Source organism: Lactuca serriola, chromosome 3, assembly GCF_051521515.1.
Source record: "Lactuca serriola cultivar US96UC23 chromosome 3, Lser_US96UC23_V15, whole genome shotgun sequence".
Taxonomy (NCBI): Eukaryota; Viridiplantae; Streptophyta; class Magnoliopsida; order Asterales; family Asteraceae; genus Lactuca; species Lactuca serriola.
In genome coordinates, this window is record NC_136410.1 from 151,952,745 (window position 1) to 152,024,833 (window position 72,089).

The 72,089-nt window shown below is 38.2% G+C and overlaps 1 protein-coding gene across 1 annotated transcript; it reads left to right on the plus strand.

The window, feature by feature from the left end:
- Positions 1 to 35,585: 35,585 nt before the first annotated feature.
- On the plus strand, positions 35,586 to 36,865 carry LOC145094701 (uncharacterized). The gene has a single exon (XM_079032785.1). The coding sequence runs from the start codon at positions 35,716 to 35,718 to the stop codon at positions 36,616 to 36,618; it is 903 nt and encodes a 300-aa protein (XP_078888911.1). The 5' UTR covers positions 35,586 to 35,715; the 3' UTR covers positions 36,619 to 36,865.
- Positions 36,866 to 72,089: the final 35,224 nt, after the last annotated feature.

Genomic DNA, 72,089 nt, shown 5'->3' on the forward strand with positions numbered 1-72,089 from the left:
TTGTTTTGTTTACAAGTCTGTATATGTATATATTTGTTAAATGACTTGTAATGTTATTGTTTATGCTTTATGGTCTGTATCGGAACATGACATCCCGAGTTTTGATTATATAATGAAAATGCATCTTTTGATGAAATGCTTTGATAAATATTATTTTATCATGTTTTGTTTTGGGAACAAATTCCGCAACTCTTTCAAATCAAAAGGATTTACTCTGAAATTATTTAAAAGCATAAATGAAAATCGGTCTTTTCTGGCCGAGATTTTGGGGATGTCACAGAATCGGATGAGGCTTTGGACACATACATCAGCATGCTTCTAGGGAAACTTAACTAATAAAAATGTGAGAACTAGAATTTCCCCACACATATCCACAAATAAAAATTAACGAACACAAACACAAAAAAAATTGTTTTTGGAGGTTTTGATTTAAAGAGAAAAACAAACAAAAATAGTTTTGGAGTTTTTGATATATATATATATATATATATATATATATATATATATATATATATAAATTAAAGCAGACAAAGAAAAAAAAACTTTGGAACCGAACCCGAAATAGACCGAACGCTCGGTTCATTTCGGTTAAAAAAAACTTTGAAAAAGAGAAAAAAAACTTGAAAAATGAGAAATAAGAGTACAAAAAGTTTACAACCAAAGAAACTACCTTTAAGTGATAAGCGAAGATAAGAAAATAGGACCGAACCCGAGCGCTCGGTTCATTTCGGCACTCACGTGAACCGAACCCGAACGTTCGGTTCATTTCACTTCCAACTTTTAGTTTTGAGAAGTAGTTTTTGGTACTAACTCCGATTCCATCACACCTAGCCCTTGTAGAATTTTATTGAAACTTGCTTCAGGAAGAGCTTTGGTGAAGATGTCAGCCAGTTGATCAGTAGTTCGTACAAAATGAATCTCTACGTTTCCGTCTTCTACGTGATCTTTAATGAAGTGATACCTCAATGCAATATGTTTGGTTTTGGAATGTTGCACTGGGTTATGACAGATCCTAATTGCACTTTCTGAGTCACAATATAGTGGTATCTTTTTGATATTGAGTTCATAATCCCTGAGTTGACTTTGGATCCAAATCACTTGAGATGTGCAAGAAGCGGATGCAATATATTCTGCTTCGGCTGTAGACAGTGAAACACATGTTTGTTTCTTAGATTGCCAACTCACCAACATTCCATCGAGGAATTGACATCCTCCTATAGTGCTTTTCCTGTCTAAACCACATCCTCCAAGGTTTGCATCTGAGTAGGCTTGAACAAAGAACCCTGAGTTTGAGGGATACCAGAGACCGAGAGAGGTGGTTCACTTCAGATATCGGAGTATGTTTTTCACTGCTAGCATGTGTGGTTCACGAGGATTCGCCTGAAACCTAGCACAATAACACACAGAAAACATTATATCGGGCCTGCTAGCTGTGAGGTACATCAGGGAACCAATCATTTGGCGATATAGCATAATATCGACTGCCGGTTTTTCCAAGGATGGTGTGAGTTTGGTGCCGAACGCCATTGGAAGTTTGACCTTTGAATCTCCCATCATGCCAAATTTAGCAAGAAGAGTCTTGGTGTATGCTTCCTGGTTGATAAAGATACCTTCGGGTCCCTGTCTAATGTTTAAACCAAGAAAAAAGTTAATTGGACCCATTGAGCTCATTTCAAATTTAGTCTCCATCAGCTTTCTGAATTCAGCTGTTAAGCTAGGATTCGTTGAGCCAAAGATGATATCATCGATATAGATTTGAACTATCATAAGGTGGTTACCTTCTTTCTTTCGAAAGAAGGTTGGGTCAACCGAACCTTGTTTGAATTTAGACATCTTTAAGAACTTAGTTAACGTTTCATACCATGCCCTAGGCGCTTGTTTCAGACCATAAACTGCCTTGTCTAGAATGTAACAGTGATTTGGATGCTTTTCATTCACAAAACCTGGAGGTTGCTCCACGTAAACCGTTTCTTCAAGTTCTCCATCCAGAAAGGCGCATTTCACATCCATTTGATAGACCTCGAAGTTCTTGTGTGCAGCGTAGGCAAGAAATATTCGAACAGATTCCAGCCTTGCTACCGGAGCAAAAGTTTCTTCGTAATCAATTCCTTCTTCCTGGTAGTATCCTTTCACCACGAGATGAGCTTTATTTCGAATCACATTACCCTCCTTGTCCATTTTGTTTCTAAATACCCATTTGAGACCAACGACTGAGGCATCTTTTGCTGTTGGAATGAGACGCCAGACCTTATTTCTTTCAAATTCATTGAGTTCATCTTGCATAGCCTGAACCCAATCAGAATGATCAAGAGCAGTACTGACGGTCTTCGGCTCAATTTTGGATACAAAGGAATTATACATGCAGAACTCTACTTTGGAAAATAGGGAGGTTTGCTTTGCCTTCACTTGGGATCGAGTCAGGACCTTTTCAGATACATTACCCACTATCTGAGATACATGATGATCTTTGGTCCATTTAATGAGGGGAGGATAGTTTGGATCCAATTCGGCGTTGACCATTTCTTCCAATTCAAATTGACTATCGTCATCATAGAACATATCAGAATTCTCCCCCTCGACTGATGATGAATCATTTGGATTTTCAGGTTGGTTCGGATCTTCGAGTGCAACAAAACTCTCAGGTGTAGCCGGACTTTTGGGTGTAGCTGGGCTTTCGGGTGCTACTGGGCTTTCGGTTGTAGCTGGAATTTCGGGTGCTACTGGGCTTTCGGTTGTAGCTGGAATAGAATTCTCCCCCTGAAAGTGTGAGTTCGGTTGATTTGAAGAAATTAGATTCTCCCCCTCAACTGAAGTGCTGTGTTGAGGAGGTTCGTTTTGAACTTGTTTTCCTTCTCCCGTTTGTTTGGCTGCATCTTTGACAATGTGCTTCAGATGATCGATTTTGTTGTCTACCGCCTTGGCTTCTGATAGAATGGCTTTCTCAGGTTCATCGAACAGGTCAACGAACTGATCAAATAGATTAGGAATCGTGGCTGTGACTTGACCTGTTTGAGAAAAAATCTCTCCAATAGCTTCTTCAGTAGTCTTTAGCTTCTTGACGTAGCAGTCATCGAAAGTCACATAATACGTTTCTTCAATCTTTCTAGAACGCTTATTTAAAACCCGATATTCTTTTGAAGTAAGAGAATATCCCAGAAAAATTCCTTCATCAGCTTTAACATCAAACTTGTTACGATGTTCTATGGAGTTGAAGATGAAGCACCGTGAACCGAACACATGGAAGAATTTTACGTTCGGCTTCCTCTTATTGATGATCTCATAAGGAGTGAGAGAGAAACGCTTGTTGAGATAAGATCTATTCTGCGTAAAACATGTTGTAGCAATAGCATTAGCCCAGAAATATAAGGGAAGAGAAGCAAAACTTAGCATAGTTCGGGCCGCCTCACACAAGGATCAGTTTCGCCTTTCGACAATACCATTCTATTGAGGCGTGTAAGGGGCTGAGAAGTTATGACTGGTTCCTTTTTCTGCCAAAAAGTCTTCAAATTCTTTGTTCTTGAATTCCAATCCATTGTCGCTCCTAATGTTTCGAACGACTTTTCTCAGTTGCACTTCAACCTGCTTGATAAACATCTTTAGCTTAGGAGTGGCCTCAGATTTGTGCTTCAGAAAGAATACCCATGTAAAACGTGAGAAGTCATCAACAACAACAAGAATATACTTGTTACCGCCAATGCTCTCGATTGATGATGGACCACACAAGTCGATGTGAAGCAACTCAAGTGGTTCAACAACTTTTGTGTTTACAATTGATGGGTGACTTTGACGATTTTGTTTCCCCATTTCGCATGCAGCACACAAGTGTTCTCGATTAAACTTGAGCAATGGAAGACCCCGAACATGACCTCTAGTGACAAGCTTGTTGATGTCTTTGAAGTTGAGATGTGAGAGCCTTCGGTGCCACAACCAGCTTTCGTCAGAATGAGCTTTGGACAAAAGACATATGGCTGGATTTCCTTTGATTGGTCTGAGATTCAGAGGAAACATTTCGCCTTTTCGATCTGATTTGAGAATGACTTTGTTGGATTTCTTCTCTATAATCTTTGAACCTTCATCGTCGAATGAAACTTTGAGACCGATACCTCCAACCAGTTGAGATACACTGATGAGATTATGATGCAACCCTTCTACGTATGCCACCTTTCTTATTGTGAAGTCTCCATTGGTTATCATCCCATAACCCTTTTATCGTTCCATAGGAGTTGTTACCGAACTTGACATTGCCACCATCTTGAAGAGATCGAAACTCCCTTAGCTCTTCCTTCCTTCTTGTCATGTGACGTGAGCAGCCACTGTCAATGTACCATTCTTCGTCGAACTGCTCGTCACTAATAACTTGCAAAAATTAAGCAGATTTAGGAACCCAAAGTTTCTTGGGTTCACGTGAGCCTTTCACAGGAACAGGAATAGTAAGAGAGACATCAACAAGATATGTGTGTTTAACTAAGGTTGTTTCATCTTTTCTTTTAATAGTAAACACTTTGATTTTGTTAGAATTAGCTACAGATGTTTTAGATTCAGATTCTGGTGTTTGAGCACTAGACTGCTTTCGGTTCTCCTTGACTGAGGAAATCTTCGTTTTTCCGCTCAAGTTCGTTGATGATCTTGAATTTTGTGTGGAGACTGAACTGGGTTTAGAAGAGAGTTTAGAATAAGAAGAATTAGAAAAAGAGAATTTAGAATGAGAGTTTTTCCTGACTTGAGGTTCGAAATGACCTTTTTGTTCATGGTCATTAGAGGGACGGAAACTGGACCTTCGGTAGCTGCTCGGTGATGAGCCGAAGTTGGATTTTTGGTTGTTGTTTAAGCTTGAAGGACTGAAATTGGGTGTTTGCCTGTTATTACTTGGAGGACCGAAACTCGCTTTTCGGTTGCTGCTGCTTTCGGGGCGAACCTATCCTTTCGGTTCTGTGATTCATGTGGCCCGAAAGTCTTTCTCTCTGACTTAGAATCTTTATCATGGTAAGAGTAATGAGGATTTTGAGAGCGCCAAAACTGCTTTCACTCTGAGAGATTCTTCTTGTATCTAAGATTTCTTTGCTGCTTTTGATTTTGCACCTGTTTCGGTTGTCTGTGGATATTGGCTTTTTGTTTTAGCTTCTTGACAGCTGGTTCACTTTTCATAGATGAAGATTCGCTTGTGGAGGTGACTTCTTCTACAGGTATTTCTTTTGTGCCACTTGTACCAGGTACGTTAAAGTTGGTAGGCTTATTCAGCGATTCTGGCACATATCTTCCTTGGGTCTTCCAAGATGTTCGCTCTGACAGACCAACCGTTTCTTCTGCATTGTCTATAGGAGCTGATCAGAAAAACTCATCACAGCCATCTGCATGGTCTTCATTCACTATGGCAGTGAGTTCGGCTGTTTGATGTTCGGTTACTCCTGTAACCTTATACACCTGATTGGGAGTGGTTCTAACCTTCTAAAACACAACGACCTTTTCTTTAAGGGCTGGGGACTTAGTTTTGGATAAACGAGCGAATTCCACAGAATTTTCAGAAATCATATTTTTGTGGTTTTCGGGTTCGCTCTTGACAAACTCAGAACAGTCGACTTCAACCTCTACAGAAATTTCACTCATATCATCGTCCTCATCAAGTTCAGATGCGTTTTCAACATCAATTTTATTTTCTGAACTTAAATTGGCACTCAATGAGTCGAATTTTTGTATGGTTTCGGTCCTGAGTTTCAGCTTATCGTTTTCATCCAAAAGATTTTTAAGCATGTCCTTATGGTCTTTGGACTTTATAAAAGATTCTATTTTGTCCAGACCATACATATAAGTGGGATTGACATCATCGGAAGATACAACACTTTCACAGTTGTATGCTTCGGCATCGATTTCATCCTCCTTAAACTTAAGGAAGGGTAGAATCATGCGATGTATCTTCTGCCCTATTTCACAATTTAGATGCAGTTGAGTAATGTTAGCATAAAGTCTTTTAGCGATCAAACAAAAAACATTCCTTTGTTTTAACAATTTCAAATTGTCTCTTTGTAAATAAATGTTTTCATCCCTAGACTTAATTAGCTCCGACTCCTTCTGCTCAATCCACATCCTTCGCTCCTCACTCTTGGATGATGCCCTGCTTATTTGGTCAGTCAGATTAGAATTTGTGACTCGAGTTTGAGTTAAACAACTATCTAGATTTGAAACTCTTGAATTTAAGTTATTTAATTCCTTTTCATATGATTTTTGTGGAATTTTAGATGAAACAAAAACAGATTGTACCTTCTTGATCAGTTCATCAAGTTCACTGATCTGCACACTGAGAGGTTTTGCTGTAAAGCATAAGTCCTCTCGCTCCTTGGCCTCGTCATTTCCACCATCAGTATTATATCCCCTCATCTGAGATACGTCAGTCACCATTAGACATCTTCCACTGGTTTCATCATCTTTAGCAACATAAGCCTTTCCATGCGAAGGCTTTCTCACCTCATCGTCTTCTGAATCGGTCGACCATACCTGTACGCCACCGAACTCGTCATCATCTGCCAAACCCTGCACAATAAGAGCATTCATAGAGGGATTAGTAGCAGCTTTCTTCCTTTTAATCTCCTCCAACTTTTTAATAAGAATTGCCTCTTCATGTTTCTCCTCATCCTTCTCAGCCATCTTCTTCAGCACATAATCCTTTGCGTAGTGATTCTTTCCCCAGCAGTAGAAGCAACTGACACTAGAGTCAGCTTCACCCTTAGCTTCCTTTTTCGAATCCTCAACTTTTGGTTCATTTTTTACTCTTTCAGAACTATAGCTTCCTTGCCAATTACGATTTTTGTTGGAAGGAAACTTCTTCTTGATAAACCTTCTGGGATTTGACACCATTAAAGCATAATCTTCGGCTGTCAGATCGTGATCTCCTAGATTAAGATCCTCTTCATCTTCTTCTACACTTTTACCCTTGGATAAGAGTGCCAGAGACCCCAGACTAGAAACCACGCTCTTTTCTTGCAGCACAATCTTTTCTTGGGATTTCAGAATTCCCACCAGTTTCGCCAGCGAGTAAGATTTGAACTGTTCGTGTGCTTTGATTGTTGACACAACAGCTCTCCACTCAGATCTTAGACCATTTAGAAAAGTGACCTTCTGTTCAATAAGCTTCCTTTCAATATCATGTTTGATCATCTTGCTGAGAAGATGATTGAAGCGATCAAACGTCTGTGTAACAGATTCATCAGGGCTTTGCCTGAACTCTCCAAATTCAGACAGGAGCAAGGTCTGAATTGAGTGCTCTAGATCTTCATCTGTAGAATACAGCTCTCGCGGCCGATCCCAGATTTCTTTAGCAGTAATGCAGTAACTAACCAATCTAAACGTGTCAGATTGAAGAGCGAATCGAATTAGTCTCAATGCTTTGATGTTGCATTGAAACTTCTCCTTTTCGTCCTGAGCGACATCTTTCACATCTTTTAACAAATCATTATACTCCTTTTGAGTTTTAGTAATTCTGGATGTCCCTGAATGAGCAAATGGTCCAGACACAATGGCTTCCCATATCAGATACCCATTATCTTCAGATCTAATGACGTAGTCTTCGAAATGATGCGCCCAAACCTCGTAATATTGAGTGTAGAGAATTGGAATCTTGGTTGTAGATCCTATACTGTTTGAGATGTTGATAGGATTGGTTTGAGAATCGTCCATGCTTGATCGTTTAACCTGTAGTAAGATCAGACTTGTAATACGTAATATTAGGGCAAGATGAATAATTACTGAGATACGTCAATTATGGAGTGACGGCTCAATAAATATCAGTAAATGCGGAATAAACCCTAATCACTTCTTTCACAGAAGAGATGTGTATGAATTACACAGCCTCCTGCTCTGATACCAATTGATGAGTTTAAGAAACTCTTTGATCGTTTAGATCTTATAACAGGTAAACCACGAAAGCGATAACAGCAATATAAAAAAAAGAGTGAATCTGAATATGTCGAATGATTCGATTGATTCAATCCTCAGTAGAGCTCGATAAAGAACTTCCGCTGTAGAGGATATTAGGGTTACAAAAGATAAAGATCAAAATACTTGACGGAATTACTTCTAAAATCTTACGTTCTAGGATGCATGCAAGCACCTATAAATATAAAACCCTATAAAATAATTCACGGATGGACAGGCCCATACCGGAGACTAAATGGACTAAATAGCGAGCCCAAGACGCAACACCTTCTGGACCTAACAGTCATGGAAATGAAGAGTCATGCCACATTAAGGTTTACATGGTGTAACGCTAGATGTGACACACTATATAAAGAACATCATACTCACCAAAATCGTTACACATAGTGACAAGAGGGCTTGACCGATTTTAGAGTGTTACACATTCTCTCAAAGTTATTCCAAAGCATTTGGTGTTGTGTGAAGTATTTGAGGCATCATGTTGGGCTGAAGTTCTGTTTTGTATTGCGTCTTTTGGGCTTGTAGATTAGCCTTGTATTCTCCGGTTTGGGCCTGTCTAACCGAGAGCCTTTTATGTATTGTATATAAGTTATCGCTTGCATGCATATTAGGTTAAGATTCAAGATTTCAGTTTTAGCATTTCAGAGTTTACGATATTGCTTTTTTGTAATCTTCTAATCCTTTATAGTTGATGTTCTTAATCGAGCTCTTCTAAGGATTTTATTTAATCATTAGACACATTTGATTCAAGCTGTTTGTTCTTATTGTTTCGTTCTGCCTTGTTATTAATATTGCGTTCTTGAAGTTTCATATTCATATACTTGTTCAAGATCTAATCGATCTTTATAGATTAAATGTTGATTTAATCTCATCAATTGGTATCAGAGCAGGAGGCTGTGTAATCGATACACATCTTTTCTGTGAAAAAGATTTTCATTAGGGTTTTCCGCAATCATCGATATTTATTGAGTCGTCATCTTAATTGACGTATCTTAGTATTTATTGTTTTGCCCTAATCTGCTTTATTACAAGTCTAATCTTTGAACAGGTTATTACGATCATTATGGACGCAACGCAATCAAACCCTATTAATATTTCCAACAGCATTGGTTCGACGACAAAGATTCCAATCTTATACACCCATGACTATGAAGTATGGGCACATCATTTTGAAGATTACGTGATTGGATCGGAGGACAATGGTTTTCTCATATGGGAAGCCATTATCAATGGACCGTTTTCTCATTCCGCGACATCCAGAGTTATTAAGACGCAAAAAGAATACAACGATTTGCTCAAGGACGTGACGAATATTGCGCAGGATGAGAAAGATAAATTCCAGTGCAATATTAAGGCACTAAGATTGATCAGATTCGCCCTTCAGTCCGACACATTCAGACTAGTCAGCTCTTGCACTACGGCGAAGGAAGTATGGGATAGACTTCGCGAACTGTATTCAACAGACGAAGATCTTGAACATTCCATCCAAACCTTGCTTCTATCTGAATTTGGTGAATTCAGGCAAGGGTCCGAAGAAACTGTGACCCAGACGTTTGATCGCTTCAATCATCTTCTCAGCAAGATGATCAAACACGACATTGAAAGGAAGCTCATCGAACAAAAGGTTACTTTCTTGAACGGACTGCGATCTGAATGGAGAGCAGTTGTTTCCACAGTCAAAGCCCATGAACAGTTTAAATCATATTCTTTGGCGAAACTGGTTGGTATTCTATAGTCCCAAGAGAAGATTGTGGTTCAAGAGAAGAACGTTGTGTCTGGTCTTGGTTCGTTGGCCCTCCTATCTAAAAGTAAAGCCGTGATGGAGGATGAAGAGCTCAACTTGGAAGAATATGACCTCACAACTGAGGATTATGCCATGATGGTATCCAATCCTAAGAGGTTCATAAAGAAGAGATTCTCCAGCAACAAAAACCGAAACTGGCAGGGGAGTTATAGCTCTGAAAAGGCGAACAATGAACCGAAGGCTGAGGAGTCCAAGAAGGAACCAAAGGCAGATGGCGATTCCGGAGTAAGCTGTTTTTACTGTGGTGGCAAGAACCACTATGCTAAGGACTGTGTTCTTAAAAAGATGGCTGAAAAGGATGACGGAAAGGATGAGGAAGCCGTACTGCAGAAGAGATTGGATGAGTTGAGAAAGAAAAAGTCTACTGCTAACCCTTCTATTAATGCTCTTATTGTGCAGGGTTCGGTTAATGACGATGAGTTCGGTAGCACCGAAGTCTGGTCTACTGACTCAGAAGACGAAGAAGTGAGGAAGCCTACTCATGGAAAGGCTTATATGGCTAAGGAGGAAAGCAGTGGTGGAAAATGCTTCATGGTGTCAAGAGCATCTCAGATGAGGGGATATAATACCGATGGAGGAAGCAATGGACCGAAAGTGCAGGAAGATATGTGCTTCGCAGCCAAACCACTCAGCCAACAGTTCAATGAGCTTGATGAACTGATAAAGAAGGTACAATCTGTTTTTATTTCATCTAAAGTACCATCATCCTCATATGAGAAAGAACTAAAAAACGTTAACTCAAGAATTTCTCATTTAGATAGTAGCTTAACTCAAACTCGAGTCACAAATTCTAACCTGACTGATCAATTAAGCAGGGTGGCGTCGAAGAGTGAGGAGCGGCGTATGTGGATTGAGTTAAAAGAGTCGGAATTAATTAAAGTCAAAGACGAAAACATTTATTTATAGAGAGACAATTTGAAATTGTTAAAACAACGAAATGTTTTTTGTTTAATAGCTAAACGTTTATATTCCAATATTACTCAGCTTCACTTGGACTGTGAGATAGGCAAAAAGATCCACCGCATGATTTTACCATTCCTTGAATTCAAGGAGGATGAAATCGATGCCGAAGCTTACAATTGTGAGAGTGTGATTTCGTCTGATGATGTCAACCCATCTTATCAAATTGGACTGGACAAAATTGAGTCCTTCATTAAATCCAAAGACCACAAGGACATGCTCAAAAATCTTTTGGACGAAAATGACAGACATAAACTGAGAACCGAAACCATACAAAAGTTTGACTCTCTAAATGCCAAGGTGAGCTCAGAAAATAAAATTGATGTTGAAAATGCATCTGAGCTTAACGAGGACGAAAACATGAGTGAAATTTCTGTAGAGGATACGGTTGACTGCTCAGAATTTGTTAAAAGCGAAACTGAAAACCACAAAAATCTTGTTTCTGAAAATTCTGTGGAATTCGCTAGATTGTCCCAACAAAAGTCCCCGAAATTAGTAGAAAAGGCTGTTGTGTATCAAAAGGTCAGAACAACTCCGAATCAGGTATACAAAGTGACTGGAGTTACCGAACATCAAACAGCTGAACTCACGGCTATTGTTAACGAAGACAATGCTGATGGCTGTGATGAGTTCTTCTGGGAAGCTCCTATTGACAATGGAAACGAAACTGTTGGTCTATCTGAAAGAACCTCTTGGATGAAGAAAGGGAGATACATACCTGAACCCTTGAACAAGCCTGATAATTTCAGTGAACCAAGCACAAGTGGTACAAAAGACACTCCTCAAGAGGTTGATCGTTCAGCGAAAGAGGACACTCCTTTAACACCAACAGCTCGAAGTGAAACTTCATCAGAAACTCCTTCCACTTCCTCAGGGCAAACTGAATCTTCTTCAGATATTCCCTTTGCTCCCTCGGTTCAAAGAAAAACACCTAAAGTTCAAAAGGAATCAGCGAAGGTGACATCAAAAGCGAAAGCGAATGTTCATCATCAACCCAAACAGATGAGGGATAAAAAGATAGAAAGGAACCTAAGATACAGGAAAAACCTTTCTGAAAGGAAACAATTCTGGCACTCCCAGAATGCATACTATTCACACAAGGACAAGAATCTGAAGTATGAAAATAATCCCGTAAGAAAGCACGATGATTCCGACAACCGAAAGCCAAGGTTCGGCTCGCAAGAAAATTCCAACCGAAAGTCAAGGTTCGGTTCACAAGAAGATACCAACCGAAAGCCAAGGTTCGGTTCGCATGAAACTACCAACCGAAAGCAAAGGTTCGGTTCTGAAAAGTATTTCAACCGAAACCAAAGGTTCGGTTCCAAGAACATCTCCAACCGAACTCAGAGGTTCGGTTCTGAAGTCAGAAGAGAACAAGACTCAAAGGTTAAACCCACCCACGATCAAAAGCAAAACGGTCACCTAGAGTCATCAGCAAGGAAGACACCTCCATCCAAATCCAAATCCTCTCTTCCTAATTCTTCTTGTTCATCTCCATCTTGCTCTAACGCTAATTCCATGGGTTCTCAAAAACCACGTCCATCGGCTGAACAGAAGGGAAAGCAGAAGGTCGATGAATTCAAACCCAATCCTAACAAAATAAAAGTCTTCACCATTAAAAAGAAAGATGAAACAACTTTAATCAAAAGAACGTATCTTGTTGATATCTCTCTAACTATTCATGTTCCCATGAAAACCTCACATGGACCCAAGAAACTTTGGGTTCCTAAATCTGCTTAATTTTTGCAGGTCATAAGTGACGAGCAGTTTGACGAAGAATGGTACATCGACAGTGGCTGCTCGCGTCACATGACAGGAAGGAAGGAGGAACTCAGGGAATACAGATCTCTTGCAAATGGCGGCAACGTTAAGTTTGGTAATAACTCTTTCGGCACCATAAAGGGATATGGGATGATAACAAATGGTGATTTTACCATAAGAAAGGTGGCCTATGTGGAAGGACTTCAACACAACCTCATCAGTGTATCTCAGCTTGTTGGAGGTACTGGTCTCAAAGTTTCATTCGATGATGAAGGTTCGGAAATCATAGAGAAAAAGACAAAGAAAGTGATTCTGAAGTCAGAGCGAAAGGGTGAAATGTTTCCTCTGAACATGAAACCCATCAAAGGAAATCCAGCCATATGTCTGCTATCAAAAGCTCAATCCGACGAAAGCTGGTTGTGGCACCGAAGACTCTCTCATCTCAATTTCAAGGATATCAACCGACTTGTCACTGGAGGTCATGTTAGGGGTCTTCCATTGCTCAAGTTCGACAGAGAGCATTTGTGTGCTGCATGCGAAATGGGAAAGCAGAGTCGTCAAAGTCACCCATCCATAATTAACACAAAAGTTGTTGAACCACTCGAATTGCTTCATATCGATTTGTGTGGTCCTTCATCTATTGAAAGCATCGGTGGTAGCAAGTATATTCTTGTTATCGTTGATGACTTCTCTCGATTTACATGGGTGTTCTTTCTAAAGCTCAAATCTGAAGCGACTCAAAAGCTGAAAGCGTTCATCAAACAAATTGAGGTCCAGCTCAAGAAGGTCGTTCGCAACATAAGGAGCGACAATGGTCTCGAATTCAAGAACAAAGAGTTTGAAGAGTTTCTTGCAGAAAAGGGAATCAGTCATAATTTCTCAGCTCCCTACACACCACAGCAGAACAGAATAGTCGAAAGACGAAACCGATCGTTGTGTGAAGCTGCCCGAACTATGCTAAGTTTCGCTTCCTTACCTCTTTATTTTTGGGCTGACGCTATTTCTGCTGCTTGTTATACACAAAACAGGTCCTATCTCAACAAGCGATTCACGCTCACACCATATGAGATAATAAATAACAGAAAACCCAATGTGAAATTTTTCCACGTGTTTGGCTCAAGGTGTTTCATCTTTAACTCTAAAGAACACCGCAACAAGTTTGATGTCAAGGCTGACGAGGGAATCTTTCTGGGTTACTCACTCACTTCAAAGGCATACAGGGTCCTAAACAAACGATCAAGAAGGATTGAAGAGACATACTATGTGACCTTCGACGATAGCTTTGTCAAGAAGCTACAGGCCATAGATGACACTGCCAGGGAAATCTTTCCTCAAACTGGTCAAGTCACAGTCTCGATCGCCAATATGTACGAGAACTTTCTGGATCTCTTTGACGAACCGGAAAAAGCTTCTCTCTCCGAAGCAGGTGCAGCTGACAACAAGATAGATCATATGAATAAGATTGTCGAAGATACTGCAAGAAGAATGCATGAAGGAGAATCGCCCACTGATGACTCTCCAACCAACAATGCTTCAGTCGAGGGGGAGCCAAGTTCTCATATCGAGGGGGAGCAAAGCTCTACAACACCACCCGAAGGTACTTCTCCAACCGAAGGTGCCCCTCCAAACGAAGGTGCTTCAATGCCTGAAACTCCAGCACCACAAGACACCCCTGAAACTCATGTTTCTCGAGACTCATCAATTGAGGGGGAGCATGATGATATGACGAATGATGACGATAGCCAATCTGAGCCCGAAGAGATGATCAATGCTGAACTAGATCCAACCTTCGATCCGAATTACCCTCCTCTCACAAAATGGACCAGAGATCATCCTATCTCCCAAGTAGTTGGTGATGTATCTGAAAAGGTTCTGACCCGATCTCAACTGAAGGCAAAACAGACATCCTTATTCTCAAAAGTTGAGTTTTGTATGTTTAACTCATTCGTATCAAAAGTTGAACCGAAGACAGTGAACACTGCCCTCGATCACTCTGATTGGGTTCAAGCGATGCAAGACGAACTGAATGAGTTTGAAAGGAACAAAGTCTGGCGCCTCATTCCAACTCCTCCAGATGCTTCGGTTGTTGGTCTTAAATGGGTCTTTAGAAACAAAATGGACAAGGAAGGTAATGTCATAAGGAACAAGGCTCGTCTGGTTGTCAAGGGATACTGTCAGGAGGAAGGGATAGATTACGAAGAAACGTTCGCTCCAGTAGCTAGGCTAGAATCGGTTAGAATATTTCTGGCCTATGCTGCTCACAAAAACTTTGAGGTTTTCCAAATGGACGTCAAGTGTGCATTTCTCAATGGAGAACTTGAAGAAACTGTGTATGTGGAGCAACCTCCTGGGTTCGTGAACGAAAAGTATCCAAATCATTGCTACATTCTGGATAAAGCTGTGTACGGCCTCAAACAAGCTCCGAGAGCCTGGTATGAAACGCTTACAAAATTTTTGAAGATGTCCAAATTCAAACAAGGTTCGGTTGACCCAACCTTCTTTCGTAAAAAGGAAGGTAACCACCTTATGATAGTTCAAATTTATGTCGATGACATCATCTTTGGCTCCACGAATCCCAGCTTAACAGCTGAATTTAGAAAGTTGATGGAGACTAAGTTTGAAATGAGCTCAATGGGTCCTATTAACTTTTTCCTTGGTTTAAACATAAGACAGGGACCCGAAGGCATCTTTATCAATCAGGAAGCTTACACTAAGACTCTCCTAGCGAAGTTTGGAATGATGGGAGACTCAAAAGTCAAAGTCCCAATGGCATTCGGCACCAAGCTGACCCCTTCACTAGATAAACCGGCTATTGACATCACACTCTATCGTCAAATGATAGACTCATTGATGTATCTAACTGCTAGCAGGCCTGATATCATGTTTTCTGTGTGTTACTGTGCTCGATTTCAGGCTAACCCACGCGAACCTCACATGCTGGCAGTGAAGAACATCCTACGCTATCTCAAGCGAACCGCCTCCTTAGGTCTATGGTATCCATCCAATTCAGGCTTTTTCGTTCAAGCCTATTCTGATGCTGACCTTGGAGGATGTGGACTCGACCGCAAAAGCACAACTGGTGGCTGTCAATTTCTTGATGGGAAGTTGGTTAGCTGGCAATCCAAGAAACAAACATGTGTGTCGCTATCTACTGCTGAAGCGGAATACATTGCCACTACATCCTGCACATCACAAGTGATTTGGATCCAGAGTCAACTTCAAGACTATGGACTCAATATGAAGAAGATCCCACTATATTGTGACTCTGAAAGTGCAATTAGGATCTGTCATAACCCAGTGCAACACTCTAAAACCAAACACATAGCACTAAGGTATCACTTCATCAAAGATCATGTGGAAGATGGAAATGTCGAAGTTCACTTCGTAAGAACCACTGATCAACTGGCTGATGTCTTCACCAAAGCTCTTCCTGAAGCATCATTCAATAAAATATTGCAAGGGCTCGGTATGATGGAATCAGAATCAGTTCCTCACACTACCACTCAATCTCAACCGTAAGAAGCGAAACCAACCGAACGTTCGGGTTCGGTTCAACCATCTGACTCGCTCATTACTTCAAAGGTAGTTTTTCTGTGTTGTATATTTCTTGTGCAAAATTTATTTTTCTTTACGTAACAAGTTTTTTTTTTATTATCTCTAAACTTCTTGGTTTCTTCAAAATTTTCAAGAACCGAAACCAACCGAAGGTTCGGGTTCGGTTTTTCAAAATTTTCAAGAACCGAAACCAACCGAAGGTTCGGGTTCGGTTTTTCAAAATTTTCCTGAACCGAAACCAACCGAAGGTTCGGGTTCGGTTTTTCAAAATTTTCCTGAACCGAAACCAACCGAAGGTTCGGGTTCGGTTTTTCAACTTTTTCCAACCGAAACCAACCGAACGTTCGGGTTCGGTTTTCCATTTTTTTTGAATCAAAAGTTTTTTTTTCTTCTTGTCTTATTTTTTTATCTTTTCTATTTTTTAATTTTATTTTTTATTTTTTTATATATAAATTTCAAACACTCCAAAAATATGTTTTTATTTTTTTTTGTATGTTCGTTTACTTATGGGGATATATTTGCTGAATTACTTAAGTGTCCCTAGAAGCATGCTGCTGTATGTGTCCCAAGCCTCATAAGATTTTGAATAATTGCCTTCACGACTTGGTATACACAAACCTTGTCTTCCCAATAAGGCTAACTTATTTATTCTAATCGTGAGCTACCTCACACTCTTCTCACATGAGTTAAGAGTCTCCTGCTTGGTCCTTTCTTTCGCAGCAGAAGTACTATGTCTTCTTTCACCATCCCCATTACACTTCTCCATAACATTCGTTTCATCACTGTAACCCTTGAGACTCTCAGAAACTACCACTGAGGTTTATGGTTACACAACATCTGTGTTTATGATCTTAGTTTCGTGCCACTACGAGCTGAGTGAAACCCAAAATTCAACACCAAAGAATTGACGGTGACAAATTAATTTGATCAAGTTTTCACCAATGAATTGACGAATGTACCTTCATGAAATCTCAATTTTTTTTCGATTCCAATGAAATTGTTACACACCATAACATTTCTTCCCATGGGATCCAGTTATAATTTTTATCTGAGATTTTATACTTATCCAAGTCACTTAAAAATCAACTCCAACCTACTTGTTCAACAGACTACACCGGTCTCACAAGTACTTTGTTCACTTTCGTTCTTATATCAAGAATTGAATTGTTGAATCAAAGCGAAACCACCCTTAATTAGTCTTATTAAAAGAAGCCTTTCAACATTTATTAATAAATGTTTGATCGTAATTCAACGGGATTCCACACTAACACTTTGAGGTCTCTCTTGATCTTGAAGGAAGAGATTCATGCCCGGGATCATCAGTTTTGTGTCAGTCTTGACATCACAGATTATCCTAAAAAGAGTTGCTTTATTTCTTTATCTTTTTTACACTCTTTGCACGAAAATCCTAGATTTTCAAAAATTCCGTTACTAATTATTTTACAGGCTGGATAATTAATGGATGGTTCATAATGAAGTTGTGGTTACCAATAATCCACGTGGGCGTTTTATTCAAAAGACAGCAGATTAAAAAGGGGAAGAGACAAAATATGCTGACGCGGCGGAAGTTCAAAGGATAGAAATTCAAACGTGAATTTGAAGAGGCCGCGCTTTTTTTCTGACACTATTGGACGCGTGTGCAAGTATTGAAGCGTCATCCATCAGGCATTAATGGCGCGTGTGGAAATAGAAACAGTTCCTCTCTCTGAACCGGCGCTTATTGGGCGGCGTGATCCTAGGAATCTGACACTCTCTCTCCTACGTGATCATCGCACGTCCCAACTGTCACCAATCAGTCACTCAAAAACCCTTCCATATTTCCATAAGAGATTTGAATCGATCTTTCTCTCTCCTATCACCTACTATAAAAACCCATCCAGACCACCTTTTACCTCTTTACTGCCCCATAATTTCCAAAGCAAAAATACTTCCAAACTCTCTCCCGGTTATCTTCTTCTCCAACCTGCAACAATGGCTGAATCCTCTTCCGTCCATGCTACTTCTCAGATTCTTCCAATCCATCCTCAGCAATGCCTCGTGATTGATCTGAACCCACTGGCCTATGATCCCTACATGTTGCCGGTCATCGAGTGTCTCAAATACTCCCAGCTTGCTCCGGCACTGTCACGGATTGAAACGGTGCCAATGGTGGCCCTATCTCAGGTCTACGCAACGGCTTATTACGACAAGGCCGTTGATAGAGTCTTTTTCGAAGTGGCGGAACACAAGACGTCGATTTCTCGTTCCCGCTTCTGCTCTATGCTTGGGTTTGCTGCTGACCCATCGCGTGTTCACCCGGAGACAATTCCGGTTGGTATGCTCTACAGCATGTTCTACAACATGGGCTACACGGAAGTTCTCACCTCCGTCGCCAGATTCAAGAAGTCATGCCTACCGCCCCAATGGAATGGGTTATTTACAGTTCTCTTCAAGGGACTGTCAGAACGAAGCTCAGGATCAGACGGGGCCAGTCGTCTTTTCCTGTCGATTATGTATGCGGTGTATAACGGGATCAATCTGGACTACGGATTTGTCCTTTGGCAACAACTGATTCAGAGCCTCTCTTCCGCTTCCCGACACTCCGAGGTGTCACTAGCCCGGTTCTGGATCTTGATCACAAGATGGGCTATGGACAGGTTCGATGTCCAAACTGCTGACGGTGCACCGATGTCTTCGATTGGTACGTTCCACACCACGAAGATCATCGTATCCGCTGCATCGAAATTCTCCTTCATTGGCTCTATCCCGGAGTCGATGTATGGTAGTGTGCCATCAGATAGCAGTATGATCAAGGCGATCAAGGAGTTAGGGCCATCTGGTCCGAGGGAACTGACACCAGACATGTTGAGATCGATCCATGATGCCGAAAAACCAGTGGCCAGGGGTAAGAAGGCAGACAAGGGGAAGAAACCATCCAAAGCCCCAAAACCTACTCCCAAGAAGCGCAAACAACCGAAGGCTGCCTCGTCACCACAACCGAAAAGGAGGAAGACCCAACAAAAGCGAAAGCTAATCCTTTCCTCCTCATCAAGTGAATCCGAAGTTGAGAGTTCGGACGCTGAGGGATCACAAGGCGATGTCTCTCCTCTACGAGGAAACACACCCCCTCGGTCCCCAACCCCGGAGATGGAACTTCACCAATCCCCAGTTCCTTCCCCTCCACCCACAATACCTATTTCCATTCCCACCATAACCCCTACTATACCGCCAACCTCATTCCCTATACCTCCACCCATATTCACCACCTCAACCGAAACACCACCTGTAACCGAAACCCCTCCCGTAACCAAACCTCCACAAACCGAAACCCATACACAACCACCACCCGAAACTAACCCCCCACCTACTCAACCTGAACCAACCAAACCCATAACACCCCCAGCTTCACCACCACCTCAATCTCCAGAAGACGCCTCCGATGGCGATGATCAATACCTAGGTGGTGATCACCTGAACTTTGATTCGGTCTACTATAGTCCGTTTCAAGTTCAAAGTGATGAGGAGGATGATGCTCCTGTAACCAAGAAGCATCTCCGCGAGCTGAACGAGAAGGTTGATCAACTTCTCGCCTCCTCTTCCAATCAGCAGTCATCCTTATCTGAAGCTGCCCTTCAAAGGATAGTTGATGCCTTCTCTAGGGCTCAACATGACTCAGTGGCCTCTGCTACTGCTGCAATAGACGCCTCCACCCGCGCTTGTGAGGCTGCGACCGAAAAAGTCGATAAACTATTCCATGACGCTACAATCCTGCTGCAGTCTATGCAGGAAAGCGCCGATGCCACCAAAACAACTCTGGAACCACTTGTCAATCAATTGGCCCAGTTTGTAAAGACGGAGTTATCCTCGTTCGCTACCCTCAGACAAAACCTTAGCGACAACAACTCGGCACTCCGTGCCTCCATCGATGCCCGCTTGGCAAAACTACAAGAGGATCTTGCGGCTGAAAATAAACTGATGGACGTCCTGGCGAGTAAGACTACTGCCCTCAAGGTCAAGAGCACCCAACTTTCCAACTCCGAAAAACAATTGGAGGCTCTTCGATCCGAAAGGGAAATCATCAAGACGTGTGTTTCGGATGTCCACGCCGCTCTATCTAACATCCTCGAAGCACACGACCCCATCCTCAATCACTCGGTGAGGCGTACCCTCGCTGAGAAACTCTCTCCGGCCATGGATCTATTAAGTAAAATTGAAGGCCTACCCAGTTTCGTGTCCATTCCGAAACAAGGGGGAGAAGAGAAGAAAGGATCGAAACCACCTCCGTCCTCCAACGCTACTCACACAACCGAACCACCCCAAACTGGTCATGCCTCGGGTTCGGGTGTGAAGAACAAGGGCAAACACATAGCAGAGGATGGAGATGAAGATGAAGATGAAGACAAGGAGACTATTGCGGACATGTTAAAGAGAAAGAACAGTCGCAATACTGATGACGATGTCAGTCGTGTGGCACGTGAAGCTGAAGAAGCCGAACGTAAACAAAAAGAAGCCAACGATCTCCTTGAGAGCCGAAAGCTGCTCTTCCCTGCCTGGACCAGGGATCGTCTGATAAAAGAGGCCATAGAGACTCCAAGCATACTATGGCTCGAGCCGGTGATATCGTTCGACTGCATCAACTCGGTCGATTCGCAATTTGATATGCCGCTGACTCGAAAGGCGTTCATCTTCCACGCCTTCTCCAACATTTTCGAAGTCCCGCATCCGAACGATGAGCTTGACAGGGAGCTCATTGACTTTTACCTGGAGGCCGCTCACCCTCAATACCTTACATGGAGCGCCCAGAAGATTGTCAATGTTCGGGTGATGAAGCCTTTTGCCGTGGGGAGATTCACAAACGTCAAGTTCAAGCTTATCCGAGGATCTGCAAGAACTGCTCACATGATCTCTCTGGCGGATCTGCCCAATCTGAACCCTCATGATTGGATAGTCTTGTACAACATCCTGCTGACAAATGAAGCCGAATATGGTCCCATCTTAGACCATGTCAAAAGGATGCTGGCATGCTATATCATGGAGGTGGCCCTAATGGATCAGGAGGTTGCCACAGTGTTTAAGAAGAAACCGAAAGTCAAGCCTGTGGGATCGGCCAGTGATCTAAACACGATGAAAATGGGCAAGATAGATTCGAGGCGAAACTCTGTGATGTTCACCAGAGCCGAAGGACAGAAATGTCTGTTCGCGTTAGCTGACAAGCACCTCTACACCACTACCTGCTTGGAACATGTCCTATCAATTGTCAAGCGGTGTAAGGACAATTCGGCTGATGACATCAAATACTTTGAAGATATGATCAATTGGTACATTCGGTTTAGACAGACCATCCTCTCCATAACCAAGTGTCTGTTTAGTACCGTGAAGAAGAAGGTACCAGCTTCAGCCGCCGGCCCAAGTAGAAAGTGAAAGTCTCGCTCCAAATTGACGCAAAGGGGGAGATTGTTGGGCTGAAGTTCTGTTTTGTATTGCGTCTTTTGGGCTTGTAGATTAGCCTTGTATTCTCCGGTTTGGGCCTGTCCAACCGAGAGCCTTTTATGTATTGTATATAAGTTATCGCTTGCATGCATATTAGGTTAAGATTCAAGATTTCAGTTTTAGCATTTCAGAGTTTACGATATTGCTTTCTTGTAATCTTCTAATCCTTTACAGTTGATGTTCTTAATCGAGCTCTTCTAAGGATTTTATTTAATCATTCGACACATTTGATTCAAGCTGTTTGTTCTTATTGTTTCGTTCTACCTTGTTATTAATATTGCGTTCTTGAAGTTTCATATTCATATACTTGTTCAAGATCTAATCGATCTTTATAGATTAAATGTTGATTTAATCTCATCACATCACACTTGGGGTGCTAGGCTCTCAAGGTTTCAAGGAATCATAAAAACAACAAGGTATGTATTTCTAGCTATCTTTTATATTATAAAGTTCCCCATGTATGCTAGATAGGTTTATGAACCTTGGAAAAAGTATTTTGCATGTATCTTAGACAAACATAGATCCAAGGTTTTCTAGGGTTGCATGTATACTTAGGAGTGTTAGAATTGCTCAAAACCCATCAGTGGTATCAGAGCCTAGGCTTGCTTGTTTGATACTTGATGCACAATAGTGAAAAAAGTTGATTTTTTGCTGTCTGCATGCTGAACTCGCCGAGTCTATGGGGGGACTCGCTGAGTTCATGTGAAAAGTCATCCTACTCGTCGTGTAGGTTCGTGCACTCGACGAGTAGGAGCCTCATAATGCAGTTTTTTGACTTTTGCTGCTGGAAATGGACCAAAAACATTACTCTAAACTATTTTGGTGTTATTAAACCTGTTTTAGATAGTGTAATTGTTGTTCTACTCCATTTACAATGGCTAATATCAAATTTCCATGTTTTTATGTGTTCTTGAAATTTTGATATTCATATTCATGTTCTTATGAGTTTAGATGATCATAGGAATTATGTGTAACTTCTTGCTAGTTTTAATTCTTGATCATTATGTGTTTTAATGGTATCCATAATTTGTCCTCAAATTATGGATTACCAAAAATTTTATCTTTTAATCTCCATCAAAGAAACACATAGGTTACATAAAATGAAGAGTCACTCATTTTAATGAACCAATTAATCTCATAAGTTATGAATTGAAGAGTTTTGTTAAGTTACAAAACTTGCCCTCAAGTTTTGGAACTTGTAAAGTCACCTAATTAACTTTAGTTCCAACCCCTAGAATTTTAAATGTTAAAATTCAACTCTTATACTTTATAATATTATAAGCTTAATAATATATATATATATATATATATATATATATATATATATATATAAGATCAAGTTGTTTTACCGTTAATAGGTCTCATTCACGAAGCGGGTCTATAAGGGGGTATAAGGTTGTTGCCTATAAAATGACAGCTTAATGGGTGTCCACTCTCACCCACGGCTTCCTTGACTGGTGGAGGGTTGTTAGCTGAACGGGTAGGACAGTGACTTAAAAATTCTCATTAAAAAGTATAATGATTATTATAAAGTAACTAAATGTTTTATAAATTCCCAATCTTAGTTACTTTAGGAAAAATGTGAATAATGTGCTAATCCATGAAATTACACTTTGCACTTCGATTAAGTCGTTGGTGGAGCGTGTGTGGTTTACCAGCACACTAACTTGGACTTAACAAGGTAGACAAAGGGTGACTTAAGGTTTTTCATAAGGTCGGTGGAGCGCGTGTGGTTTACCGGCACATCGATTAAGTGGAAAAACATTAAGGGTACCAAGTAATTTTCATGGTTACTTCACACCTTGTTTTGTGATCCTCGGTATCCCAGTCACAAAACATGAAGGGCACACTCGAGATTGAAACATGCCATTGAAAGGCTCAATAAATCTCAAAAGAATCTAGGAATTTCTAAAAGCCAAATAAAACCTAATAATTTATATTTTGTTTTCATGGTGGAAATTGATGAATCGTCATTCACCTACCTTTCAAATATGTTATAGCTTGGATTACGGCATCCCTCTTCTGAGTTATAATATATTGTGATTGGATCCTAGCCTTAATATTACATTTGGGTGTTTTATTAAGGACTTTCTCTTTATCTAAACTAAACTTCTTTTCTTCTTTTCATATGTCTTCCAACAATGCTACTCTTGGCTCAAACCTTACTGGATCCTTCTCTCTCATGAACCTTTGTGGGAGAGTCATCTTTGATGGATCCAACTTTACTGACTGGATCAGAAACATCAGGATGGTCACTCGATACGAGAACAAGGAATATGTTCTCGACAAGGAGCTCAAGGTGCCTGAGCCAACTGCTACTCCTGAGGAGTTTGCTGAATATGACGCACATGAAAGAGATGCTACCAAAGTGGCATGCATCATGATGGCCACTATGACAGTCGAGCTCCAGAAGTCCTATGATGACTACTATCCTTTTGAGATGCACCAGGATTTGATGGACCGCTACCATCAGAGTGCTCGTCAAGAGCGATATGAAATCATCTCCTCGATGATAACAACCCAAATGAAAGATAGTGAACCCATCACATGCAGAAAATGAAAAGGTACGTGGACCGTCTGATGAAGCTGAATGTGAACATTCCAGAGGAATTAGCAATAGATATCATTTTGCACTCCTTACCATCGTGTTATGATCAATTCCGCATGACATACCACATGAACAAGGAAGAAGTCACCCTTAGCAAACTTCAGGGACTCCTTAAGACCGCAGAATCAGGTCTTAAAGGTAAGTCGGTTGTTACCACTTCTACTCCTACTCCAAACTCTGCAACTGTCCTGGCAATCAGGAAAAGGGAAAGGTAAGAAGAGGAAGACCCCTTCGAAGGGTACCAAGAGTAAGACCCTTGATGGCTCCTCTTCTAGCGGAACCAAGAAAGGTTTCGTTACACCTTCTTCTGATCCCAAAGAGGCTGAATGCTTCTACTACCATAAAAAGGCGCACTGGAAGCGGAACTGCCCAAAGTACCAGCAAGATTTGAAGGATGGGAAAGTGAAACCCAACCATGCATGTATTTACAGTATCTTATCTAAATATTCACTCTATTCTAACTCTTGGGTCCTTGATACCGGTTGCGGTATTCATATTTGTTCTAATTTGCAAGGACTAAGAAGAAGTGAGAATGTGGAGCATGGAAAGATAAACTTGATCATGGGAAATAGGAAAGTTTCACCTGTCACCAAGATTGGAGTTTATACTTTGTTGCTAAGTAGTGGGTTTACTTTGTATTTGAATAACTGTTGTTATTTGCCAGAAATGGCAAGAAATGTTATTTCCTTTCATGCTTTGTACAAACAAGGTTTTACCTTTTCTTTTGATAATGAAATTGGTGGAATAAATGCTTTCTTTAATAATGTGTTTTGTTTTAAACCATTACCTTGTCATGGTGTGTATGAAGCTGTGTCTGTTGTAGATAATTTAGGAAATAATGTGTTGTGTATTGATTCTACAAATGATAATAACTTGGATAAAGCATCATTATGGCATTGTCGTCTTGGACATATAAGTAAGAAACTCATAGGCCAACTCCAAAAGGATGGAGTTTTGGAATCATTTGACCTAAAGTCAGATGATAATTGTGAATCATGCTTACTTGGAAAAATGGCAAAGTCATCCTTCACTGATTCTTGTGAGAGGGGTGAAGGTTTGTTGGATCTTATACACACAGATGTGTGTGGACCCTTCAAACATGTCACAAGGGATGCTAATCGTTATTATTTGAATTATACTGATGATTACAATAGATATGGATATGTCTACTTAATCAAGCATAAGTCAGAGACTTTTGAAAGGTTTAAAGAGTTTAAACAGGAAGTCGAGAATCAATTGGGCAGGAACATTAAGATGCTTCGATCCGATCGCAGTGGTGAGTATCTTAGTACAGATGTGACAACCTGAAAAAATTTTACGTTTAAAAGACCATTCAATCAAATCAACTAAGTGTCAAACTCATTAGTACTAAGTTCTAGCCCGGTTGAAGGTCATTCTAAGGAGTTTTGAGCCTAATACACTTAGGGAATAAGTGGTAGAAAGCACCTGCTAGACCCACAGTGTAACAAATCAAACCTAAACCCCATCTAAATGAGTTCACGGCCACAAGACCATAAGTTTATGGCCGTAAATTCATGTGGTCATAAACTCAAGAGTATATTTAGGGCATTGGGTCATTTGTTCTCATTTCTTCATTTCTTGGCCGAATTTTCTTCATTCTCTCTCAACTATCATCCAACCCTCTTCCTAGATCTTCATAAGATGTAAGTATTCTTCCTAGATTAGTTGATACAACTTATTAAATAGCTTATTACATTGATTTCATCCATGAAAATCATGTTTGTTTAGATCTTCAAGTTTCACCAAGAACACACACTAGTGTTCTTGGCCAATATCAATGATTTCAAGCTTCTAGATCGTAAGTGCTCTTCCCTATACTACTTATTTAGTTAGGACTCAGGTTTAGACACTTAAAAACATCAAGAACACAAGATGAAATGGAGTTTACGTCCAGGCCATCTCCCAAGGCCGTAAACCCCTTAAAGGTTGCCATTTTGGCCATTAACCCTCCTAGATGCAAAGCTAGTGAACCAGGACCCTTCATGGATGAGTTTAGGACCTTAAACAACTCTCATAAACATAAATGGTCATGAGTTTATGGCTGTAAACTCATTAGGGCCGTAAACTCACCAAAGGCTTCAAAGAAAGTGGTCTTTCTCATCTTAGTGTAGAGCTAAAGTCCCTAAAACTTCCCTATCCTTCAAACTTGCCATTATACATGAGTGAACGTGAGTTTACGGCCGTAAACTCCCTTGGGCCATAAACCCATGGTAGTAAACTCATGTGAGGGCCATTCTACCTTCCCTTGTTGAATCACATATGATTCTAACACTTGGTCAAGGTGTTTCCTAGTCCTGGAAGGTGTTTACTTTCATATAGTTGTTGTGAACACTATATTCATGCCAATATGTGTCATTATATATCATTTAGGACTTGTTGTGTCTCGAGACTTCATTCGTGGAACTTCTCATCCTTACATGCATACCCCGTTTGAATCACCACATCAGGTGAGTTCATACCCTATAATGAATCTTTTAACTATTTTAACTATTTTAACTATTTTAAAGGGGGGGGGGATACAAGTTGAACACAATGATAATTGTGTAATTGTTTGTTACAAACGTCCTTCAAAATGTTACTTATGTTATTTATAAGCTGTTAGAACATTTCAAACTCTTTTAAAGTTATGTTACTTTATTGTTATACAAAACTCTATTTTTGAGGTACAAGCATAACTTAGTAGATAAACGAGTCTTTTCAATAACATTCCAAGTAGAACATTAGTAAACTATAATAGGTGTAGTTTAGGAGAATGCTATTCATTACTTCTAGTACAATGAAGCACACAAAGAGTCAGTTCATTCATGAGTCTATACTAACACAATACGCATATATGGATACGCTTACATAAATACGACTACAACACACAATAACAGAACATACCTAATAAGGTGCTATAGCATGGAACAATTTCAGGATCTAACTATACCAATGAATCACTAATGCATGTGATAGTTATATTGGGTATACATGATCATAGTAATGTGGATGTTCGCGGCTTGCTATCATTGTAGGGGTCGCATGTAGTTCCCAAAATCTCTTGACAAGGGGGCGTTTAGCATGGGATCTAGCCATCACATTATGCCTTAACCCTCAATTAAGGCAAAATAGTACAAAAAGTAGTCACTTATTACAAATACTACAGTACTTACACTGTATATACGACAATTACAAAAGGATATAAAGTTCCAGTTAATATATTATTAATACCTTTACTATGTGTCACGTTCACATAATCGATGAGGTAGATTAGATTTCAATAATAATAGTCATACAGTCGGGTCTTGGTAGAAGGCTACTTTCAAAACAGTCGGGTCTTGGTAGAAGGCTACTTTAAAAACAGTCAGGTCTTGGTAGAAGGTTACGATTAAAAGTTAGGACCATAATGCTAGTCTTATGATTCCTTAATGTATACACCACATGATACATATATACCAATAGGTTCCGACACCTAATAGGATGTGTGCTCTCCGCTTCATTTCCTGTTCCTCGTTGGGTTGTCGGCTTGGAACGGATTCACCCAATCTATTATCTACCCGATTCTATATACATGTATGCTTAGTATACATTAAGTCATCATAAGGGTACCAGGTATGGGTCAGGTTATAGGACATAGAGTCAAAGCACAGTTTTTCTAGTACAAAACATACTTTCCAAAATCAGTACTTTGGGTATACAAAACTAAGAACTTCCCAGTAAAAGGGTTTAATCCATTTTATTAAACCGGTACAATTTTTAAAGACTTTAGGTGAGTAACTCTATAATACCTTAGTTTATACACCATGTTTATATATAAAACTAATACCCAATAGGTAGTTAAATGTGTGTTCTCCGCCTTATTTCCTGTTCCTCGTTGGGTTGTTAGCATAGAGCAGATTCACTCAATTAACTTTCTATCTGATATTGGATTATATATAGCAGTATAAACTAAGCTATTATAAAAGTAGTCACTGTGGTCACTATTTTACTATAAGGAATATAGGTTTTCTTAAAGAACTTTTCATTAGATATAAAGGAACCATTACAATTAACTCCATGAGTAACAAGTGAATACACCAGGGTTATATATGACAACGATCTAACAACCAATGGGATGTGTGCTATCTGCCTTACTTTATGTTCCTCGTTGGGTTGTGAGCTTAGGGCAGATGCGCACAATCGATTGTTTGTTAACTCTGAGTTGTATATAACTTGTACCCACCTAGTACCCATAGAAAGGCTTGTAGTGTCATTTTACTTAACTCTCATTCAAGTAGGAAATATAGGATTTTCTAGAGGATCAGGCGAACTTTTCAAAACAGAACTTATAGCTTACCCTACTTTTACATATACATTTTCAACAACATTTTACAGCTTACTCACATCACTAAAATCTTATGAACTCACCAGCTTAATTGCTGATCAACTCTTTCAAATAACTTGTATTCTCAGGAGACTATTAAACAGGTGCTCGTGCTGGGGATTCAGAAGATGAAGCATTATAGCTTCAAATATTGATTTGTTATTTGTGTATGAATTCTATGTTTTGTGAACACACACATTGTAAACACTTTCTTTCAGAATGAAATGGTTGTTCATTACTTGCTTACCATATACATATCTCGTGATACTAAACATGACGTCCTCCACCCTTGAACGATTCCGCCATTCCGGTTTTGGGGTGTGACAACAGAGTTCCTCAACTAATGGAGGGAATGTGGGGTTGTCTCACAATTGACACTTCCCAGGACACCACAATTGAATGGTGTAGCTGAGAGACGTAATCGAACCTTGTTGGACATGGTTCGTTCCATGATGAGTCGAGCTACGCTACCAATCTCATTTTGGGGGTATGCCTTAGAGATTGTCGCCCATATCCTTAATCTGGTCCCTACAAAGAAGGTTGCGAAAACACCTCACGAGGTGTGGACTGGAAAAATTCGTAGCCTAGCCCACATCAAGATTTGGGGTTGCGAGGCTTTCGTGAGATGCGAGACTCATGACAAGCTCGAACCTCGAAGTGAGAGGTGTATTTTCATCGGCTACCCACAAAAATCCTTAGGTTACCTCTTCTACAGACCTAGTGAAAATGTGGGCTTTGTAGCAAGGAGGGCTGTCTTTCGAGAGAGAGATAGAGTTCATAAGCCAAGGAAACAGTGGGAGGCAAATTGACCTTGAAGAAATTCAAGAGTCAAGTGGTGAAGGAACCTCAAACCCTAGCAGTCAAATTGAGAAGGAAACACCTGTTGATCCAATTATACCTCCAATTGTACCTCTAAGACATTCCACAAGGGTTAGTAATGTACCTGAGCATTACTATGGTTTCCATATTACTGCGGAAGGTGAGACACTTATCATTGATAGAACATTGGTAAGTCTGGATGAACCTAACAGCTATGCGGAAGCCATGGCAGGCCCCGAGTCTGTTAAATGGAAAGAGGCAATGGATAGCGAGATACAGTCCATGTATGACAATCAGGTCTGGGACTTGGTTGACAATGTGTCATGTCGTAAGACAGTTGGGTGCAAATGGATCTTCAAGAAGAAGACCGACATGGATGGTAATGTACACACTTATAAGGCACGACTGGTTGCAAATGGTTTTTCTCAAACTCCAGGAGTTGACTATGATGAGACCTTTTCACCAGTAGCCAAGATTAAGTCTATTAAGGTATTGTTAGCCATTGCTGCATTTCATGACTATGAAATATGACAAATGGATGTCAAAACCACTTTCCTTAATGGAAAGTTGGCTGAAGATCTTTACATGAATCAGCCAGAGGGTTTTGTCATCACAGAGTACCCTAATAGAGTGTGTAAGCTTGAGAAATCCATATATGGATTAAAGCAAGCACCTCGTAGATGGAATCTTTGCTTTGATGAGAAAGTCAAAGAGTTTGGCTTTTCGAGGAGTGAAGATGAATCTTGTGTATATGTCAAGGCTAGTGGGAGTATAGTTAGCTTTTTGGTGCTGTATGTGGATGACATACTACTCATAGGAAATGAAATCCCAACCTTGCAGGAAGTTAAGTCCTGGCTTGAGAAGTGTTTCGCTATGAAGGACCTTGGAGAAGCTGCCTATATTCTAGGGATAAGGATTCTAAGAGACCAGAGTACAAGACTAATTGGGCTTAGTCAGAGTACATACTTGGAGAAGGTGCTGAAGAGATTCGACATGTAAAATTCCAAGAAATGAGAGTTACCCATCCAGAGTAACGCTAGACTGAGTAAGACTCAGAGCCCGAGTACCGAGGTTGAGATAGCAGAAATGAGTCGAGTAATGTATACTTCTACAGTAGGCTCGATCATGTATGCTATGACCTCCACTCATCCTGATGTAGCTTTTGCTTTAAGCATGGTTAGCAGGTATCAGGGGAACCCTGGTAAGGCTCACTGGACAACGGTAAAGAACATTCTCAAGTACCTGCAGAGGACTAAGGATTGGGTCCTTACCCTTGGTGGGAATGATGACTTGAGAGTTGTAGGGTATAATGATGCTAGCTTCCAGACTGATATGGATAATTTCCGCTCTTAGTCGGACTGGGTCTTTACCTTAAATAGAGGAGTAATCTCTTGGAAAAGTTCCAAGCAGGAGACAGTGGCTGATTCAACTTGTGAATCAGAGTATATAACGGCAAGCGAGGCAGCAAAGGAGGCTATATGGCTAAAGAAATTCATTGGAGACCTTGGATTTGTACCAGCTATAGCGGAGCCCATAGAGATTTTATGTGATAGTGAAAGTGCAGTTGCCTTAGCAAAGGAACCAAGGGATCACGGGAGATCCAGACACATTGACATAAAATACCATTTCATCATACATCGTATAGAAGAAGGACTCCTTGTAGCAAAGAGGGTATCATCGGATGAGAACCCAGCAGATCCCCTCACGAAGGGACTGGGTAGGGTTAAGCATCTCCAGAATGCAAGAAGTATAGGGTTGAATGATGATATTAGTTTTAGTAGTTAGATAATTTTGAAATTTGTAAAGTGTAATTGACATTTGATGATGAATAAAAGTTGTGTTTATTTATGAGTAAAGTGTTGCTATCCCTTGTCAATCGTTTACTATTATTTCTTTTGCATGTTTTGACTTCCAGAATATTTATGTTGAGTTTTACATATTATTCAAATTATCCATAGTCAGTCATATGTAGGAAGTAGATATGAAGTAAGACTATCATGAGTTGGTTGTAGAGGTCTAAGATGTTGGACATGGCCTCAACACTCATGAGTGCTCATAAGTTCTGAGTATTGGATTCAACCCACGCTCACTGGTATCACTTCATGGAATTTATCTCGAGTGATCGTGAGATAGTAATATCATATAAGTCTTCAAATCTAGAGATATGACGTGTTAACTATGAGTTAGTTATGCATTGATCGTGCGAAAACGCATTAGTAACTCGATGTTATAAAACGTGCGGTTGTGTGTAATTTAACAAGTAGAAGATCAAGCATATGAGTCGAAGTTTATCTATTCCTTCTTGGATTAGAAGCGATATTTGGGCCCCTCGATGATTTTGTTTTGACCCATGTACCGGGCCTGGTCAGAACTAAGTTGGTGTGTTCAATTAAGTTCTATGTCAAACAAATCGAAAATCGGGAAACAAACTGCTAGACAAAAACTATGATACTGTTCCATGTATTTGTCCGACTGATATCTAGAACAGAGAATTATATGATCACTTATCTAAAATGGCGTATCATCATCTTCTCAGTTCCGAGAAACCTTGAAAAGAGCTACGATTGTCGATCGGTTCCTGAAGTCATACTTGCAGTTATAGTTATTAGACTTATCCAAGTGGGAGACTGTTGGATAAGGTATCTAAGTCCATAACTATTTCTAGTATGCACTTGACCCGACCCGGCATGGTCCATTTGGGTTGCATGGCATCATGTATTTGGATAGACTAAATGAGAGAATTAACACTTGTGATTTATTAATATATTATAAGTTCTAATATATTAATAGAATTATTTAATTAGTATTGATCAAGAATTAATTAAGTGATCAAATGGTGACTAATTAAATATATGAGTTGATTATGTAAATCATCCATAACTTATATAGTGTGCTAAAAGGCTCCATGGATAATCAAGTTGGGTTAAACCCATTGGATGCTCCATGGGAGTTACAAACCCATGGGTCATGGAAATGAAGAGTCATGCCACATTAGGGTTTACATGGTGTAACCCTAGATGTGACACTATATAAAGAACATCATACTCACTAAAATCAGTTACACATAGTGACAAGAGGGCTTGACCGATTTTAGAGTGTTACACATTCTCTCAAAGTTATTCCAAAGCATTTGGTGTTGTGTGAAGAATTTGAAGCATCACACTTGGGGTGCTAGGCTCTCAAGGTTTCAAGAAATCATAACAACAACAAGGTATGTATTTCTAGCTATCTTTTATATTATAAAGTTCCCCATGTATGCTAGATAGGTTTATGAACCTTGGAAAAAGTATTTTGCATGTATCTTAGACAAACATAGATCCACGGTTTTCTAAGGTTGCATGTACACTTAGGAGTGTTAGAATTGCTCAAAACCCATCAGCGCGTACTAGCTTGTACGCCCAACGTACTTCCCTCTTAAACCCACTTTTGCCATTAACCTCTTAATGCTTAATCCATATGCCGAAACTTCAGATCTGAGTCCCCAAATAACGTCAAAACCCATAAAGTCACTGATTTGGTGGCTTTGAATGCCCCAAATAAACCCAAACTCCAAAAATAACATTCTACTTCCATGGAAATGGCTCAAACTCCAACATAAATGGTCTTAAACCCTAAAAGTGACAACATTATGGACCTTGAACCTTAGAAACACTAAGAGGGGCAACTCAAAGCTCCTGTAATGAAATAAAGACAACTAGATCTCATACTTGGGAACAAAATGAATAAAAACCCACAGATGGTAGATCTAAGACACCAATGATCAATTTTAAATCTTTATAACTTCATCAAGTTGAAAATGAGTCACAAAAGCCATATCCATAAGCTTCTTCTTGATCCTCATATTTGCATCAAACTCCACCTTCATGGAAATGGACCAAACACTCCAAAAATGGACTCCATAAGCTCCAAATGCCACCATGAGTAATCAAGGACGATTTCTAGGGTTTTAGAGGGTGGGGGCTATCTTAGGATGAAGAAGGCGGCTTAACATTATGATTATATTGGATACAAACCTAAGATTATTCTTTTTTCAATCTGACCCTCGTACGCCCAACGTACCTTCTCGTACGCCCCGCGTACGAGGCCGCACATGTAACCCAACCTCGCACAAACGCCCCACGTTCCTCATAGCTATGCCTTAGGTAATTCCTTCTCCTCGGTACGCCATGCGTACTACTTTAGTATGCCCCGCGTACTAGGGCTTCTCCCAAAACCCTAATTTTTCTGAATGCGATAACTCACTCGATACAACTCCGATTCCAACATTCATATATCCATAGAAAGGTATCAAGATACTCAACACTAATATGAATTCCTACCTGCCATAAAATATCCCAAACTAAAATCCACTTCCCATAAAAACCCGAGCTGACAAATTATCGAAATACACATTTACCCAAAAACTCAACTGAATACCCAAGCAACCAAGATACATTATCTAACTCCAATTGTGTCCAAAACTCAACCCCTAAGGTATCTGTAGCTTGATAGCACTTAATCTTTTGATCACCAATTTAAAATAAGAACAATTCGAAATAGGATGTTACAAAAACTTTGTTAATTTATGTTACTCAATTGGTACTTATGATACTTATTATTATTATCATTATTTTATGAAGGAATATTTGCCAACATTAAAGTTTGGAAAGTTGATTTGGTTTAATATTTTCAATTTTACACCTTGAGTTTAAAAAGTAATGAAATGTAAATGATTTTTATGATGATTAATTTAATATCATTATAAATAAACACTACTTAACCAGTGGTAAAAATTAGGGAAGGAACCCATAGTCCAGTTATATATGTCACGTAAAGCTTTTCTTTTTAGACTTATTAGAAATAAAATTATATATATATATATATATATATATATATATATATATATATATATATATATATATATATATATATATATATATATATATATATATATAATGATTTCTATATACAATAAATAAGAAATAATATGAAAAAATATTACAAATTTTAATACCATAAAAACACTAAAACATTTATTATGACATTTGTATTAAAAAAACATATTAACACTCATAAACCATATAAAAAATGAATATAGAAATTTTTAGCTGATTCAGAAAAAAAAAAAATATCAATCTCATACTTTTTTCCCTAACAATAGAGGTTATTGGTTTTTACGCGAAACCTCTTAACATAAACACTATTATCGAAAGAAAAATCTCATTACAATAGTTACCTCTTAACATAAACATTATTATCACAAGAAAAATCTCATTGCGAAAGAACTTAATTTCTCATATATTCATATTTTGATGACAAACGTTTCAAATACATGTCTTTTGTTAGAATATGTTACTTACATACTACTAAATAGGTGCCACATGAGAAAAGTGAAACGTTATTAGTAAATGTCATTAATGTTGGGAATATGAAAAATCATTTAGTTAAACCTATTAAACTATCCGATAATTATAACTTATATTACATTATTTTGATTACTTAATAATTATTAGACATAATTTAAAAAACTTTTGAGTTGTTGCAATTAAATGGTTAAAAAACATAAAGTTTTATGATAGTTTTAAATGAATATTATGTAAGAATATAATTTATCTTAAATCACATTCATTTGCATTTGCATGACTTTTTAATATGATTTATAAGGATAAAATTAAAGATTTTATGGCTAATTAAGTAATTAACCTCTTAGTTACTATCTTCGCTTAGTAAAATTCGGTTGATTGATAAACAAAATTTCTAGAAATATATTTAGGTAAGTTTTTTTTTTTTTTTTTTTTTGGTGTATTGTTATAAGTATATGAATTACTTGCTTTTGATTTTGATCATGTATATGTGTCTTTGAATATATTTTATATTATCAGAAATTATTAATAGTTTTCTGAATTTATATGAAATTAAATATCTATAATTCATCATACCAAAATCAGAAAAAGATAAACGTATTAATATATTTCATGCACGTACAGTCCCTACGATCTATAAAACGTTATATTGCATAAACCCTAGACGATCATTTCTTATAATACGAAACATAGCTTTTTGGCTTTGACCAGGAAAAAAGAACTGATGCCATTGATTAGAATTTCCCATCAACAATTTTTTTTTGTTTTCTTCCTCTATGATAATTTAATTTTCTTATTTTAAAAAAAGGAAACAAGGGGTTCTGTTCACTATTGTATGTCTTATATGAAGGTACAGGTTCACCCCATATTTTTCGAGAAAGAAACTGTTCCTTTTTAGGAAGTGCCAGGAGTTTACTTAATTATGCCCTAAAAGATGAACATTTGTTGCCCTAAAAGATAAAGAGTTGTAGTCTTTAAGAAGATGCATAATGTAGATTAATCCATTTGAAGGAAAAGGGTGCTTTGATCTATTTGCTTTTACTTCAATTGGATGAAAATTTAGCTGAAGATTTTCTCTCCTTTTTGGGTTCTAAATTCATTTCTAAATATGTTTAATTTCTCCAACTCTTTTCCTTCTCCAATCAATGGCTTCCCTCATTCTTCTACTGTCTTTTTTGGTCAAGAAAAAGATGGCGTTCATTTCAACCACCACCCATTTATCGCCGGAGATTGCTCTTTTGATCATGTTCAAACTCCTTTACCCATTAAAGCATCAAGTATACAAAATTCTGATAATCGTAATCATCTGAATCTTTCAGAATCAGTGAACTCTCCCTCTAGAAAGCGAGTTGCAGTTTCAAAGAAAGATCGACACAGTAAGATCTTCACAGCTCAAGGTCCCAGAGATCGGAGGGTGAGATTATCAATTGAGATTTCAAGAAAGTTTTTTGGTCTTCAAGATTTGCTAGGGTTTGATAAAGCAAGCAAAACCCTTGATTGGCTCTTTACGAAATCGAAGTCCGCCATTAAAGACTTGCTTGAAGAAAAGAAGCACACGTTATCTCCTTCCACTCTTACTGATCAATGTGAAGAAGTTTTCATGGAGAAAGGAGATCATGTCGAAAAGAAGGGAAAAAAGAAGAAACCAGTAGCTGCTAAGTACGTTAATGGCGTCAAAAGGAAGAAGAAAACAACACCAAAAAATATGAAAACTGGATTTCCTATAAATCTTGCAGCTAGAATCCAGTTAAGAGCAGAGGCAAGAGCAAGAGCTAGGGAAAGAACAATCGAAAAATCCCGAAACAAAAACCTGGAAAACATCGACTCCAAGAATGTTCTTGATGATCGTAATTACTGCTATCTTCAATCACAAAGTAACCACGAACCCAAAATTGGGGAATCATTCATGGAGCAAAAGCTTCCAAAGCCATACTCACTTCTGTATACTTCCCACCACAACTTCGTTGGATCAAAAGATTCAATCTCCCAGTTTAAGAACAATCTCCATTGATCTAGATCTTGAAGAGGTACATGATTTAAACACATATACACGTGATTTGCTAATCCTTTTCTTTGTTATCTTGAAATAATTAACTCTTCAATGGCAGCAGCCGCCGGATCTATTACTGATCAGTGCAAAAGATCTTGTCGATGATGGAGCGATATATACTTAAGGATGTAAGTCCATAAATGTTGTTGATTAAACAGTTAATCCATTTTACTATATTTTTTATGCCTTTTGAGTGTTTGTAACTTTGATCTATCTACCAAATATATGACACTCGTGATATGTACGTTTAAATAATTCATTCATTTTTTTTTCTTTTTTTTCAACATTTCTTTTGGATCTTTTCAAAAATAAGATCAATGATAACCAAGATCTGACTAACTATTGTTCTAATCATAACCCTTATCACCGATTTAGATGTTTTTTTTGTTTGATTTAATCTCACATTGCAAATTTGTTGCTAGAACATTATGAATCCTATGATGCACGTTTTTTAGTTCGATTGTACTGAAAACAAATGACCTGACTTATTTCATATCTTTATATCATTTATGAGTAATCTACCATGCAACCAGAAGATGAGTACGACCCAAAGTTGCTCAAGTGACTATCATCATCACAAATTTAGAGTCCACATTTATTACTGAAATTCAGAAACAAAAACATTTAGATTCAGAATTGATATTTGATGTCTCTAGGTTTTTAGTCAAATTTATGGAACTGTAAGTCAAGCTAAATAAACTAAATATGAAATATTTTGAAGACTTATAACTTGTATATATCGATTGAACTTCTTTAAATTGATTTATAAACATATATATCCCGATAACTTTTTGTTAAATTTCGTATGAACTTCATTAAATTGAGTCATGTTTTCTCTTGTTCTAAAATCGGATATGTCTGGTTCTTCTTTAAGAAGATGGTGGGGTATAACACTTAATAAGTTGAAACTTTTGTGGTACACCCACTCACATTAGGTTATAGATAGGGCAATGATTAAAACCCAACCAAATAAATATATATAACCCTACAACAAGAACACATAAAGGCTATATGCTCTTTTTTTTATAGGTAAATTGCATTCCTCTAATTAGAAGATATGGTGGTGACTTTTTTTTTTTTTTTTTTTTTTTTTAATCGAAGTTGCTGATAATGTAACTTTTGTCACTTTCTTTATGAAAATATATTATTATATGATTTTCGTAACGAATTATTAGCTAAAATATTGTGGTTTTGGTCATATAAAACAAATAATTATGCCAAAATAATCTTGAAACATATATGAGTTATAGCTAGGGCAATGATGAATAGTACATGAATAATATATTTGGCAGCATGCCTTGTTCATAATTACACTCTTTGAAATTTGAAGTACAGAACTACTTCATCGTTAATTTGGGTATTTGGTATACTGACAGTTGATTCAATCTTTTTCTTGTTTTCTTCTCCTTTTAGCTGTTAAATTAAGAGTAATGATGAATACATCATTCACCATGAAACTCTTAGATTGTAATCCTGTTCTTTTCTGTCTGTATATAAAATTTCAACAGCGACATTTTGTAAATTGTTTTATAAATGTAAAAGTATATAATATAGATAACAGTGATCAATTAAGAATTGTCAATACAAAATATTCATCATCTGTGAGACTGAGTTTCAGGAATTTAGTTATGTATCCTTTCATGTAGATTAGTTCAATATTTTGTGTTAGAATCTGATGGGTACACCTGGAACAGCTATATTAAGTTACTACTATCAATGCTCAATAAAATGACAGAATAAGTAAAGAAAAAGTAAATTATTTAGAATCATGAAAGAACAAAAAAAAAACATGATTTTATCACTTGCCTGATCATGGTAGAAAGAAAAGCCTGTTTAGTGTCACCACCATTGTCACAGCTACATACCATTCATTAAAAAATGGGTCGGATTTTCATTGAATGAATGACCCATAATTTCTATAAGAGAATGAGTAGGCTTTTAAGAACTTATGATGATGAATATAGGAATAGCGCCATTCCTAACACCACGAATGATCAGAAAATAAAAGAGAAAAAGAGAGTGTTGTGAAGGGATGGAATGAGGAGCATAGAAGGTATCATATATGAAAAGGAAGAATATGTATTTATATATGGTAGCTGTCAATCCGTCATTGTATAGAGTTTATTAAAAGGGGTGTTCATAAAATGCAAGTTAAGTAAACCATAAAAATGTTAGAACCCTAATTAACCCTTCTTTTAAATTTGTGTTATACTAACAGATTTTGTGGTGCTATGAGGAAACTTTTTTTTTTTCTAGTAATGTGATGGAGTACATATATTAAGATACTAGACAGTAACTACATATAATATGGTAGAGTCATTGAATTGTGAAGTCTAATTGCTTCTGTCTTTGGACCAAAATTGAAAACCTTTAATCATTAGAAATCTACAAAATTCGGTTGTAGACGAAGATTACCCTAATATGTAATCCATGTAACACTTCCGATTATCTATAGTTTGTACTTTGTATCTTAGGAAATTTCAGATAAAATCTGAATATTTTGGGTTAGTTTACGGTTTAATTCTAATGTTTATTTTTTTTTAACAAAAAAATTCAGATTATATAATTTTATACGATAATATGTCATATTTTTTGAAAAAAATAATGTTTATTTCGTTAATTTAGACAAAATATAAAATAATCGAGATTTTTTTGTTTAAAAAATAAAAATTGAGATTAAATCGTAAACTAGCCAAAAATATTATAATTTTATTGGAGATTTGCCTTGTGTGTAATTAAGATACACTATTTCATGCTATTAGAGAATCGAGATCCTTTGATGGAGGAAATTCTATTGTTCGTTAAGTACCATGCAAAATCTGTTCTTTAAAATATTTATAATTGGATTTACAAACAAAACAAATTTTAGAAGTGATATATGGTATAGTAATCTATCAATGGATTCAACAAAATGGTTGTCAAATTTGTTATGGTTAAGTTGGTGCTAAATGATGAAAATGTATTTCATAAGCTTTACTTTAATGTAGGATCATGTTCACATTAAGCATTAGCATCTCTATATATAAATTTGTTGTTCAAAGAAAAGTAACAACGAGTTTCATTAAGTTTTTCTTTAAACGGCAGCAATTAATTGTTACTTCGTTAAGCACCACACAATATCTGCTCTGTAACACATTTAGCAACAGATTTATCAACAAAAGAAATAAAAGCAAATCTAGTAATTTAGCAATGAATAAATTGATGATAAATGTATATCATCCTCCATAAGCCGGCTAAATTCACTAATTAAAGTTTTCAAAAGGATTTATCTGTATAATTTAAACATAGTCCTTTTCTCCAAACCTCTATACTTGAATTACTTTAAAAAAAGAAAAAAAAAAGATAAAAACTAGGAGTCCAAACAAGGATTTGAAGTTTTTATCTTTCATCCTTAATATATATATAATTCAAAATTATCTCTTGGCTATAGTAAGCAAACCATCCAAATTGAAGTATAACATGTTTGTATGAGAGTTTATATATACATGTAGAGTTATACATATATAGGTTATATAAACGTATATGAATGTATATATATATGTATGAAATAATTTTATATATTTTCATATATAGGAGGGTTAGATAGAGTGGTTGCGTGATGAAGTTGCAGAGGAAGTATGGTGGGTGCTTATAAGTCTACTAATACTTCCGCTGATGTCATCATTCTTGCTAGCTATATGTGTAAGGACGTGGTTGGTATACTGGGTATTATGTCCACCCGCAACCCCTACATACTACATATTCATTGCCTTAAATTTGGTACTACTCGATTGCTTTTAATTTCCAAAAAAGAATGACAGAAAAAAGTCCAATAGTTTGACTTCAAGATACACGTAAGTACTCTTGTAACCCTAATTATCACGAAAATGATATATGAATTCCAAACATAACCCTGTACTTCTAATTATTTACTTGGTTCGTCTGAATGGAAAATGCTAGTTACTGTTTCTTTTGAATCGACGATACTTAATGTACTAAACTACTAATTAATGATCAACCAAGTATCAACTATCAACTATATAATAAATAAAAATCCATTTTGGCACATCTCAATCTTTCATAAGTTTTGATATTTGTCATTTTATGATAATTTTGAAATAAATAATATCTATATGTCCTTTTTTAGGTTTTTCAAATTTTAAAATTAAAAAAATCATATAATATATATATTTATATATGTGAAGTATTAAATGTCATAAATATGATATTAAATTGCAATTAATACATTCTTTATTTATTATTTCAAAATTTTATTTTTTATATTGGGAAAATGCCTTAAAAGCCCAATGAAGTTTTCAAACTGTTCAAAAAACCCCAATCATGTTTTGTCTGTTCAAAAAACCCAACAAACTTAACATTTTGTCTAAAAAGCCCAACTAAGTTACATTTTCCTGAAAGTTAAATAAGAGAAACAGATGACGTGGCTTATTACCGTATCGGAAAAATAACTTGTTAGGCCAACGAAGTTTCCAAAACGTTTAAAAAACTCAAATCATGTTTTGACTGTTCAAAAAAAACCTAACGAACTTAAACAAAACAAAATTGAGATTTTTTGAACGGTTTGGAACTTTATTAGACTTTTTAGACAAAAGGTTAAGTTCGTTGGGTTTTTTTGAACAGACAAAACATGATTGAGGCTTTTTGAACGGTTTGGAAACTTCGTTGGACTTTTAAGTCGTTTTCCCTTTTATATTTTAATATTTAATTTCTTTTTTAATCAACCCGTAGTTTTACACCTAGTATATATTACAATCTTCGCCATCTAAATGTTTATCAGTGGAGAAATATAATCAAGAATGAAATAATAAAAGGGTAAAACAGTATATTTACTTAATTCATTATGTATAATCGTTTTGCCCCATATAATTATATGATATGCTTTGTAACACTCATGTTATAAATCGGTTTAATTGATTAATTCTCCAAAAACGTGTTTCAAAAAAAGAAATACGAATTCCACTTGTTGGACAAAATAGTGCATTTATACGTCGCATCAGAATTGTAACATTTCTTTTTTATTTTAAAATTTAGATGTCAAAGTTATCTGAACATTTTATATCATTTATTTACATACAAATTCATGATATCATTCTATAGGTATACGTACAAGAATCTATCATTGTGAAATTAAGATTTAGTTCAGAGATATATCTCTGACTAATGTTTACCGTATGGCATAGCAAAGAAATCTAGCACTGAAGTTACGAACAACTCCAAATTACACGTCATTTTGCAATAGATGAAAACTTATATTCACCAAATGGAATAAGATGCACATTAATACGATCATGTAATAATAAGACATAATTATATATAAAGAGCATAAGTAACTATTATAAACTCAGGGGAGGGTTCCATTAACAACTTTTTTCATGTCAAGTAATGTGTTTTGAAAGGATTAAAATGGTATTATAATAAAAAGTTCAGAGGTTCTTATCCGGAATATTATGCTAACTTTCAAATTTCTCATTAGTAAGTTCATATTTTTGTCTATTAGTATAACTTTAATTAATTTACATGTTCCAACCTGCTAATGATATCCATCAGGTGTTCATCAACTCAACAGCCCGTCGGAGCGTAGCGGACTCAATATCAACCCGCTAATGTAATAATAATAATAATAATAATAATAATAATAATAATAATAATAATAATAATAATAATAGTTTCGCTATTAAGATGAAACATCTTTTAAAATTAATGTCATTACCATTTTATAGGTACCACTGAAAGGTTATGCGTTCACCACTGTGTGGTTTAGGACAATCGCAGTGTGGTTTCCCGTTCACAACTTTGTTACACTGCATTATACGGTGTGTTATATGTTTTTCAGGTTTCAATGTTTTATAAGAGTTGAATGTTTATTTATTTACCATTATTTCATTGCTAACTTTTTATACAAATTAATAAGAAAAAATATACAAACAAATTTTAAATCATACGTCTAAAATTATGTAACATTTCATTTGAGAAAGGATTATCTCACGACATTACACAAGTAAAAAGTTTGTAACCATGTATTTTATATTCAATAGATTATAATATATCTAAATTGAATTATTGAAAAGAGTAATTATGAATTTTTTAACAATTCGCATCAACTCGCACCCGTATAATTAATGTATTTTAGAACCACAGTACAGTTTGAGGTATTCAAAAAGTTTCAAACGCATATATATAATATCAACATTCTCTTCTTGGCCTTTGCTTGGGTTATATAGAAGTGTAGAAATTGGATTCTCTTGAAAGATTAAGAAATATAATAAAAAATAAATAAAGCATATCAATATTTTGGTTAACGTGAATAAACTCACGGCATTCAATTGCATAAAAATAGAGTCTGAATGTATCAATGTTTTGTAATCATTGCTTCATGCTAGTGTTTTCCATTACCACAAATCATGTGATTGTTGGCGACACCTTTAACGACCACAATGAATTTTAGCGGCTACAAGTCTTTGTTGTCGTTAAAGACATCGCCGTTAATGCTCACTATAAAAAATATTGGCATTAGCGGTGATGCGGGACGATAGCAGCGATATGTAATTGACGCGTTATTGTCCTGCGTCACCGTTAATGTCAACTAACTGCGATCCGCTAATGTCGCCATTATTTCCCTAATGTCGCCACTAATACCTTGACATCGCCGCTATTGCATGTCATCGCTAAAGTCCGTCGCAAATAACCCTCTACAGCTTCCTTTTCTATGTCGTTCTTTCTGTCCCTACCCTTTTCTCTCGTTTCTTTCCTTTCTGTTCTTTCTCACTAACACGACGACGCCTACGCTAGAAACTGGCGACATTCCCTTGGTAGACCCCCACCTTCCCCCAATTCTCCATTACCGACGACCTAACACTCCATACTTGCGACCCATTAGCTCAATTCCGAAATTGCCCATATTGAAGGTCGAATTCCTCCCTATTTTCTCTTATTTTTCTATTTTTGTGCTAATTTGGATGATAAATTATTTGTATTCTTCAATTTTGTTGACTGATTATGTTTGTCTTTTGAGATATGAAGTGTATGCATTTTGTGGGATTGTATATATGTTATGAAGTGTTTATGCATTTTGTGGGATTATATATGTTTTTTCAGATTTGTGGGAAGTGTTTATGCATTTTGTATATGTTTCTTTGATTTATGTCTATACCACCTTAGCTTAAAAATGAAATTTGGTATGAAATTAAAATTAGATATTGAAATTGGATGTATATATATATATATACATACATTTGTTTGATTTTGTATTTAGATGTATAGATTTGTATGAAACTGGAATTGGATGTATGCATTTGTTTGAAATTTGATGTATACATTTGTTTGGAATTGTATGCTTAATTGTATGAAATTGGAATATGCAAGTTGTAATGTATGTCTAAAATGAAATGAAAATTGAAATTAAATGTATTGTATACATTTGGTTTAATTGTATAAAATTGGAATATACAAATTAGATGTATACATTTGGCTTAATTAGGTTATTAATAGCAATTTACTTATAGTAATGTATTGTATATGGTTTCAAAGTGCTTAATTTTGTTAGTGATTTAATGTTGTTATTACAACTTTAGCTTAATTAGGTTATTAATAGCAACGTACTTTTAGTAATTTTAATTTAATAATAGAATAAAATTAAATTAGTTTTAAAAAAATCAATAAAAAATAATAAATTAATTGTAAAATCAAATTCAACTAGTTTTAAAATCAACTTAAATTTTAATATTAAAATAAAATAAAATTTGTTTAAAAAATTAAACTAATAACAAAAAAGAAAAAAAATAGATTAATTAGAAAATCAAATTAAGTTACCTTTAGAATCAAATTAAATTTATTATAAAATCAAATTAAATTAATTATAAAATCAAATTAATATTAATATTAAAATAAAATCAAATTAATTATAAAATCAAATTAAATTAATGTTAAAAAAAACTAATAATAAAAAAGAAAATATTAAATTAATTATAACATAAAATTAAGTTAATTTTAAAATCAAAGTCCTTAATTTTATTAATGACTTAATGTTGTCACCTTCTCTTTGTTTATTAATGACTTAATGTTGTCACCTTCTCTTTGCTCCTAGGATATATATATATATATATATATATATATATATATATATATATATATATATATATATATATATATATATATATATATATATCAACGTTCTAAAAAACGTTCGACGTTAGCTAGTCGATGGACTGGGGTCAAGGGATTAATTGGCTAGGCAAAGATTTATCGGGGACCATTAACTATTAATTTGTTGAATTTTAAAAAATTAAATATGACTAATATCATATCAAAGTTCGTAAATACCACTAATATGATAACAAAATTGGTTAATATGATTAATATAACACTAATCATGCCTCAAATAGTTTCCATTGAAATACAACTTCTTCAAAATGTTAACATTCCATCGTTTTCTAATGTTTCAGTCATTATGTATGCCGGGATTAATCGTTAGACGCTCTCTAATCGGTCGAGTAGTGCCTAAGGATTAATCGGAGATTAATCGGGACCTAGTCGAGATTTTTACAACAGTGATATATATATATATATATGTATATATATATATATATATATATATATATATATATATATATATGCTTTTTGAATACTCTATCCATTTCTGATTATTTGTTCATGTGTTCCTGTGTTGGGATACTTTTTGAATCATCGATTTTATGAATACTCTACTTGATTATTGTTTCCTGTAGAGTAAACCTTAAACACTAAATTATGTTTCAGCTGCATCGTGTCTATTGATATTTTGTAGTTTGGTAATTTTTGGAAAGTACAATGCTATAATGGAAAGTAGAATGTTATAATGATATGTTTGTTATGGTTTGATACGTTGATATTTTGTAGTTTGGTATTTTTTGGAAAGTAAATGCTATAATGGACAGTAGAATTCTATAAGGATATGTTGGTTATGATTTGATATGTTGATATTTTGTATAATGTTATTATGATATGTTGGTAATATATTTTGTTTTATTTGTAGTTGGAAATGTTGCAAACGATACTAAAAGACACGGCCTGTTCTGCAGCATTGGAAGAGGGGTTTCGCTAATTGCCACAACCAAATAATACCAATGAAAATGATGAAGATGAGTAGCTACTTTAGGATTTTATGAAATGTTTTGTAATTTAGAAGAATACTTTAGGTTGTGGTATGGATTAATATTTTGGATTGTGGATTAATATTAATATTTTGGATTGGTTGCGTATGGATTAATATTTCTATAAAAATTTATCAGATTTTATAAATGTTATATTGTTTTTTATGAATTTAATGTTAAATAATAAAAAAAAAACTCAAACATTTTTTTGCGGCGACATCTTTTGCAGCGACAAGAAGGCTTTAGCGGCGACGTAGTATTTGTGGCGATAGGAAGGCTTTAGCGGCAACAGGGCAATAAAAGCGACGATACACTATTAGCGGTGACAAGATGCACATTCGCGACGAAGTATTACTGGTGACTCATTTGTAGCGACACGTCGCCGCTAAAGGTATTAGCGTCGACAGCCCATACCTTTAGCGGTGACACGTGTCGCCGCTGTTGCCCACTATTCTTGTAGTGGCTTTGGGAAGCGAATCCGTGTGAATCCCTTCTATTAAAGCTCAACCATCCGATTGAATATCTAATCCAATGGTTGGGGCTTCCTTTTCGCACAAACCCAATATCATCGACAAAAAGTTGCCCCTAAAGGTAAAAAAAAGACGCAACATAAGTTTCCTCCTTAGTTGTCGCCACTATTTGTGATTGTCGCCAACATTGGTTTCGATTCGCCACTATTGATTGTCACCGCTAAAGGTCGATGAACTTAAACCCTCTTTTCATCTCAGATTTTGTGACAATTGTAGAAATTAGGTCATCGTTAAACGAATAGTGCTAACCTAATCAATGTTGTAATACACCTAATGTGTAATAAAATTGTGGTTTTGTTGTTTATAGTCATTATACTTTAAAATACATCCAAAATATCAATCAAGTCTTGGATTGATATGAATCCCAAATAAACATATAGTTTGAGTATACATAAGGAATAGGTTACTACATATGATTGAAAGAGATATGTGTATTAGAGATTATTATGGGCTCATCACCTAGTTTGTAACACCTGTGTTTCTGGGCTCATCATTAATATTGATATAGTAGTCCAGGTTAACCTTTGTAACCCATTTTGAAATAATAGAAGTGTATTATTTGAGTATTATGTGTTATGTGCTTAATTGTGTGTCTTAATTTAATTAAGAATAAAAATAAGCGTCAAAATTAAATGTTAGATAAAGCCGATATCTATGGATAATGTTGTAGTAGTTGAAACGAGGTTTCCGAATATATAAAGAATGCCGAAATCCGAGTTATAACGAAGAAGTTATGACCTGTCGAAGTTTCGCGACAGAACCTACAACGCTGAATGACGTAAAAAGTGAAATTTATGTTAGTGCGATATTTAGCCTTAGTGATCTAAACGAATGTTGTAGAGTTCCTTAAACCGAGAGCGTTCATGAAAAGAACGCCCAAATCTGACTTCGTATGAGGAAGTTATGATTTTTCGAAATTTCGACTTAGCGGTATGCAGCCCGAATACTCGAAATAGAGATCGAGTGATATTTAGCCAAAAATTTCTAAATGAGAATTGAAGATCTCATTGATAGTAGTCCAACGATAAAAAGACAGATGAAAACGGAGTTCAGATGAAGGAGTTATGAATTTCGAACAGAGTTTTCCTGTCCCGGCCTACTAAAAATAATATATTAAAAATCAATTCAAAATTAGCCAATGGAGTCTAAAAGAGAGTTGTAGAGCATAATATCACCTTCGCGTCGATATAAAGAACGTCAAAAACATAGTTCATATGCGAAAGTTATGAATTTCTGAAGTTCGGGGCGCGAAACCCCAAAACTGTCAAATACCACGACGTGGCAAGCAGTGCCACAACGTGGCCAATCTTCTGACACCTCCGGGAGTCCCCTAGATGCAACTTGCGATGACGCATGCAATGAAGACCAAGCCCACGACGTGGAAAAAGGTGCCACGACGTGGCAAGGGCCAGTTTTGCCCTATAAATAGATTTGAAGGGCCAGCCGAGTTTGGTTGCTCATTCTCTCATCTCTCACATGTATTGCATCTATTTACATGCAAAGAGGTCCCCCGAATCCCAGGTATCAATCCCGAGCCCCGAAGCAAGTCCCGAATCCCCGAAGATCCGAGAAGTGCAATTCCCGAGCCGAAGCTCTGCTCGCGAGAAGCCCGGTTTTTGTGAAGATCTTCCAGATCTACTGAAGAATACTACTTCTGCAAGTCGTAGTGTTGTCCGATCATCTTCTGATCAAGTGAGTGTGTAGTTACTTTCTTCTAACTCATAACTATGAAGTATTTTATACGATATATGTTTTATGTGTATATTTTGTTGTTATATGTGTGAATGAATATTCACTTTCTTCTATCTCATAGAAATGATTTATTCTCTATGAAATACGTGTGATGTGTATGTGTCTCATTTGTTGATTGGAATATGTATTGGATGAGAATGCTATACAGGTTTTAAACTATGTATAAAAATATATATTTTTATCTATTAATATGTTGGGTAGAACATGGGTAGATAGTTGATGGGTGATAAACAGATAAGAGGCCTCGATGTTGTTGTTGTTGATCTAGTTATTCAGCGGAGTATGGATAACGACCACAAACTCTTTCTAGACAGTCCTGTGGAACACTGGCAGGTTCATAACCTGTAGGTGTTGTGAACAATGTGTTCACCGGTGTACTCTATCCCCCTCATGGTTGCCTTTAGGATATCTACTGTTGAGGAAACCCCTTAGCAGTAATGTCCGTCCCGATGAAAATCCTAGATTAGGTCCCTTGAGATAGATGTTGTTTTAGGGACATAATCTAGGATAACGGGAATGGGTAATCGGGTTATTGTTGTTTGGTGAAATTAAATATAATTATTTATTGTGGGTTGAAAATCCTATGTGCTCACCAGGCTCCCAAGCCTGGCCCACTCAGTTTATTCATATTACAGGTAGTGGCGCGAGGGCATAAGATGGTTGAATCATCAAGTTGTTTTGTTTACAAGTCTGTATATGTATATATTTGTTGAATGACTTGTAATGTTATCGGAACATGACATCCCGAGTTTTGATTATATAATGAAAATGCATCTCTTGATGAATATTATTTTATCATATTTTGTTTTGGGAACAAATTCCGCAACTCTTTTAAATCAAAAGGATTTACTCTGAAATTATTTTAAAAAGCATAAATGAAATCGATCTTTTCTGGCCGTGATTTTGGGGATGTCACAGTTGGTATCAGAGTATTAGTTTAAGCGAACTAGGAATTTGTAGGATTTCTAGACTTAAACTTAGAATGCTAAGTGGAGATTGTGAGATGTGTGTCTGTTATAATATAGACCCAAGCACTAGTATATTTTAGGAAGCTGCCTAAAATGCTTTTATGTGCTAAATGTTATATGTTGCGATATATGATATTATTTCTTCGGATCTATGGTCAGTTGCCGACCGGATCTGGAAACCTTATGTGTGTAGGATTCTAAGTGTACGTCTACGGTATTAGAACTAACATGTAAACGTTTTAGAGTGATAAGGATGATTTAATTATCTATCATGGATGAGGATCTAAGTTCACCGTATTCGGTGTGTAGATCAAAAATGGTAAGAACCAGGAGTGGCATTGGAAACGCGGATGAAAACATGAATCAACCACCAGTGATTGAGCAAGCACCTGTTGTAGCAGCAACACCAGAACCAATAACGATGGTTGGGGTGCAAGTCATGATTCGGGCTATGTTAGCCGAACAAAGGGATGAAATGCGATAGATGTTGCATGATAATAGGGACGAACCTATCATACCTATTGAGGAACCCGAATTGATTCCCGAGCAATCGGAGGAAGGGAACAATAGTCGCATGGTGAGTCAAGTTGGGACTCAAGGAGAACAAAGGAACGACCCGGAAAGGAGAAACAACAAGGACGGGCGAATGTACAAGAACTTCTTGGGCGCCAAGCCGCCAAGTCTTTTTGGAAGCCCGAAGCCTGTTGAGATTATGGATTGGATCTCCGAAATGGAGATGGTATTTGAAAGTTGCGACTGTAGCAACAAACAGAAGATTGTCTTTGTAGTTAGACAACTGAAGACATGAGTCTTGAGTTGGTGGAAGTTATTGGCAGATACTATGCCACGAGGAGAAGTCCTGAAAATTTCATGGGAGGAGTTCTTGGAACAACTAAGGGTGCAATATTGTTCAGAGATAGATCTGATTGATCTGAACAATGAGTTCCAAAACTTGAAGAAGGGGAGGATGAGCATAGATGACTATGCTACTGCATTCACTGAGAAAATGAAGTTATTTCCGTACCTAGTGCCAACGGAACTCTCCAAGATTGAGAGGTTCGCTAATGGACTGTCTGCTGACTTTGGCCCGACAGTCAAGATGACAACTACTCTGAAATCAGTTCTTCGAGCAGCTAAGAATGTGGAGGCCCATCAGAAGGAAAAGGGTCTGGAGAGGATAGAGGTTGGTGAAAAGAGGAAGTTCGATGGACCTTCAGGGTCCAACACGAAAAACAAGTTCTCGAAGTCTAGTTCTAGAGGAAGAGGAGGTGAAGCGAAATGGTGCGAAAAATGTAAGAAGAAGCATCATGGAAAATTTAAGGTAGTGGCCACATGTTTTAAATGTGGAAATCGAGGGCAGTATGCCAATGAATGCACCCTCACTAAGAAAGTTTGTTATGGTTGTGGTGAGGAGGGACACATGTCGAGGGACTGCCCGAAGAAGAAGGAGGCAGCTAGACCCAACATTCCGCCAAAGCTGAAGGCGAGAGCATTCCAGATGACACTGGAAGCTGCTAAAGATGAAGCTGATGTCGCTTCAGGTACCTTTCTCGTAAACACATTGTCTGCCCAAATTTTATTTGATTCTGGAGCGAACTACTCCTTTATTTCGCATGAATTTGGTAGAAAACTAGCTTTGTCTGTCGATAGACTAGATAATGCTTTATTAGTCGAAGTTGCTAGTGGCAAGTTTGTACCTGTTAGCCATCGTATGAAAAATATCTTAATTGACTTAAATGGGAATAAGTTCCACGAGGAATTATTGCCGATAAAACTTAATGGTTTCGACATCGTGTTGGGAATGGATTGGCTTAGCGCCAATGACGCCGAGATATTATGCAAGAAGAAGATTGTAAAGGTAAACCCGCCTGGGAAAGAGTCGTTTATAGTATATGGAGATAAACGCAGAGTAAATTCTGGAATCATTTCATTGATGAAAGCCAGAAAGTGTTTGGCTAAAGGATGTACGTCGTATCTAGCATTTGTGATAGATGCTAAGAAGGAGAAAAAGACGATGCAGAGCATTCCTGTTACACCCCAAAATCATGAATGGCGGAAACATTCTGGGGCGGAGGACGTCATGTACAGTATCACAAACAATGAATAATAGTAAACAAGAAACAACATCATCCATTGCATTAATAGTATAATTTCATACATGTGTGTTCTGTCAAAGTTACAGACACCAAAAATATACATAACAAAAATAACAGATGAGTCTTTGAACGAACTCCATCTTCTCAAAAGCCTGGAACCTGTACCTGTCTAGTGGTGACCTGAGAATACAAGTTATTTTGAAAGCGAGTATCAGCTTAAAGCTGGTGAGATCATAAGTATATTAATGTCTGACTTTGTATGAAAATGTTTCTGTAAGATGTTTTGTATAATGTTTGAACTCTCTTAGAAAACCCTATGTTTACTACTAACTGTAGTCTACTATTAAGGCATCTAGTGTCTGTGCATATGTATCTTGTTAGAGTAAGTGTTTTCCCAAATGACTATCATTAACCAAAAATATAGTTTCTACATTACCGTGCATCGTGTGAATATTCACGAAGTGAATGTAAGAAGGAAAAATATCATCGTACCGTCGTATTTGTAATAAGTGACTACCGTGGTACTAACTACCTTAACACAAAGGTGTTCCAAATAACATGTGATCGACCTGTATCCTGCTACCGACTCTAGTAAAACGACGATGTAAGACGCCGTAAGAAATGACATTTGGCACCCGTAGACTTGCAAGTCCCACTATATCGAGCAACAAGGTGTAGGATAGTCAATCCAGTATAGATCTATACGCAAACTCATACGCTCCCCAATTAAGGAGATTCGGGATACAAGAGCGGTCATGGCAGGAAGTGCCATGACCCACTCAACGGTTCACATAACTGCATTAATGTATATGAAATGAATGTGCTAACTGAAAGTGTAATCTTTCTCTGTCTAGCCTATATGTACTGAAATGTTCTGCGTGTGCTGGCTGTAATGTATGTTCTCCCTATCTAGCATGTATAGTAATGTACTGTGCGTACTAGCTGTAATGTACTGTATGTATTATCCGTACTGACTCATGAATGAACTGACTCATTGTATGTTTCATTGTTCTAGTAATAGTAATAGTATCCTCCGGTGCTACCCCTATGGTAACTTACTAGTGATGTAACTGGTACGTATGAACATGAAAGTATACCCTTGCTACCCAAGGGTACCGAATGAACTGGAAGGACCTTTATGACTATATATGTACACTTGATATATAACTAATATTTAAACGGCCTTCGTATGGGTACCCGATATCCCACCAGACCACATCTCAAGCGCAAAAAAGAAATACGGTGGATAGCCTTCCTAAGTCCTTTAAACATTTCTTATATAACTATACATACATAGACTTGCAATTGATAATAAGTAAAACAGAGTTTAAGAAAATGTATTTGATAAACAATTTGAACGATAAGGAAATCACTGGTTTTGTAGTTATTAATCACATGTGACTGATGTAATAACTATAAGTATTTGACTTGTATTCCCCCCCCCCTCATATAAGCATGTAAAAACATTTAAACCATTGATTAAGGGGTATGAACTCACTTGTAGTGAGTGGATTGGATTGGAGTGTCGGGTACGGTGCTAAGTGACAAATGGAGACTTGTTCACACGCACGAGCCTAGTTATCATATAATGAACATATATATAAATAATTAGCCAATTTATAACTAATAAATTAAGTTGGGACACTCTAGAGCATGCAAACACTTTGTTTCAAGTGTTAAAGATCACAAGGATTGCATCCAAGTGTTGGTAGGTCAAAGCTAGGGTGTTTGGAGTTCAAGGGTAAACTCTCTTGGAGTTTACGGTTTTGATGGTCATAACCCAAGGAGTTTATGGCAGTAAACTCTAGAGTTTATGGTCGTAAACTCTAGTTCTATTGACCATGTGTTGTTTTGTGGTTTAACAAGCCTTTTGAAGCATTTCTACTAAGTGGTTTGGCCTTTGGAATGGACTAGGGCAACAAAAACACTCCTTGGAGGAGTTTACGGCCTCATGGACATTTTCCTTTGGTTTTACTACCGTAAACCCTTATGGAAAAGGGTATTGCTATGTTTTCAAGTCCTTAACACAACTAGGTAATAGTCTAAGTTAGTTTTTAGGCCTAAGTAAGGAAAATGACCCATTTAAACACCCTTTAGGGTGTTTATGGTTTTGGGAGATCCCCAAACCGTAAACACCTATAATTGTTGGTCTTTGGTGTTTTTCAAGGCTTAAACACAAATAAGGGAAGGTTTAAACTTGTCAAGGATGGCTTAAACATCAAACTAGGACTTAGATTCGGGACTTAGGCACCATTTGTGCCTTTCTTGGTGTTTACGGCCCAAGAACATTCTTGGACCGTGAACACCTTTAACCTTGTGTTCTTGGCACATTTTCTTGATGTTTAAATGTAATACTAGCTTAATAACACTCAAGGATGGAAGCACTTACTATTAGGAGGCTTGATTTGAGCTAATAATCCAAGAATACTTAGTGTGTGTTCTTGGTGTTCTTGGTGTTTTGGAAATCTAGACAAAATACATAAATGAGTGGATGATTAGATGTACTAACACTAGATTAAGTGTTTTACTAACTTGAAATGGTTAGAACACTTACAACTTTGAAGATTTGGAATCAAATTTAGGATGATACTTGAAAGCCTTTTTGGAGTTTACTCTTTTGGGTATTTGGGGAGTAAACACATAAGAACTAGTCTTGGGGAGTAAACTCATACATAGGTATGAGTTTATGGTTTTTGGGATGATTTTTCAACCCAAACATAATAGTTTGGACGGGAATTTCTAAGATGCGAGGTGTTTGCGGTTTCTAAAAATCAAAACCCGAGACGACACTTTCATTCACCTGATCGTTTAAAAATAATATTAAAATAATCAAACGAACTTTATATTTCTTAAAAATAAGAAATAATGACATTAATTTATGATACGAAGGGGTTGACTTTTAGGGTTTGACCGAATGGAAATTTCGGGTTGTCACATCATCCCCCTGTAAAAGGGAACTTCGTCCCGAAATTAAAGTCCAAACAGATAAAGTAGTTACACATAACTAAGCAAAAAGATGAGGATATTTCAGTTTCATCTGATCCTCACGCTCCCAAGTGAATTCCGGTCCTCGCTTGGCGTTCCAGCGAACCTTCACAATCGGGATACGACTTTGCTTCGTCTGCTTGACTTCTCGATCCATGATCTATACTGCTTCTTCCACGAAGTTGAGGCTCTCGTTGATCTCGATCTTGTCGAGTGGGATAACAAGAGTCTCGTCGGACAGACACTTTTTCAAGTTCGATACGCGGAAGGTAGAATGTACGTTACTGAGTTCACGCGGTAAGTTAAGTTTGTAAGCTACTGGGCCGATTCATGCAAGAATCTCGAAAGGCCCAATGTACCTTGGATTTAGCTTTCCAAGCTTTCCGAAGCGTATCAAGCCCTTCCAGGGCGAGACCTTCAATAGAACGCGGTCGCCCACCTGGAATTCCAACGGTTTCCTACGTGTATCAGCATAGCTTTTCTGTCAGTCTCTGGAGGCTTTCAATCGTTCACGGATCTGAACGATCTTCTCCGTCCTTTCCCGTATGATTTCCGGACCTGTGAGAGTGCTTTCAGGAATTCGTCCCTTAGCTAACTGGGTATCACCCACCTCAGCCCAGCATAGAGGGGATCTGCACTTGCGGCCATAGAGGGCCTCGAATGGAGCTGCCTTTATGCTTGTGTGATAACTATTGTTGTAGGAAAATTCGACAAGCGGTAAATGAGTATCCCATGCTTTCCCGAAGTCTATCACACAGACTCGCAACATATCTTCCAAGGTTTAGATAGTTCTCTCACTTTGCCCGTTGGTCTGTGGATGGTAGGCTGTACTCATGTCCAGCCTAGTTCCTAGGGAACTTTGTAATGACTGTCAAAACCTCGAAGTGAATCTACTATCTCTGTCCGAGATAATGGATAAGGGAACACCGTGCAGTCTTACAATCTCTATAATGTAAATGCTTGTAAGTTTCTCCATCTTGTCTGTTTCTTTGATCGGCAGGAAGTGTGCAGACTTGGTCAGTCTATCGACGATGACCCATATGGAATCAAGTCCACCCGTCGTCTTAGGCAACTTGGTTATGAAATCCATAGTTATCTGTTCCCACTTCCATTCCGGTATCTCAGGCTGTTGTAGAAGACCGGAGGGTTTCTGGTATTCGACCTTGACCTTTGCGCAAGTAAGGCATTTACTCACGAAGGTAGCAATCTCTGCTTTCATGTTAGGCCACCAGTATAACTTTTTGAGGTCCATATACATCTTATCTGATCCCGGGTGCACGGAATAACGAGTGTTGTGCGCCTCATTCATGAACAAGTCTATGAAACCACCTAGTTTCGGTGTCCAGATCTGGTCCATGAAATAATAAGCTCTGCCACCCTTAACCTCTAAGTTCTTATCCATCCCTCTTAAGGATTCACCCGCCACATTTTCAGGCTTCAAAGCGTCAAGCTGAGCTGTCTTAATTTGTGTGGACAAGTGTGAATGGATAGTCATAGTCAATGATTTGACTCTACGACCAGAATATTCCTTCCGACTCAGGGCGTCAGCTACTACGTTGGCTTTACCCGGATGATAACGAATTTCGCATTCGTAATCACTGAGTAGCTCGACCCACCGTCGTTGCCTCATGTTGAGCTCTTTCTGGTCGAAGATGTTTTGTAAGCTCTTATGGTCTATAAAGATAGTGCTCTTCGTTCCTTACAAATAATGTCTCCAGATTTTCAGAGCAAACACAACTGCTCCTAGTTCAAGATCGTGGGTCGTGTAATTGACCTCATGTGTCTTCAGCTATCTCGAGGCATAGGCGATGACCTTACCTCGCTGCATTAGAACACATCTGAGTCCTTGATTCGATGCATCGCAATAGACAATGAAGTCTTCTATCCCTTCGGGGAGGGATAGTATTGGTGCGGTGCACAAGGCTCGCTTGAGAGTTTGGAACGCTCTTTCCTGCTTCTCTTCCCAGTCAAAGGCCACGCCCTTCTGGGTCAGTGTTGTAAGAGGTTTTGCTATGCGGGAGAATTTCTGAATGAACCTGCGATAGTAGCCAGTGGGGCCTAGAAATTGACAAATTTCCGTAGGCGTCTTCGGTGCTGACCAGTTCTCAATGGCCTTGATTTTGGAAGGGTCCACGTTTATACCCTCTTCGCTAACTACGTGCCCTAAGAATTCGAATCGCCGTATCCAAAATTCGCATTTCGAGAACTTCGCATAGAGCTTCTCCGAACGTAATGTGTCGAGGTCTTGTCGCAGATGTTTGCTGTGCTCCTCCTTACTTCGATTAGATAAGTATGTCATCGATGAAGACGATGATGAATTAATCCAAGTAAGGACAACACACCCTATTCATTAAGTCCATGAATATTGCGGGTGCGTTCGTCAATCCAAACAGCATCACTACGAACTCGTAGTGCCCATAACGAGTTCGGAAGGCTGTCTTTGGAACATCCTCCTCTAGTACTCGTAGTTGGTGATATCCGGATCTTAAGTCGATTTTTGAAAAGAAGTTCGCCCCTTGGAGTTGGTCAAACAAATCTTCGATCCAAGGCAAGGGATAACGATTTTTGACAATCAGCTTGTTGAGCTCCCCATAGTCGATGCACATACGAAATGATCCATTTTTCTTCTTGACGAACAAGACTGGAGCTCCCCAGGGTGAGAAGCTTGGTCTTATGAAGCCCTTGTTGAGCAGTTCGTTAAGTTGACCGGATAGTTCTTGCATCTCTGCAGGTGCTAGACGATAGGGCGATTTGGCTACTGGGGTAGCCCCTGGAACTAAGTTGATTTGGAACTTGACTTGACGTTGCGGAGGTAATCCTAGGAGTTGTTCTGGAAATATGTCGGGAAATTCGCGCACTATTGGAATGTTCTAAATGTCCTTCGTTTCTTGGCTCACATCGACCACATGATCAAGGAATGCACGACATTCCTTTCACAAGAATTTATGAGCTTGGATGCTCGAGATGATACGAAGGTTTGTGCCGGATTTGTCGCCATAGACTACTAAGGTTTCGCCAGATAGCAGATTAAGGCGAACAACCTTTTCGTAACACATGATATCGGCATGATGGAGACTCAACCAATCCATGCCGATAATGACGTCAAAACTTTTAATTGAGACCGGCATAAGATCGATAGAAAATGAATGGTTATCTAAAGTTAGGGTACAACCTACGAATATACTGCTAGTGCTATCTGTCTTCCCATTTGCCATTTCTACAGTGAATGGTTCATTAAGTGCTCGTGATTTTTGCCTAAGTAAATGAGCAAATTTTTGGTTCACGAAACTCCTCTCCACTCCACTATCAAACAAAATGCATGCATAAGAGTTACCGAGGAGGAACGTACCAGTGACCACTGTAGGGTCGGCAACCGCTTCCTCATGGCCTATGGCCAGAACTCTTGCCAATCCACTGGCAAACCCTGCCTTCGGGTAGTTTCTTTTGAAGTGGCCTACTTCGCCACATCCGTAGCAAGTTTGGCCCGCTCCAGTACCGAGGGCTTGGTTGATTGGCTTCACCGGAGCTTTACAGAAACGGGCTGTGTGCCCCTTTCCATTGCAGTTCAGACATTGCATCTCCCGACATGCGCTGAGGTGATAGAAATTGCACATGTTGCACTTAGGCAAACTTCCAGAGTACTGTTTTCCCAGAGCAGTAGCGGCAGGGGCTATCGCAGCATGTACTGCCACGACCTGCCTCTTCTTGGCGGCCTTAGCCTTCTTCTTGTCATCCCAGAAGTTTCGCTTGGGGTCAGCGGTCTTTGTAGGTTCTGAGATGTCCAGGGTAGTTCTTGTGGCTGGTGTACGAACCCCATGGTCTATGAGCCGCTGTGCCAATCGCTTGGCACTATCAAATGTAGTGGGGTGTGATGCCAAAACATTTCCCTGGTATGGGGGCACCAGTCCCCATATGTATCTTTCGATCTTCTTTCCCTCTAAAGGAATCATGTTGGGACAGAGGGCCACCAGTTCACAGAACCTGGCGGTGTAGGCGACTACATTGGAGCCCTTCATGGTTAGGCCCCATAGTTCTTCCTCCAGCTTTTGGATCTTGCCCTTCGGGCAGTATTCCTCAATCATGAGGTGTCTCAAAGTTTCCCAGCCCATGGCATTAGCCACTACAAGAGATAGTGACTTAACATGGCGATTACACCATGTTAGGGCTTTGGTTTCAAAGGTGCAAGCAGCATACTTCACCTTGCTCTCCTCGGGACAAGAGCAGATTTCGAAAACCGATTCGGTTTTCTCGAACCATTGCGAGAGGGCAATGACTCCGCCAATCCCCTTGAAGGACAATGGTTTGCAGTTCGTGAAGTCCTTATAGGAGCACTCTCTCGAGCGCACAGGAGCTTCCATCTGAACAGACTGAACAGGGGTTTCTCCTCCAGTGGAACCCGATGAATGATATTGAGCCATGGCTGTAGCCACAGCCGCATCTATGGCAACATTTAGAGTTGTCGTATCGAATTGAGGAGTAGGTGGTTGAGGAGGCGGTGTTTCGTTTTTGAGATTTCTCCTTGGATTTCTGCGAGGCGGCATCTTTGATCTATAGTTTATGAAGATGAAAATATTGATAAGATTTCAATAGAAGAATTGATGAGGATGACTCATGGACTAACTCTTCATAGCCCAATGATACGATTGAATGAAAATCTAGAACTAAATAGATGATCAAATTTGGATAATAATTCCCATAAGCTTAGGTAATTGTCAATATTACTGGGATTACAGATGTAATAAGTTCGGGAAAAATAGCCAACTGAAGAGGCCTTACATCAACCAAAAAGGGAAAATTTTGACAACATTACAACCAAACCAAGACCTAACAGGTCTATGATTTACAAAGGTAGGGAATTAGACCAAAGTTTTACATAACTCGGTTATATCCAAAATAGAGAAGTTGATGACAATCTATCGGCGGCGAGAACTACCAGAGTGAGTTCTTGATCCCGACAGAATACGTTCCATGTCCCTCATGCACCTATCAGCTCTTGCTTGCTGAGCTCGAAGTTATCTGACTTCAGCTCAGGTTTCAGTGAGTTCCCTCTGAAGAGCTGCATTGCGAACTAGAGTCCTTTCTTGGGCAGACTCCAGTTGGCGAATGCGGACAGTTTTGACACCATAGTTGGCATCAATTTCCATGATTCGATCGATGGCTGCTCGACCCTGCTCACCATTACGAGCTATTCTGCGAATCATGACAGGCAGAGTCCGATCAGCAGAGCCACCTTCGCTGAGGTTGTAAAAGCTTTGGTCCCCAATGTATGGTAAGGGTTATCCCCGCTCGTCGCTCCAGCGGTTCAGGTTGGTTGCCCACAAGGGTGTGGGTCCTAGAAATGCTGGACGAGGGTTGTTGTTAGGGGCTTGACCTATTGGTGGTAGGTTGTTGACCTCTGGCTCTGAGTCAGAACCATCAGAAAAGCCTTCAGCTTCATGATCATCTAAAGGGATTGGGTGATCATCTTCTGGCTCATCTCCTAGCCATCCTACATTGCCGTGGTTAGGATTGTACGGGTCTCCAGGAAGGTGGAATCCAGCCATTAAATCTACGCGAGAAGGGAGGTATAAGAATCCAACACATAAGTAGCTCATAGTAATGTAAAATACCCCTATAGTATTTTAAGTTTATGTTCTGTTGTTCTCATTGTGGTATTGTAGGTAAGTTTTTAGACTTGTTGCAACCTCACAACCACACTTAGGCACATGCTAGTCAACCCTCGGATAATATAGTTGATCAGGCTATATCTTCCCAGTTTTGACCCTATGTCTCTAAGTCTAATTGTGTAGCCCAACAATCGTAATACTTTTGTACAGTCTTAGTGACATTGATTTTAGTATGAATGCAGGCACGTATACTTAATTAAATATTTTAAATATTTAAAGTATAAACTCTAGGTCAGAGTATTTTAATCCCAATGTATTTATAGTTAGTATATCTTTTATGGGTTGATATACTTAATTCACTATAAACAATGCTCTGATACCAATCTGTCACACCCCAAAATCATGAATGGCGAAAACATTCTGGGGCAGAGGACGTCATGTACAGTATCACAAACAATGAATAATAGTAAACAAGCAACAACATCATCCATTGCATTAATAGTATAATTTCATACATGTGTGTTCTGCCAAAGTTATAGACACCAAAAATATACATAACAAAAATAACAGATGAGTCTTTGAACGAACTCCATCTTCTCAAAAGCCTGGCACATGTACCTGTCTAGTGGTGACCTGAGAATACAAGTTATTTTGAAAGCGAGTATCAGCTTAAAGCTGGTGAGATCATAAGTATATTAATGTCTGACTTTGTATGAAAACGTTTGTAAAATGTTTCCGTAAGATGTTTTGTACAATGTTTTGTATAATGTTTCAACTCTCCTATAAAACCCTATGTTTCCTACTAACTGTAGCCTTCTACTAAGGCATCTAGTGTCTGTACGTATGTCTCTTGTTAGAGTATGTGTTTTCCCAAATGACTATCATTAACCAAAAATATAGTTTCTACATTACCGTGCATCGTGTGAATATTCACGAAGTGAATGTAAGAAGGAAAAATATCATCGTACGGTAGTATTTATAATAGGTGACTACTGTGGTACTAACTACCTTAACACAAAAGGTGTTCCAAATAACATGTGATCGACCTGTATCCTGCTACCGACTCTAGTAAATCGACGATGTAAGACGCCGTAAGAAATGACATTTGGCACCCGTAGACTTGCAAGTCCCACTGTAGCGAGCAGCAAGGTGTAGGATAGACAATCCAATATAGATCTATACGCAAACTCATACGCTCCCCAATCAAGGAGATTCGGGATACAAGAGAGGTCATGGCAGGAAGTGCCATGACCCGCTCAACGGTTCACATAACTGCATGAACGTATATGAAATGAATGTGCTAACTGAAAGTGTAATCTTTCTCTGTCTAGCATGTATGTACTGAAATGTTCTGCGTGTGCTAGCTGTAATCTATGGTCTCCCTATCTAGCTTGTATAGTAATGTACTGTGCGTACTAGCTGTAATGTACTGTATGTATTATCCGTACTGACTCATGAATGAACTGACTCATTGTATGTTTCATTGTTCTAGTAATAGTAATAGTATCCTCCTGTGCTACCCCTATGGTAACTTACTAGTGATGTAACTGGTTCGTATGAACATGAAAGTATACCCTTACTACCCAAGGGTACCGAATGAACTGGAAGGACCTTTATGACTATATATGTACACATGATATATAACTAATATTTAAATGACCTTCGTACGGGTACCCGATATCCCACCAGACCACATCTCAAGCGCGAAAAGGAAATAGGGTGGATAGCCTTCCTAAGTCCTTTAAACATTTCTTATATAACTATACATACATAGACATGCAATTGATAATAAGTAAAACAGAGTTTAAGCAAATGTATTTGATAAACAATTTGAATGATAAGGAAATCACTGGTTTTGTAGTTATTAATCACATGTGATTGATGTAATAACTATAAGTATTTGACTTGTATTCCCCCCCCCATAGAAGCATGTAAAAACATTTAAACCATTGATTAAGGGTATGAACTCACTTGTAGTGACTGGATTGGATTGGAGTGTCGGGTACGGTGCTAAGTGACAAATGGAGACTTGTTCACACGCACGAGCCTAGTTATCATATAATGAACATATATATAACTAATTAGCCAATTTATAACTAATAAATTAAGTTGGGACACTCTAGAACATGCAAACACTTTGTTTCAAGTGTTAAAGATCACAAGGATTGCATCCAAGTGTTGGTAGGTCAAAGCTAGGGTGTTTGGAGTTCAAGGGTAAACTCTCTTGGAGTTTATGGTTTTGATGGTCATAACCCAAGGAGTTTACGGCAGTAAACTCTAGAGTTTACGGTCGTAAACTCTAGTTCTATTGACCATGTGTTGTTTTGTGGTTTAACAAGCCTTCTGAAGCATTTCTACTAAGTGGTTTGGCCTTTGGAATGGACTAGGGCAACAAAAACACTCCTTGGAGGAGTTTACGGCCTCATGGACATTTCCCTTTGGGTTTACTATTGTAAACCCTTATGGAAAAGGGTATTGCCATGTTTCAAGTCCTTAACACAACTAGGTAATAATCTAAGTTAGTTTTTAGGCCTAAGTAAGGAAAATGACCCATTTGAACACCCTTTAGGGTGTTTACGGTTTTAGGAGATCCCCAAACCGTAAACACCTATAATTGTTGGTCTTTGGTGTTTTCAAGGCTTAAACACAATAAGGGAAGGTTTAAACTTGTCAAGGATGGCTTAAACATCAAACTAGGACTTAGATTAGGGATTTAGGCACCATTTGTGCCTTTCTTGGTGTTTACGGCCCAAGAACATTTGTGACAACCCGAAATTTCCATTATGTACAAACCATAGTCAGCCAATAGAAGTAGAACAATTACAGAGAATTTCCAGACTTTTAGGTATAAGTTTGAGTATTTCAGGATTTACACTTAAGGAGATATCAGGAGAGTGGATGCACTAGGGTTTTGTGCAATACTGTTATTCCAAAACTCTATGATATTAGAGTTCAATTCAGGAATAGAGTATTTTTTTGCCAAAAATCCCAAGACTATATATAGAATTCTGAACCATATTATTTCATTAGTTACATTTCCAACTAGAGAAAAGTCGAATTCTCTCTCAAGGATCTTCGGGCTTTCGTTCCAAATCGTAAGTACTTCCATCCTAGTGTGTTATAAGGCTAGTTATGTACTTAAAACACTAGAAATCATAACAAAACCCCTAGATATAAGAGTTCACGGCCCAAGAACATCTTGGACCGTGAACCCTTCTTTAAGGGGCAAATGATGCCCTAGACCTTTCCTTGAGCAATGAAACTAGTTGGACTTGTACCCTAAGGTGTTTATAGCCTAGAAATCATAAGGAAACACAAGGACAAAGGAGTTTATGGCCAAGACAAGTTCTTGGGCCGTAAACCCCTATTAATGGGGCAAATTGCACCCTAACTCCTTCCTGAAGCCTAGAACCCAGCTTAGATCATATCCTTGAAGTGTTAAGGACCTTAATCATCCAAGAAACCATGTTCCCATAGATTTTACAGCCGTAAGCTCATAAGGATTTGTCCTTAGGCCGTAAACTCTATAAATGGGTGATATTGTGCCCCTAATGCTTCCACATGGCTAGAACTTATCATAGAACCAATCACCAATGAGCTAGGAACCTCAAAACATCAAATGGTACTCCTTACCATGAGTTTACGGCCGTAAACTCATGGGGGAGTGGTCCCAGGGCCGTGAACACTAAGCAAGGCCATTTTAAGGCCTTAAACCCACCCAAACACTTGTTTAAGCCTAGAAGCACTTCACCACTTAAGTTGTAATAGATTTGAGCTTCATTTAGTTCCCTAATAGAGAGTTTACGGCCAGGAGTTTACTCCCCTGGGCCGTAAACTCCAACACTCATGGTCTTTAGACCATATACTCCCGTATGAGGTGTTGCACTCTTTTGTTGCAACCCGATAGCCTCCTAGCACTTGACCAAAATTCTTTCCTCGCATTAGGATATTTATACATGTTTAATTAGTGTTTTAAATCACTAATTATTTATATACATATGTCTTCATATGTAATTAGGATCATTGTGTGTGTCTAAAGTCTTCACTTGACACCAAACACTTGCCCGATACTTCCTTCCGATCTGTTCACCACAGGTGAGTTCGTACCCCTTAATCAATGTTTTAATTGTTTTTAAATGTTTTATGGGGGGGGGGTTACAAGTATAATCATGCTAGTTATTATATCAATCACATGTGATTGATAAGCAACATTCAAATGATTGGCTACTCATTAGCCGTTTTACCAAACAGTTTCCTTCAAATGATTTTTATAAACACTTCGTATGTTTAAAACTCCTTATTAAACTGTACATTTTACTCTGTATGTTCCATTTCAAACACATTTACAATTGTGTTTCCAATAAATGTTTATTTATACTTATAACTGTTTTATCAAACCCATGCTTTCAAACCGTTTTATAGATTGACATCAAGTCAATCTTTTCTTAGATAATAATTATGATCAAAGGTTTTACAAAACTTATTTTATGCTTATATATTATAAATTTCATGCCTCTATATGTATAGTTATATAAGAAATGTTTAAAAGACTTAGGAAGGCTATCCACCCTATTTCCTTTTCGCGCTTGAGATGTGGTCTGATGGGACATCGGGTATCCGTCCGAAGGTTGTTTAAATATTAGTTATATATCATATGTACATATATAGTCATTAAGGTCCTTCTAGTTCATCCAATTCCCTTGGGTAGCAAGGGTATACATCCATGTTCATACGTACCAATTATATTACTAGTAAGCTACCATATGGGTAGTTTAGGAAGATACTAGAACTATTACTAGAACACAATATCATACAATGAGTCAGTTCATTCACGAGTCAATACTTGCTAGATAGAGAGAGAACACACATTACAGCTAGTACACACAGTACAATTACTATACATGCTAGATAGAGAGAGAACACACATTATAGCTAGCACACGTAGAACATTACAGTACATTACAACACTATTACATAGATACGTTTACATGATTATACTCACATGAGAACAATTACATGATCACACTTACACGAGTACAATTACATGATCACACTTACATGAGCACGCTTACATATACATAGGAGAGACGTCACTAGGTGCTATAGCATGGAACAAGTTCACGATCTAACTATACTGATGAATCGCAACGTAATTGTGATAGTTATATCGGGTATACATGATCATAGTAATGTGGATGTGTCACGTAGTGCATATATGCATGGGCGTGTAAAGGTCTCAAAATCGCTTTGACAGGGGAGCGTATAGCCTGGGATCTAGCCATCACATTATACCTTATCCCTCAAATAAGGCAGTTGAGTACAAAAGTAGTTATTTATTACAAATACTATAGTACTTAGAAGAATTACCCTAGAATTTAGGTAATTAGTACGGTTGTAGTTCGACACTACACCATAGTACTATTTCATTTTCCCATTACATTCATTTCGTGAATTTTCACACGACGCACGGTAATGTAGAAACTATATGTTTGGTTAATGATAGTCAGATTTGGGAAAATACACTCTCTTACAAGAGCCATACACACAGACACTAGATGCCTTGGTAGAAGGATACGATTAGTAGGAAACATAGGGCTTCCTAGGATCATACAAAACATTTTTATACTTACAATTCATATACATTTTTATACTTACAATTCATATACATTTTTATACTTACAGTTCATATACATTCTCAATACTTACAATTCATATACATACAAATTAAGACACTAAAATACTTATGATCTCACCAGCTTTAAAGCTGATACTCGCTTTCAAAATTACTTGTATCCTCAGGTCATCCATAGACAGGTACCGATGCAAGGTTCAGGGAAGATGGTGCTCGTTCAAGACGCATCTTTCAGTTTGATTTATTCTTTAGCGTCTATTATAATTTGACAGAAAACTTGTATTAAAATTATATTATTAATGCAATGGATGATGTTGTTTCTTGTTTACTACTTTTCATTGTTGTGATACTGTACATGACGTCCTCCGCCCCAGAACGTTTTCGCCGTTCTTGGTTTTGGGGTGTCACAGATTGGTATCAGAGCATTGTTTATAGTGAATTAAGTATATCAACCCATAAAAGATATACTAACTATAAATACAAAGGGATTAAAAATACTCTGACCAAGAGTTTATACGTTAAATAGTAAAATATTTAATTAAGTATACATGCCTGCATTCATACTAAAATCAGTGTCACTAGGACAGTACAAAAGAATTATGATTGTTGGGCAACACAGGTGGACATAGAGACATTTAGTCAAAACTGGGAAGATATAGCCTGATCAACTATATTATCCGAGGGTTGACTAGCATGTGCCTAAGTGTAGTTGTGTGGTTGCAACAATGCTAAAATCTTACCAACCCTACCACAATGAGAACAATAGAACATAACATTAAACTTAAAGTACTATATGAGTATTTGGTGTTACTATAAGTACTTTATACTTGAGAACTAAAACGGGATCTTCAATACTAAGTTGATAGTTGCTAAGTGGATACACTAAGGCTATATGTAATTAGGATGTTATAGACTTAGAATCTGTGAAAATTTTACTTTACCCCTATTCTGTGTGAATTTGGAGTTAAGGTCACTTATTCGAAGGCCTATCCTGTTTAGATTACATATAACTGGTATGCACTTCACAAATAGCGATGTAACTAATGAAGATTTTCTAAATAATTATCTAGATAGTTCGTCTAATAATTATTTTCTTACCCCAATTTTCGCGTAGATAACATGGCTGGACTCCATCCCCACGACAACCAATATCTTCCGAACGAAGTCATTGCTGGTTGGTTCGGAGAAGAACCAGGGAATGATCATCCTATCCCTTTGAATGATCACCATGATGAAGACCTTTTGGACGATGCTAACTCCGAACCTGAGGTTGAGAACCTACCCCAAGCTGCTCCCTTTCCAATTCCTAACCCACGTCCGACTTTTCATGGCTCGACGCTAGAGTGGGTGGAATGTTTGGAGACATGGAGCCAAGGACAAAACCATCCCATGCCCTTTAATGGTGACCGAAGCTTCTATGACCTGGGCAATGGGGGCTCAGCAGACAGAATCTTGCCAATCTTGGTCCGCAGAGTGGCCCGAAATGAGATTCAAGGCAGGACAGCCCTACATCAGATCACATAAGTTGTCGCCGATGCGAGAATGCATACCCTCCGCACCATTCGTCTAGATGATGCTCGCGAGAGATTTGAGAGAAACCATGAAACCCTGCTGCAAGCACTAGCTGAATCACGAGCCGAAGTCATAGAACTTTGCGTACGCCAGAGGGTGTACGAAAGACACCTACTTGATGTGGAACGTCAACTGGCTGAACTGAGAGTTCAACAGAGGGATGACTGTCTCCAGTAGTAGATGCTTTACTTCATTTTCCTTTTTTGAAAGTAATCGTTTTTCTGTGTATGCCCGACATGGCATTTTCTATGAAACTATCTTGTACCGTAGGTACTTTTGGTTAGGTCTTTATGCTGTCAAGGACTATCTTCCCTGAATATGATGTAAGACCTTTTACAAGGTTATTTTCCCGAACTTGTACGTCATGAATATCAAAGATATGACAATCGTCTAACTTCTGTGTCATTCTATATTCAAGTACTCTTATCATTCTTTCATCGGAGTCTATCTGAAACATGCTTTAGTCAAGTCATTGGACTATAGTAATTTAACTCCGGAGACATTTCCAAGTCTCTTTTAGTGGTTGGATCATGTTATTCACCAACCAACGATACCTCGGCTTGAACGACAAACATTTTGAGACCATTCTACAAACTCACTTCCATTCCGTACGAGGACTGCATCATAGGGATGTAGGTCAAACCTTCGTGATCATAATTCTAATCCGTATTAGGACTGCATCATAGGGATGTAGGTCAAACTTTCGAGAACATGCTCTTACTCTTTACTTGAACAAATCAAAGTACACCTAGGGTCAACCAGAACCGCTCACAAAATCCTTATCTTACGTGTTACATAATCATGTCTTCATCCGAAAGCAATCAGTCGAACAACGAAACCTCTACCTTTCCTATGGACGCCACTACCTTCCAAACCGCAGTTACAGCTGCCGTGATGGCTGCCGTAACCGATGTCCTTGCGCACCGTAGTGCTATCGGCACAATCAATGTTGATGATGGGGTTGAAGATTCTGATCGTAGTATCCATCCAGGAAGTCGTCAAACGGTGACAGTCACAGGCTCGCTAAGCCGAAAAGCAGAGAACAAGAAACGAAAGCGTCAAGCCCAGAAAGAACGCAAGAAATCCCAAAGGCTGGCCATGCAACAACAGCAAGTGGAAACCCCTGCCATCCCCGTACCGAGCAGGCCATACGAGGGAAAACTCCCGAAGTGTGATAAGTGTTGTTTCCATCATCATGGGGCTTTCCATGAGATGCAATGTTGCAATTGCCTAAACATAGGGCACCATGCTCATTGTTGTGGAGCACCGGTGCGACCCATCACTCAAGTCCCTGACATCAGGGTCAACCAGGCTTACGATGGTGGTATTAAAACTAGACCCTATGAAAGGAAAATTTCAAAGTGGAGTAATGAGGAAGGCACTCGTGTCCACATAACGCTGGCTAGACACCTCACTTCCACCACCAATGTTGGTGCTATCCAGATATGTCACCAATGCACTGAAATTGGAAACCTCAAGAAGAATTGCCCGATAGCGAAGAACTCGGGTGCTGATGGGAAGATTCTCAGGATCACAGCTGCAGGAGAAACTACGTCGGGCCCTCGTTAATGTAATTTAGGTGTGTTGTTGTAACAGACTTATAAACTATCCAGAACTTGTGCAACTAGAGTCTTACCTTTTTGCGAGATCCTGTCGGTATAAGGATGCTCGTGCTACATGTACTTGTCTTTTGTAGTATACCTCATTCACAGCAATGGTCTTGTTGTAAGTCTAAAGTATTGTAACTCTGATGATAGTTGCACGGTTGTGTTTTGTCTGTAAACATCTTATGTTCAAATCTAATGTCTTTAAGTTTCAGTATGATTCCGACATTATCATACAACTAGATTCAATTTGATCCACAGCATACCAGCTTCATACGTACATCTCTTTATCAGTAAACGTCTTTTTAGTGAAACCGTCATATTAGAACACCGAAGTACTCATGCCTAGAGTACCTCATAGTTCTTTTCTTTTCCTTCCAAAGAAATCCCCGAAGTACCACTCGTACAGTACGTCAAGTTCAATCCAAAGATCCATATGGTTGATCTGTCGCTGAAGAATGTATACATTGGGGCGATATATAATCAAGGTTCTACAGGTTTAGAATTGATGATTCCGCTTTTAACTCCTTTTCCTCGATAGGATGTGAGCTTAAAGAAGAATCAGTTATTCGACTATCTTTTCAGTCTTACTTATATACGACTCGTATACACGAGATGGTGATCGTTGGACCAAGTATGGATTCTAAAATGAACTTCAGGACGGAGAACTGCTCAAGACTACGAGTAATCGCATCCTCATGTGAACAAACTTAGAACCCAGTATGACTCCTGTAAACAGATCACCCTATAGTCTAAACACCTACGAAGATACCAGCATAGCCCTGGACAACTTAGCGAACTGCACAGAAATAGAATTAGAATACTAGGCTTCTCAACCTGGAGAACTCCGGTCTTATTCTTCCAGAGGTCGACGGATTGCATCGTATGTACCTCAGATATCGAGGACTCCGTCAAGATTTTCCATTAGAAATCGTTGTGTCTGCCTCGCATAGATGAATTGGTTGAGCAAACACAAGGAAAGAATTACTTTTAGAAATGGATCTGAGATCCGAATATCTCCAGTTCGAGTGTTAGGGAAGGATGTCCAGAAGACTACCTTCAGAACTCGATGCGAACACTTCGAGTCCGTAGTGATACCACTCGGATAGGACCAATACACCCGAAGCATTCATCAGTTTAATGAATAGAGTCCATCTTTCTTACTTGGATCAGTTCGTCATTCTCCGTGTAACGACTTACTTATCTACCATCGTAGTAAGAAGGAACCCGCGGAAACATTACCTTTGGAGGAACTCTTGTGAAGTTCTCTAAGCATGAGTTTTGAAATTGAAGAGTCAGATTTCCTAAGACACACTATTAGTGATGTGGGAAATTTTGAGTACTCTTTCAAATTGTCAAAACCGTTAAGAATTTGTCGACACCAGAGATGCCGACAGAGCTTCGCCAAATTCTAGGTCTTACAGACCTACTGTCATAGTTCATCCAGAACTCCTCGCAAATCATAGAAACCCGTACGACTTTGACCCAGCAAGGGGTGGCCTTTGACTGGGAAGTTAAGCAAGAGAAGGAACCTTTGGAATTCCAAGTGAGAGACCAACTTCTTTAGGAAAACTCACTCTGGGAATGGCTTAATACGCTTCGCTTCGCGTGGAAAGCTAAATCCAAGTTAGTCAGGACCTTCGAGATTCCTACCAGAATCGGTCCTGTATCCTCGCAAACTAGACCTACTCCGCGAACTCAGTAACGTACATTTTACTCTTCGCGCCTCCATCTTGAAACCATACCTTTCCGTTAGGACTCTTGTAAGTCCACTCGTCGAGATCCTCGCCTTCGTATTAGAACCATAGTGACCCTCGCCTGAGAGGTGAAGCGGACGAAGCAACGCCGTCGCCCATTAGTGAAGGTTCGTTGGTATGCCAACCGAGGACCCAATTTCACTTAGGAGCACGAGAACCAATCGATTAGGAAGTTTTCCACATCATGACTCGATCATTCATACCTACATCCTTACCTAAAATCTAATTTCGGGACGAAATTCCCTTTAACAGGGGGATGATGTGACAACCCGAAAATTCCATTCTGTACAAACCATAGTCAGCCAATAGAAGTAGAATAGTTACAGAGAATTTCCAGAATTTTAGGTATAAGTTTGAGTAATTCAGGATTTACACTTAAGGATATATATCAGGAGAGTGGATGCACTAGGGTTTTGTGGAACACTGTTATTCCAATAATCTATGATATTAGAGTTCAATTCAGGAATAAAATATTTTTTTGCCAAAAATCCTAGGACTATATATAGCATTTTGAACCATATTATTTCATTAGTTACATTTCCAACTAGAGAAAAGTCGAATTCTCTCTCAAGGATCTTCGGGCTTTCATCCCAAATCGCAAGTACTTCCATCCTAGTGTGTTATAAGGCTAGTTATGTACTTAAAACACTAAAAATCATAACAAAACCCCTAGATTTAAGAGTTCATGGCCCAAGAACATCTTGGACCGTGAACCCTTCTTTAAGGGGAAAATGATGCGCTAGACCTTTCCTTGAGCAATGAAACTAGTTGGAGTTGTACCCTAAGGTGTTTATAACCTAGAAATCATAAGGAAACACGAGGACAAAGGAGTTTACGGCCAAGACAAGTTCTTGGGCCGTAAACCCCTATTAATGGGGCAAATTGCACCCTAATTCCTTCCTTAAGCCTAGAACCCAGCTTAGATCATATCCTTGAAGTGTTAAGGACCTTAAGCATCCAAGAAACCATGTTCCCATAGAGTTTACGGCCGTAAGCTCATAAGGTTTGGTCCTTAGGCTGTAAACACTATAAAGGGGTGATATTGTGCCCCTATGCTTCCACATGGCTAGAACTTATCATAGAACCAATCACCAATGAGCTAGGAACCTCAAAGCATCAAATGGTACTCCTTACCATGAGTTTACGGCCGTAAACTCATGGGGGAGTGGTCTCAGGGCCGTGAACACTAAGCAAGGCCATTTTAAGGCCTTAAACCCACCCAAACACTTGTTTAAGCCTAGAAGCACTTCACCACTTAAGTTGTAATAGATTTGAGCTTCATTTAGTGCCCCAATAGAGAGTTTACGGCCAAGAGTTTACTCCCCTGGGCCGTAAACTCCAACACTCATGGTCTTTAGACCATAAACTCCCGTATGAGGTGTTGCACTCTTTTGTTGCAACCCGATAGCCTCCTAGCACTTGACCAAAGTGCTTTCCTCGCATTTGGATATTGATACATGTTTAATTAGTGTTTTAAATCACTAATTATTTATATACATATGTCTTCATATGTAATTAGGATCATTGTGTGTGTCTAAAGTCTTCACTTGACACCAAGCACTTGCCCGATAGTTCCTTCCGATCTGTTCACCACAGGTGAGTTCATACCCCTTAATCAATGTTTTAATTGTTTTTAAATGTTTTATGGAGGGGGATACAAGTAGAATCATGCTAGTTATTATATCAATCACATGTGATTGATAAGCAACATTCAAATGATTGGCTACTCATTAGCCGTTTTACCAAACAGTTTCCTTCAAATGATTTTTATAAACACTTCGTATGTTTAAAACTCCTTATTA

Bases quoted from the DNA above. Each gene is read 5' to 3' on its own strand.
- LOC145094701 (XM_079032785.1), top strand. From the start codon at position 35,716: ATGTTTAATTTCTCCAACTCTTTTCCTTCTCCAATCAATGGCTTCCCT.